General features: G+C 36.2%; 2 protein-coding genes across 3 annotated transcripts; one reads left to right on the top strand and one right to left on the bottom strand.

The window, feature by feature from the left end:
• Window positions 1-12,000: 12,000 nt before the first annotated feature.
• Window positions 12,001-12,874, top strand: LOC117566076 (calcineurin B homologous protein 1). The gene has a single exon (XM_034245580.2). It carries the CDS (start codon window positions 12,101-12,103, stop codon window positions 12,821-12,823), a length of 723 nt encoding a protein of 240 aa, XP_034101471.1. The 5' UTR covers window positions 12,001-12,100; the 3' UTR covers window positions 12,824-12,874.
• A 6-nt stretch (window positions 12,875-12,880) lies between these two features.
• Window positions 12,881-57,648, bottom strand: LOC117565956 (disheveled-associated activator of morphogenesis 1). Of its 2 annotated transcripts, none has more exons than XM_034245388.2 (10): window positions 57,177-57,648; window positions 20,847-21,920; window positions 17,314-18,282; window positions 17,063-17,240; window positions 16,241-16,942; window positions 15,971-16,176; window positions 15,267-15,406; window positions 15,032-15,193; window positions 14,805-14,968; window positions 12,881-14,743 (listed from the first exon to the last, which is right to left on the bottom strand). In XM_034245388.2, exons 1-10 carry the CDS (start codon window positions 57,222-57,224, stop codon window positions 13,836-13,838), a joined length of 4,551 nt encoding a protein of 1,516 aa, XP_034101279.1. In that variant the 5' UTR covers window positions 57,225-57,648; the 3' UTR covers window positions 12,881-13,835. The 2 variants fall into 2 exon arrangements, with proteins under 2 accessions (XP_034101279.1, XP_034101363.2); XM_034245472.2 differs by having other exon boundaries at window positions 15,971-16,179; window positions 57,177-57,645.
• Window positions 57,649-70,949: the final 13,301 nt, after the last annotated feature.

Genomic DNA, 70,949 nt, shown 5'->3' with positions numbered 1-70,949 from the left:
AATTTAAAATGAAATATATAGATTTTTAATTTTAATATACAATTATATTAGAATTTATAAACTAACACATAGATTTTAATTTGTAAGATAATTTGTTAATTTTATTTACACATCTAATACTTTGAGTGATTATTTATAAAAGGTTTTCCTTGCATAAAATCTTTTTTACTTCTGAGGAATTTGTTTCGTCTTTAAAGTCTTATTTTAGAATTCTTTTGTTAGCTTATGCAATTATTTATTATTTATTTGAAACCACTGTAGCTCTATCGTTCTCAGACCACTGTGCGAGTTCATCGTACATATTCTTTTATATTCCAACACCTGTCTTCGTCTTCATTAAGTTGAATGTTGTTTTCTTCTGTTTTTTTGGGCTCTGCTCTTGTTTAGAGTCATCGCTCGGCACTTGGTCCTCCGATAGGCAATCAATAGCAGCGAGCAAGGGAGAAGGCGAGCAAGTGTGAGTGAGTGAGTGTGTGTGTGAGTGAGGATCCCTTTTGTGATCAGGACGAAACGAAAAGGAAAACGATGATCGCATCATCATCGCGTCAATCGTTGTTGGCCAACAACAGGTGCAAGTGTTTTGCAGGCGTTGTCTGCTCCAATTGCTTGCCCCGACTCCTCCACGAGTCCTGTGAGTCCTGTGAGTCCTGTCTAGTCTTAGCATTTTGCATACATAATACTATATGCTAATCTAAATGAGTTTTGCTGTCTGAATGAAGCTGCATGAATGGCAGGATTAGCTCCGCTTCAGCTTTAGCCTCAACCCTGCCTCGTGTCCTAATGGACACTGCCCGAATAAGAGAGAGAGAGAGTCGTAAATAAGCTGCTATCGGCATCTAGGACTACGCATTAGCACTCTCCTCTGGCGTGGAAAGGCGTAACAAATGTGTCGCTAATGCCTGGAAGCTGTCACAGTTGCAGTTGCAGACGAGCTCCTCAATCTCTCAGACAGGTAAACATCCCGCAGGGGCAGCTCTTAGTTGAGAGGATTAACAGCAGCAGACCAAATAGTCACAGTCCAAAAGGCTTTGCCAAAACCGAAACGAATCGCCAAGAAAGGGTATTATTACGTAAAGGGACCAGAGGCAAAGACCAAAGACCAAAAACCAGAGACCAGAGGCACGTGTCCAGTTTGAAAATTCGGAAATTCTGAAATTTTCTTTAAGAGACATATTCTGCTGTTGAATTTTCTATTTGTTCAGTTCAGTATTAGTTCAGGCAGAAGAATACAAATTTTGTATTTTTAAGAAATTCAGTTATTACAATGCTATGAGAGAATTATTATCATTATACAGTCATTAGAATAATAGTTGCAATTATTAAAAGACGAATCCAGCTTCTGTATTTTATCAGTTCAGTATTCAGGCCTAAAAATAATAGTTCTATATTACCATATATTTATTCGAAGTTCAATATGAAAATCTGTCTATATTAATACTACCATTTATTATCATTATTCAGACATAAGAATATTAGTTGCCTTTACTAGATGTTCAGTATGTAAACATTGCTTCACAATATAAATGTTACAATCTTAAATGAAAAATCTCACTTTATTTTTTTTATCAGAGTTCTATTATTTTTAGTATTTTCACTATTTAGTCACTAGAATAAAAGTTGCAATTATTAGATAACTTTTTTATTTATTTCCTTTGACTTTTCTTTTATAAGACACTGATGAAATTACAAACTTTTTTGAATTGTGAAATGAAATCCTTGTCAAGAAATTTGATGAATCATATGACATAAATTTTGTACTTTCCACTGCTAATCTCAATAGCAGTATCTTGCTCTATGCTCTTCTCTCCCCTCTCACCTCTCTCTATTTCTATTTCTCTTCCACTGCTCTCAGATGGGACACTGAGAATACCTGCCAACTGGCAGCAGGACTTCTAATCCTGCGCAAGGAGCTCATTTCATTTCCTTCCGCCAGCCTGTGTCGAATGCTCAAATGTAGCGCACAAAGTTTCGAGTTTTCGCTCTCTCCCTCACTCTGTATCTCTCTTTCGCTCGCTCTGTCGTGTTTTACTCAATTTCCAAAAACGTTGCGAACCAGTTTTCCGCTTCGGTGCAACTGACGCATTAATTGCCTGCCTGCTTGCTTCAATGTTTGGCTGTCTAACTGCCTTGAATGCCTGTTTCCTATTCCAATTCCTATTCCTATTGCTCGTTTTTTTTTTCTTTCTCGTAGTTCCTCTCTGTGTCCATTTGCCATCCTGTTTTGCCGGAGAGAACTGGATTCAGGACACGGGACATTCGCTGAGGAGGCGCAACAATTTCAACATTTACATTGCGGCCCAGGCCAAAAGACAGTCGATTCGACTATTCAAATTGTTCAAATTGTTTGCCATGGCAATCTAACACGGTGATTTCTCATTTTCTCATTTTCTCACTTTCCATGCGACGCCCCAAGCTGGCCATTAATCAGCTTCCTCTTTTGTTTTTGTTTTTTTTTTTTTGCCACCTTTTCCCGCTCTAAGTCAACAATCATTTAGGCCTCATATATCATAGATCTTGGCTGTAAAGCAGATCCACTAAAAGTCCACTATGGAGATATCATTGAAACTTTTCTTTCATTCAAGTTTACTAGTAACTTAATCAAAATTTCAATATATTATCAAATGCAATCTAAACATAACATATATATTTTAGTTATTTGGTCTAAATATCAAGTGCGACACTGTTTAAAGTAAAGTAAAATTAATAAATTTATCATAAAACAGAAAAAGTTCATAAAGTCAATCTTAGCTCTAATTTCGAATAACCCTTACCTTTAATAACATTTACTTATTTTCAAATTGTTTCCGTCTATGAGTTTTTCACATTTACCCATATCCACTCTTTGACTAATATGTAATATATCCAGAATAACAAATCCATTTCAAGTCGCTTTTGGTTATCATTGTTATGTGTCAGCAAAGTTTTAAAATTTTTCTTTTGCTCAAATTTCCTTACAATTAGGCTATTTTCTAATACCTTCAATCTTCGATTTCCATATGATATCTTGAAGAAATCTTTTAGATTTCAAATATATGTTATACTAACAGCAACTGCTTCAAATTTCATCAAGACAGAGTAAGCAAAATGTAAACTTTTGTTACTAGAATTTTAATCAAAATTCTAATCAATTTTAATATCTTTGCTATGACGAATATAGTAATCACATCTGTTTGAATGTAAAATGCAGAAGAACTATTTTAGTTATCATTGTTAAGCGTCAGCAATGTGTAAACTTTTCTTTTTCTAATACCTTCAATCTATGATTTCCATATGATATAGTATATAAAAGAAATCTTTTAGACTTCAAATATATACTAACAGTAACAGCTTCATATTTCATCAAGATATCTGCACAACTGTGAAAATAGCGCGCTTGAAAAGTAACGGACAGACAGAAAGACAGAAATGCCATCAGCTTTATTCACTCGAGAAGTTGAGTAGACATTTCACATTAAGCAGAAGCTATTTTTATGGTAAACGAATAATAGTGGGGCATAAAACCAACTCATTCCGAATAACTACGAAATTTATTCGAATATTCTAAATACAATCTTGTGGCACCTGCCGCCTCGAGTCGAGTCAAAGTCGATGGTTAATCGAATCGATTGCCTTGCCCCAAAGCAGGTGTTTTCTGTTGTCTTAGCGGCTTAGCGAGTGCTAGAATGCCCCGCTGATATTTACATAAATGGCGCGTGGTTGTCAGGACTCCAAAGGATGCGGGTGAGAGACAGAGAGAGAGAGAGGGGAAGAGAGATGGAAAGATGAAGTGTAAGATCAACCTGCCTGACTGAAGCAGATGCCGATGCCCTATGCTAAGCAGTTTGCCTGCCACTTGCCGCTTTTATGTTGACATCTCATCGACCCTCATCAAATGCGTCGATTTTTATGTTTTTCCTCATTTTTCACGCTTACCCATGGCGCATTTTCCGCTGCTTTTGCTTCTGCTGCTGACCAACTGCTGCTGCATTGCCGAAAGGGCACTCATAAATGAAAATGACCGTCTGTCCGTCTGTCTGTCTGTCTGTCTGTCTGTCCAGTTTTTCCTCACGTTTTGTTTTCCTTGCCTTGCCTTGCCTTGGCCTGTTTTACTTGTTGTTGGTTTTTATATATTTGCATCACGGCACGCGCTTTTTGGTCAGTTTTGCTTTTGTCTACCCTGTTGCTGATTTAACAAAAGGGAATATTCAACTTGAATAGAGTGTCTGTGTAACCTTATTGAACTGAGCGATTAATAGATATTGAAGTATCTTTGAAATGCAGTTCGATGATATAATCAATTACAAATATGTATGTCGAATATTTTGTATAAATACATTTTATTTCTTGACTTTTGAGTAAATTTTTAAATCTTAATTACAGCTACTATAGTCAAGATGTAGTTCTGAAGTTTCACTGATAGCCTTATTGATACCTCTGTGAAATATTCTCAAAATTTGATGAGAAATGCTTTAAGCATAAGACTTGTATCCTCATTGAACTGAGGGACTAATAGATATTGAAGTATATTTGCAATGAGTTTCGATCATATAATTTATGACGAATATTTTGTGTAAATACATTTTATTTCTTGACTTTTGGTAAAATCTTTGAAACTTAATTGCGGATTAAAATTTGACAAATAGGCGAATTGACTCCTCTGTGAAATATTCTCCAAATCAGGAGAAAGCTTGTAGTTAATATGTTTTATACAATCTCTATTTTATTTCTTGGTATTAAACAAAGAACCCTTTCCATATCGAATGTATATATTAACATTACCAGAGAATATTTTACGAAAATCTAATTACAGGGTAACTGAACGTCGCAGCATTGCTTTCACTTGTTATTATCTGTTATGTCCAGTCGCAACCCTCGTATCTCATAACTCGCATCTCAGCGCTATTGAGCAGTTTGTTTTGACACTGCGATTTGACGTGATATGATGAGAAACCAATGTTAAGCATAAATCATAAGCGGAAACCTCAAGGCGTGTCCGCTGCCCATTGTCCGCTGTCCGTTGTCCGATGTCTGTTGTCCTTCGCCTTTTGGTCAAGCTAAACAAAAGCTAAATACACGACCACCAATCGGGGAGAAAGGTCTCAATGTTTGGACATTCGTTAGTCGAACTGATGACCAGGAATCAGACGAATGAAGAACGAGGATCGAGGAACGAGGAACGAGAAACTTCCCATCACTGCATCGGAAAAGGGGAAGAGAAATGAAATCAAGTTGGCGGCAAATGAATATGATTGTCCCATGTGAGTTAGTTGGTCCTGAGATAGATAGAAAGAGAGGAAGGAATGAAATTCCATAACGGGACAACAGATCTATCAAAAGGGTGCACAGAGAGCGAGAACATGTCCTGTTCCCTGCTCCCTGTTCCCTGTTCCTTGGCCCTTTTTTTCCACCCAAAAAATGTTGAGTAAGTAGAAAAGAAGCAAGGTAATGCTTCGATCGCTTTTTTCGTTGCTTCGTTGCTTTCCACTTTGGCTTCATTTGCATTTAACCCTTTGCCAGACGCCGCGGGGTTTCCACTTCTCCAACTCCAAACTTAATCTACATCTACTTGCATTTCCATTTTCGTCCTTGTCACCGACTCGTCTCTTGATCGTTGTGCTCCTTGAGGCACCAAAGTTGTGGACTCTCTCTCTCTCTCTCTCTCTGGTTCTTGATTATTTTCAATGTTTTTATTAAAAAAAAATAGAGCCGAAAATTGTAGAAAACAATTTTTGTGTTTGCTTCAATTAAATATGCAAATTGTCCCGATGATGCTGCACAAATGTCAAATGCAAACGATTCTCAAGTGATATACGGCTTTCGATACTACAAGGACTCTTCTTAACCCATCCCATACGTCCTGAACGGGACACTCGCAAGTTGCGCTTAATTAACTAATTGCTGTCTCACAGGACTCGGCAAGAAAACTGTCGCAAAATGGAAACTCATGCGGTTCCCAGACTATTTGATATATGCTTTATACACCAAAACAGTTTGTATTTTGAATCTTTAATTAAATGAAAAGAATTTGGGGAAATTTTGAAGAAATTTGCCAAGAAAGTTAGGATTGTAATAATTTATTAGAGAGAGAGAGCCATTTCTTTAGCTTAAACTGTTTGTTAGAAATGAGTTCAAAGTTGATAATTGTTGATGTATATTTATCAAAAATTACAAGTTAATCCAAATTTACATCTCAGTGCTTTCAATGTAATATCCGAAACATTAGAATGTGAGGAATAGAAGAAATTCAAGATTATTTTGTTTCTTGTAATCAATTTTATTGATATCTGAGCGAAGAAATTCTAGGGACTTTTGACAGCAAAATTAATAGAATGTTGTCAGTGGAATATTACGATAATGATTATAAGCCTTTCTTCTAGTTTTTTCTTTCTTTTTAAAGCATCTGCTTACCCTTAGCTTGACTAATTCGCAATCTTAGCTAACAAGATTTGAAGCAAAAAGCATGAAAATCCAAAGTTTCCAAATCACTGAGCCAAAAAGATGCCGGCTGAGGGGCCAGCAATGAGTAGGGGTACTCAGGGGTAGGGCTTAAGGACACACACAAGAACAAAAAATTAGAGGAGTAAGAAAAAAAAAAACGTAAACTAAATAATTACAAGGCTCGACAGGACGGTAAGGAAAATAGAAAAACATACACACTGGGAGACGGACAAATGCTTGACACCCAGCCTACAAAAAAAAAATAGAACGAAAGGACACGGACGAAGGACATGCAAGCATGTAATCAGGCAACCAAGCACCTTGGTGGCGTGAGGAGAAACAACACAACAATGAGAAACAACACCCAAGACGAAATTGAAATCGAAATCGAAATCAGAATCAAGGACGCGAATTGAAAATGAAATCGCATGTGTGTGTGTGTGTGTGTGCTGCTTAGTGAAAGGACTAATACGGCCAAAAGGATCAAGAAAATTGGAAAATTAAAAAAAAAACGCAAAGTAAAAAGAAAATAATTTGAAAAACTAGACCAAGGTCCTGGCCTTCTGTGTGTGCTGTGATGCGGTGTTGTTTTGAGGGGTGAGCATCGCTGCGCGGAGGGAGAGTTTTCTCTCCCTCCCTCCCTCCATCCATCCTTGCTTTCTTCTCAGTTCCCATTTTTTTTTTTCTTCCCTGATTTGATTGTGTCCCTTAGCCACTACCCCTTTGCCTTGGGAAAATCGCTGCTTCGCTTTTCTTTTGCTTGATTTGATTTGATTTGTGTTATTTGTGGCATTTCGCTACTCCAACTCCCAACTCCGATTCCGATTCCAACTCCGACTCTAGCTCCTTCCTTCTCACTCGCTTTCTTTCGGTTCGCATTTAATTTCTAAATTATCGACACGGCGCTGCGATGGGCGTGGCAATGGATCGCCTAGGTACCACACTTTAACCCCTGCTCCAGTGCTTTGCTGTTTTTGTTTTGATTAACAAAATTATATAGAGCAACAGCTCCCCAATGCACAGAGCAGCTTTCCAGTGTTGGTAAACGTCTGCAGTTGACTGTTGCATCGAAAAAAAAGTGCAACATTTATCGACTTGAGTTAATGAGGCAATTTAAATGCTAATTCTCAACTCTAAATATCAAATTATAATCCAAATCATGTAACTCTCAACCTCTCTTCTCTTTGAGGGTGTCGTGTCCTGCTTCTGTATGGGTGTGTGCCAACAGCATCAGGGTAGGGCTTACAGTTATGATTATGATTATGAATATGAATATGAATATGAATAGGAATACGAAATATGCATTTGAATGTGTCGCATGCTTTTCATATTCAAATCCTAAGTTGCCTAATAAGATTTAACTTTAATGTTAATGGATACACAAAATACCTTCACAAAATGTCCTTCACATCCCTCTTGAGAATCACTGAGAACGGCAGATACATAAGTGTGTGCCGTAGCGAAGGGTTTTAAAGCATCGCGAAGTTTCACTAGAGAATGTTTTAATGCTATCTAAAAGCTCCACTACATGATCGAGAAAAGTATCTGCGAGATACTTACGAATAATTAATCTCACTTATGTACTATTGTGCGTATGGATACAAAGTATCTATAAGATGTAATTGTATCTTATCATAGAAATACTTTTTTTTTATCTTTTAGACAGAAGGGTTCAAAACAACGTGAAGTTTAACTGTAGAAAATTATTCAACTATATCTAAAAGCTTCACTCCATGATTGAGAAAAGTATCTTTGAGATACTTACGAATAATGTACTATTGTAAGCATGGATACAAAGTATTTATAAGATGTAATTGTATCTTATCATAGAAATACTTTTTTTTTATCTTTTAGACAGAAGGGTTCAAAACAACGTGAAGTTTAGCTGTGTGCTATCTGTAGAAAATGTATCTAAAAGCTTCACTCCATGTACGAGAAAAGTGTCTGCCAGATACTTGAATGCCAATAATGAATAAATAAGCCAAGTTATGTAACTTTGTGCGCAATGAACCAAAAGTATCTAACAGTTAGATGTAATGGTATCTTATCACAGAAATAATTTCTTTTACCTTTTAGTCATTCGTAAACTTCCAGATAATTTCATATTGTGTACTTATTTTGAATACAAAAGTTCATGGTATTTATGTGAGAATGTGAGTAAATAAGATATGCAAGATACATTAACTGTTGTTATACAAGAAATAGGCTATAATTTATCTGTTCACACTGAAACAATTAAAGCAAGCTTGCAACTCCACAAAGTATTTATAAAATTTGAATATTTGAAATTTATATGCAATTCATTTAGTTTTTTCTTTTTCTATTTTGTAGCTTACAGATGAGATCGTTGTTTATCCACGTGTCATTTTTTGATACTTGAAATGCGTTGAGCGAACGTATTTGTATATTCAACATTTGGTCAGCACACGAACCACCAACAACAAAAGGACGAAGGACGAAGGACGCAGGACGCGATCTCTGATGTGATGTGTTACCTAAACAAACAAAAGCTGCTGCTGTTGCTGTTGATTCAACGGCTGCTGTGGAAGCGAAACTGAAATGAAAATGTTTAAGGGAAAGAGAAATGCAGAGAGAGAAAGAGAGAGGGGGAAGGGGAAGGGGAAGTGAAATGAACCTGATCTACTTACTGGCAAATGCGACTGACCGCGCGCGGGTTTAAAAGGTCAGCAACAACAACAACAACAACAGCTTCGACGGCAGCTGACTTTTTTAAAGCACAAACAAAAGCGAAAGCAAAAGCCTTTACCTTTACCTCCCTTTATCCTCCCTCTGTTTACTCTAGCTTTTTTTTGTTTTTTAATAAATTAAACAAATATGGAGAAAGTGCATTTTCATATTTATTTACTTTTTGATAATTTCGCCAGCGGCACAAGCGCAGATGATAAATGAGTTGGCAGCACGTCGCTAAGCCGCGACAATATGAGCATATTAGGGTAATAATTTGTGGGATTAGGTTTTCCAAAGTTGAAGTTGCAGTTGCAGTTGCACCACCCCGAGCAGCACCTTCCCGAGTGTTGCCTTCGCCAAAGTCCATGTCAATTTTTTGTATGTCTTGAACCGCGCAGCGGGTCGCGAGGTCCTGCCGCGAACTACTTGCGGTTTTCTCGAAATTATAACGAATTATGACATATTTAGATTTATAGCATTATGCATACTATATACTACATACTACATATAGAAGTAAACTGAAGCTGCAGTCAAGCAAAACAAAGGACTCTTTGCCAAAACGGAGAAGAGGAATAAAATTGCGCACAGGAGGCGACCGCAAGATGCGAAGCTGATCCTGCTGCTGCTTCTGCTTCTGCTCCTTGCGCCTGCTCGAATTTCAGGCTCTGACAATAGAGGCGCCGCGACTTGGACTTTGCACAGCTGTTCTTCGACTTTGCCGTCGTCGTCGTTGTCGCCTTGAAGGCAAGAAGTCCTGGGCGAGTCTTGTGTGCCTTGTGTGTCTTCCATTCGCCTCGGGCGCTGCCTCGTATTATTATTTCATATTTTGATTTATTGTTTTGCTTATTGTTTTGCAATACATTCACAGCAGTCGCTTTTGCTTCTTTTTTCTTTTTTTGGCAATGTGTTCGCCTTTGTTGCTTGCCTCGTCCTTGCACTGATCCTGATCTCAATGGCATGCGGTTTTCGGGTATTGCTTTTTGCAGTTTTTATGTTAATTCCGCCCAACGGTTTCTTCCAGCTTTATGCTCAGTCCATGGCATCATATCCCTTTTATCACATGACTCGAATTCCAGCAGAGCATTTTAGTTTAATTGCTTGACGAGAGTGTCAAAATGGCTCCTAAGAAGACATCCGTGCAGTTTACGATTGAAATTTTATACTAATTACAAAAGAAATCCTTAAGGATCTGATCAGAATAATGAGTACATTCAATTTATATTCAAGGATTTTGATAATCCTTGCAAAAAAAAAACCGACACAATCACTTTTTTAAAAGGTAGGAATAGAAACATGGTCAATATTTCTTAAAGAACGCTGTATCTCACCCATTTGAAGGACGATTGTTATGTCCTTTGCCAGAAAAATAGCTCTAATCGATGCAAGCCGGTTGTTTTACCAAAGAGAACGAAAATCCTTGCTTCAGTGGAGATAAAATGGCACGGAAAAGATCCGAAAACTCCTGAATGTCCTTGCGTATCCTGGCAAAGGATGTGTCAAACGGTGCGTATTAATAATGTCTATCGACTGGCCAAATATCCTTCTAATCGTCCTTGTGGTTCTCGAGTTATGCACAAATTACCATTTTGACCTGTGTCCTTCAATAATTACTACAACAACAAGCAAATCGTGTTGTTGTTGTTGTAGACTCGATGCCATCGCGAGTGTCCAAAAAATGCCAATTCAAAAAGTGAAATACCAGGCGAACATAAATCAGCAGCAAGCAAATTGGCAACAGTAGAAGTGGCGCCATCTATTGGCGTGTATCGGAAACACGACCAAATTTCTACTTCTTAAAAGTCAGCAATTATAAGGACGATCGTGATGTCCTTTGGTATGAGGATAGTTCAAAGGAATACAAATCGATTGGTGCACTCAAAAGGACGAAAATCCTTACAGGAGTCGAGATAAAATGCCACTGAAAATACGCTATAACTCCTGAATGTCCTTGCGTATCCTGGCAAAGGATGTGCCAAACGGTGCGTATTAATAATGTCTATCGACTGGCCAAATATCCTTTTAATCGTCCTTTTGGTTCTCGAGTTATGCACAAATTACCATTTTGACCTGTGTCCTTCAATAATTACTACAACAACAAGCAAATCGTGTTGTTGTTGTTGTAGACTCGATGCCATCGCGAGTGTCCAAAAAATGCCAATTCAAAAATTGAAATACCAGGCGAACATAAATCAGCAGCAAGCAAATTGGCAGCAGTAGAAGTGGCGCCATCTATGGGTGTCTATTGGAACTACGACAACATTTGCGCTACCTAAAAGTATGCCACAAAAAATGTATTTACTGCACACTGCAGTGCACTGCAGTGCACTGCTTTATTTGCAATGAATAAATTGGTCAGCCTGAAAGTATGCCACACAAAATATTCGATTCACACTTTTTCATTTGCAGATTTGAAAAAGGCACTTCCTGAAATTCTGCTACACAAATTTATTTGCGGCACATGCAAATTTATTTTGTATGCAGAAAAATTATGATAGCTCGGTCATATTCTAACGGATTTGGACGGAACAAGTTGCATTCGATTTGTGGGACCGAAATCTATCGATTGACATCATAGAAATATGGAGTCTTTTAAGAATCCAATGCTTCTAAAATTGTAGTGTTCGGATGATGGGAAAATCTTCAAATACTCAAAATTCTGAATATCTTGGAAAGCTGAAGGACTATTTGAATGTGCTTTGGTCCGTTAATAGTCCGGTTGAAAATACTATGCTTGACACTTATTTCAACTTGATCAGGATTCTAAGGATATAGCTAGTAAAATAATATACCCTTTAAGGAGTAGCAGCTCGACATTGGTTTCAGTCAGAGTTTGGTTTGTTACTTAGAGTAATCGAAGAATAAAATATTGGGCAGCTGGGGATTCGTTGTCAGTAATTGACACTAGTTCGTTTGGCAAAGGGGGTTGAAAGCTATGAACACAATTTGTGGCAGGTAAATAATAAATAAAGGATCACGTGAGTTGATCGAAAACGGAATGGGCCTAACGAACAGCCATCAGCTGAGTGCCGCCGAGCTGCAGGCGCATCAAGCGGCCACCGGGCTATCAATCGAGCAGCTTGATCAGCTTCACGCTCGCTTTCTGGCGCTGGATCGTTGCCAGCGTGGATATCTAACGCCCACAGAGCTGCTGCGAATACCGCAGCTGGCACAGAATCCATTGCATCGCCAGATAATCGATGGCTTCTTTGGCCACACAAACACGGGGATGGGAACGGGGACGAGGTCAGATTCGGATTCGGATACGGATGCGGATTCGATGAGTAGGGATCGCATCAATTTCGGACAATTTGTGCGAACGTGTGCAACGTTCTTGGTGCCACAATGCGACCATCCGCCGCATCAACGTCTCGATGGACGTGTTCACAAGCTGCGCCTGCTCTCCCACATGTTCGACACCCAGCGACGCGGTCGCATCGAACGTACCGATTTTCGCAAGGTGATGACCACCTTGCTGAACGCTTCGCCGCCTCCCTCGGATGGTGTGGCCAATGTGCATCCGCACAGCAGCGAATCGGAGCTGCAGCTGCTGGAGGAGCTCGCTTTTGGGGAGCGAGAGAGCAGCACTTATGAGGAGTTCGAGGAGAGGCTGGCAACGGTCGATGTGGAGTCCAAATTGGCAGTTAGCAAATGGCTAGAGGAGGAAGAGAAGGAGAAGGAGATGGAGATTGAGAAAGAGGAGGAGGGGAAGCGCACGTGATTTGAAATTTATAATCCTAATCAAAATCAATATCGAAGTTGTTTTCTTTATTTTTCACTTCCGTTTTTGCTTTCATAATTTTTCAATACTTTTTGCACTTACAATTTTTGCAATAATTAAAGTTAATATTTGAATTTGCATACATATCAAAAACACAATTAGCATTATACTCATCATATATATCATTAATTAGTGTTAAATATTTATTATTTATAATAATATTTTCATTTCTCTTTTTTGCTTTTGTTTTAGCTTTGTTTTTCTTTTGCATTTCGTAAAAACTTGTAAAGTGCTTGAATATATTTTAGCGAGATTCGTGCTAAAAAAAAAAAATTCATAGAATAAAATAGATAATAATATATAATAATATTTATATAATTGTTAATAATGAACATGACTTTTTATGGCAGGCCGCGTTTGCCTCTCGAAACACTCTCTCTGGGTTCTTTTGTATATACTTGTATGTATATGTTATGTATATATAATAATAATGATTATTTTGCATGCTGCATTTGATTTGATTTGCATTTTCATTAGAATTCTTTTGTTTTTTTGTTGTTTTTACTTTGAGTGCTGCAGGATGAGCATTTTGACATTTGTAACGTGTCCTAATATATCGCATATGTATGTAGTATATTATGTAGTTATATAGTTATAGATATCGGTTTTTCTTTTTTACTTTTGTCTAATTGCAAACACAATTGGAAAGGTACGCTACAATTTATGTATGTGTATGTGTGTGTGTGTGTGTGTGGGGTGTGTGTTTCTCATCTCATCGCTTTAAATTACAAATTACAATTAATATTTTTAGTTTTTTTTTTTTTTTTTTTGTAAAAAATTTGGTTTGACGCTTGCATTAGCTGATCTTCATATATATCTGCATGTATATATAAATGATTGTGGTATATAAATAATTACAGAAGGAAACACAATAAAAAAAAAAATAATAATAATTGGGGAAATACTAGCGCGCATTTAAGGAGAGGGGGGAGGAGCTGCAGGGGACGCCTGTCTATTGACGCCTCACGGTCCGTTCACGTTCGCGTCCGCTCTCCTCACGCTGCAAACTTCCGTGTCGCGGCGGCGACGTTTGTCCCGGACCCGGCGCCGATCCGTTGAGCACACGCGCCTTGCGCGATCGCTTGAACTTGGCCATGTCCTCGCCAAAGACGTCGCCGGTGCGCAGGGCCGAGATCAGATCATCGAACTCGCCTTTGTTGTCGCCCTTGCCGCCGGCATCGCCGCTGCCCGTTGATGAGCCGCCGTTGTGGGATGACTTGAGGCCCAAATTGCGGGCGACGCTGCTCATGAGACCCGATTTGTTTTTGCGCTCAATCGTGCGCTTCTTGAGCTCCGCCTCCTGCTTGGCGCGCTTCTCCTCCTCCTCCTGGCGGCGACGGAAGCTCTCGTTGTCGTTGCGCGCCTCGGCAAACGAGGCGAGGAATGAATCAAAGATGCCAAAGAACTCATCCGGCTGGAGCACGGAACCATCTTCGCCAAACAATCGCACCGCCCGATCGAAGCGTGTCTTCATGTCCTGGAACTTGTCCTCCAGCTCGGCAAAACGCACCGACGCCTGAGCATGGAACTCACGCATCACGGGCAAAAAGCGATCACCCTGCTGTGCCGGTCCCGAGCTGCGATGGAACTCGATTTCACGCGCCACATCCGCCAAACCGGTGCGCAGCATCTGTATGTCCTTGTCCATTTCGCCCAGCGACACCTTCGACGCCTCACGCACATGCGGTATATCGTCCTCCAGCTTGAGCAGATCCTTGAACTTCTTCTCAATCACCTGCACCAAATAGTGCAGCAATGTGGTGCCCTTGGCGGCACTCGACTTCGTGTCCGCCAAGCGATTCAACGAGGCGAGCCTGAAGCCCGAAGCATTGCCCCGAGCGCCGCGATTCATGTAGTTGCCTAAGAAAGAGAAGCTGACGTTAATCGGAGAATTGATTGGTTAAAGTGTGCAAGGACTTACCCAATGCAAGAACCAACTCGAGCAGCTTGCGCAGGCGTCGCGAACGTGCCACCTCGCGGGAGGCTTCCATGACGCTGGTGATGCGTGGTATCAGATCGTTGACCGTCAGCATGAAGCGTTTCTTGTAGTGCAAACTCTTCAGTCGCTGCTCATAATGTGGTATTCTAAAAGAGAGAAGGAGATTTGTAAATTCCGATTTGCATTTCTTTAACAACTGCTCAACTCACTTGGATATCTCGTACAGAAAGCGATCCGCACGCGCCAATGATTCAATGTCTTCGCTGTGCTCGTCCAGCAGCGCACGCTCCTCGGCGGAGGGCGTGAACTTCAGCAGTTGCTCCACCATGTCCAATGCCAGCTGCTCATTGCTGTCCATCGAGAGAATTGCTCTGTGAATCGAAGAATCGAAGAATGCATTTAGTAAGAAGTTCGCTTTGAAATCAGTTTCTTTATGTGGCTTACTTGGATATATCCATGTCGCTCATCTTCAGTTTGCTCAACAGAATCGTGCAGTTCTGAGCACGGCGTCCATCGATGACCGAGAGCACCTTCTGCTTGTTCTTGCCAGTCACACGCAGATCCTCATAGGACCCATCGGTGGTCTGTAGAGAAACATACAATTTGTATATAGTTAGAGGGGGAGAAAGACAGTTTAGGATTATGCAATATGGATTTACAATAATTAGATCAGATTAGAGAATGCGCTTGTGTAATTAGAAGTGACTGCCTCACTTATCCCTTAACTAATTTAATGAAGCATGCAACAGCTCTGATATTGTGCTAGAAGTCGGATTACTTCATAATATGGGTTCTTAGATTACTATCCTATCTACGGCCAACCGTAACTTAATTTATTTGCTGTTTATAACTATTTTGAAGTTGTCTTTAACCCTTCTCCACATTATTCAATTTCTTCCACTTTCTTCTGATATTGTGCTAGAAGTTACATCGGAATACTTCATAATGTAGCTGTCTTACCACAAGATCTTAGGCAAGATTACTACCTTATCTATGGCCAACCGTAACTTAATTTATTTGCTGTTCATAACTATTTTGAAGTTGTCTTTAACCCTTCTCCACATTATTTAATTTCTTCCACTAACATATTTCAAAGTTCTCTTTGTCTTAAACCTTTCTCAAATTAAATTTTAGTCTTTTCCACTTACCGAAACGCCGTTCTTTTGGTAAGCTGAGAAGAGCTTGTCGATGGACTCGAGCTCCATGTTGTTGTAGAGCTTGCTTTCGTCCAGCTCGCTCCAGACGGTGCCCTGTAGCTTGGCATCGGGCAGCTTGGACCAGTTGAAGCTCTTCAGCGGATTCGCTGGCTGTGGCACGTTCTTCTTTGGCAACTCCACTTTGGGTGCAACGGGAGCTGCTTCAAGCAGAGAGCGAATTAGCGAGGGAGTTTCAAAAAGGAATCAACTTCGATAACTTACCCATTGCTGGTGCCATGCTGGGCGGCGGTGGAGGGGCACCGGGACATGGGGGCGGCGGTGGCGGCAACATGGCTGGTGCCATGGGCGGTGGCGGTGGTGGCACCGTCTTCAGCATCGGCGGTGGTGGCGGCGGTGGCGAGACGGCGCCATTGCAACCGGTTAGACCGGCAACCTTTTGATCGTCGGGTATGCTGCCCTCGGTGACGAGACGCTCGAGGCGAGCGCGCTCCTGTTGCTCCGTCTGGAGGCGATGCTGCAGATCCTCGGCCTTCATCTCGGCGGTCTGGGCACGCTGCACGGCCTGCGAGTGCTGAGCGGACTCCTTCTCGAGTCGCTCGCGCATTCGGGCCAAACCGGTCTCCAGATCCTCCTTCTCCTGCATGCGCAGATCGAGCTCTTGCTCCTTCTTCGCGAGACGCGACTGCACATCGAAGTTCTCCCGCTCCAGCTCATCGGCCCGCTTGCGTGCCTGGGTCAATTGTTCCTCCTTGACAAGCAGACGCACCAGCTTGCCCACATCGATCTGAAGTGGCGCCACATCCGGATCGTGCACCGTCGACTGTTCGTTGTTGAGCTTCAGCTGCTTGCCGGGCTCATCGGAGTCGGAGATGAGATCGCTGCTAGGACGTTGCTCCACCTGCAGCACCACCTGTTGCACCACGCGATCGATGAGCAGCCAGTGCTCTGTGCTGTGTCCGGTATCTGGAGGGGAAACAAATTGAATGAGCACCGTTTTTTGCATCTATTATAAGTCGAGTACACTCGACTGTAGCTGTCGTACGTGTTTTAATTTCTGGTTGAATGAAAGTAAATTGTACTTACAGGGTAGGAGCAGCATGTGCTGCAACAGCGAGAGCATGTGCGGATAGGCGGGCGAGTGGCTAAGCTTGCGACGCAGCAGCTCGAACATGGAGCCGGCGCTCTTGGTGTCCACATGCTCCTCATTGAAGCGGCGGGCAAACTCCTTCTCGTCCTCGGCGCGCACCATCTCGAAAAAGTCCTGCACCAAAGACGACACACAGATTGAGCAAAGAGATGGCGAGTTATTTGACTGCGACTTCCAACTAACTTACCAAATGCCTGTCGAGCGTCTCGTTCTCATGCGTGCGCAGCTTGTCGATGACCGGCTGAATGCCAAGCATCAAGAACTCGTAGCGCAAGTGCAAACGAAACTCGAGATTCTCCTGGCCGGGTCCATAGTTGAGCACCGCATTGACAAACGACATCAGCGCCGTCTTCAGATTCACATTGTCCCGATATGCGTACGTCGAGCGATCCAGATCGTTGACAATGCTCTGGAAGCGCGTTCGCTCCGTGGCATATTCCTGAAAGTGCAGCATTGCCTGCAGCACCTTGCGATGTCCACCCGGCACCAGACACACAGCTCCAAGGATCTCCAGGGCCGAGATCTTGGTGCGTATATTATCCGCCGCCAAGGAGCGAGCAATCGTATCGATTGCCGTGGGATGAGCGAGCACATGCGCCCGTCCCATCGAGTTGTTCATCAGCGCCTTGATGCAACCGATCAAACTGGTGTGCAGTGAACTGTTTGCCACCCGGATGTCCAGCTGCATCAGCAGATTGAGCAACGCCGGCAACCCGTCGAGCTCCACGAAGCGCAGCACAAAACTGTGCGTCGAGGTGCGCAACGCTGTCTTCAGGGCGTCCACGAAGGCGGCATGATTGTCGAGCCGTGAGCTCAGCTCGTGGCTGGGCGAATCCTCTGGCGATAGCGACACGTGCACCACCAGATCCTTCAGACGCTCAATGTAGTGCTCCGCTGTCGGTGGCTGTGTGATCGCCGCCGCATCGGGTCCATCGTTTTGGTCCAGCGGCATTTTGCGTGAACAATAGATTTGCCATTTCTTTTGGGCCGGCAAACTGAGCATCGCCTCCTTGTTGGGCGCCGTCAAATCGAGTTCCTCCACCAGCTCGGCGAACTTTGTGTCCAGCTCATCGCCCGAGGGCATCGGCTGTGTGGGCGTGAGTGCTTGCAGCGTGAAGCCGCCTTCGACCACACAAATCTCGGGTGGTTCGTCATCCTGTAAAACAAAAATTGATCAGCGCATGTGGAAACAATGCAGAAGCGTAAGTCATGAGTCGCAAGTTGCAAGTCGCAAGTCGCGAGTCGCTCAAGCGGCAAGCTCCTCCAAGGCGTTAACAGTGCATGTCCAATTACACTGCACTACCAATGCGGTCTTTACTACAACGTTGTGTAGCTTAAGCCATTGCCCAACCTTGGTGCATTGCAATCAAAAGTAATTGTGGCTAGGTTCTGACTCAGCTGGAATTCTTAAAGACAAAGGCGGAAGAGTCACCTATGAAATCAGTGAGGAAAAGGAAAGGGATCGTTTCTGTGATGCTAGAGGAAAATCATCAAAGAAATCATTAGGGAAAAGGGAAGGGAAAGATTTCATAGTAGTTGTACTAAGCTGAAGAATCACCTATGAAACCAGTCAGGAAAAGGAAAGAGTGACTTTCTGTAGTACTAAGCAAAAGAGTAATCTATGAAATCAGTAAGGAAAAGAGAAGGGAAAAGTCACCTATGAAATCAGTGAGGAAAAGGGAAGGGATCGTTTCTGTGATGCTAGAGGAAAATCATCAAATAAATCATTAGGGAAAAGGGAAGGGAAAGATTTCATAGTAGTTGTACTAAGTTGTAGAATCACCTATGAAACCAGTCAGGAAAAGGAAAGAGTGACTTTCTGTAGTACTAAGCAAAAGAGTAACCTATGAAATCAGTAAGGAAAAGAGAAGGGAAAGTTCCTGTAATGCTAAACGAAAAAGTCACCTATGAAACCAGTAAGGAAAAGGGACGGAAGAGTTTCATTAGTAAGTATTAACAACGCTAGCTGCGATCATAGCTCTCTTATGATTAAAATACGATGAAGTAATCATATTAGTTCTATTTGATTAGTCAATAATTGCGTCATTTCAAGCAATGTAATTGATAGACGCAATGCTGTAAAGCAAACTGAGGCAATGTCTTGATTAACACTTTCAAGCATGTTACAAAATACAAATTTGAAATCGCAGGCTTTAATTGAAGCACCAAAACAACATGACCAAAGATCTGACATAAAAGGAAATGTTGTTTTATGCAAGTTCTTCTAAATGGCAAATTCATTTTGTCAAACACGTTCTTTGATAAAAGATATAATAACTACAGCGAGATCGTCACAAACAGTTTAACTGAAGAAAAACTTGACTAGGCAATTAAACTTAATAATCTTTTTAATAAACAACGTGGAGCAACATTTGAAAGTGAGTTCAAGAAATTTGTTATCTTTTCGCTAGAGTTGAACTATATCCCTTGCACTTGCGTTTCAATCAGTTGCAACATTATCACAGGGCTCTTAATTTATGGAGCTCACTTGGCATCTGGCACACGCTCTTTCTCTCTCACTCTTTCTTCTTTTTCTGAGTGATTTTTTGCACTTATGCAATTTCGTGCGCAATTTGATATGTCAAATCGTTGGCTCCAATTGCAGACGAGTGCAGAGCAGAGCAATTGGGTCAGGTAGCCAGTTAACTAATATAAGTAGATGACAATTGGCACGTGACTTGTGCTTGATTTGGCCAGCGGATTGCGAAGGCAGCTTGTTGACATCGCTTGTGATGGAGTGAGGCTGTCATTCAGGTATTTCCTCAGTGAGTTAGGGAGTCAGTAGGTCAGTCAGGAAGTTAGGAAGTCAGTCATGAAATCAGACAGTCCATCAGTCAGTCAGGGAGTAAGGAAGTGAGGGAGTCAGTCAAGGTATTAGCCAGTCAGTCAGGAAGGCAGTTAAGGAATCAGCCAGTCAGTCGGGGAGTCAGTCAAGGTATCAGACAGTCTGTCTGGGAATCAGTCAGTCAGGAAGACAGGCAGAGCATCAGCCAGTCAGTCAGGGAGTCAGGGAGTCAGTCAGGAAGATAGTTAAGGAATCAGCCAGTCAGTCAAGGTATCAGACAGTCAGTCAGAGAATCAGTTAGGAAGTCAGTCATGACATCAGTCAGCCCATCAGTCAGGGAGACAGTGGGGGAATCACTCTTGGTGTCGGTCAGGAAGTCAGTCATTAAATCAGGTGGTCTATTCGTCAGTTAGGAAATCAGGAAATCAGTCATGAAATCAGTCAGTCTATCAGACAGTCAACGAGACAAGAAGTGAGGGAGTCAGTCAGGGTATCAGCCAGTCATACAGAGAATCAGTCAAGGTATCAGACAGTCTGCTAAGGAATCAGTACGTCAGGGAGTCAGTCAGGAAATCAGACTTGGAATCTGTCAGGAAATCAGTCAGGGAGTCAGACAGTCTATCCGTCAGTCAGGATGTCAAGAAGTGAGGAGTCACGAGGTGAAGGAGTCAGTCAAGATATCAGACAGTCAGTCAGAGAATCAGTTAGGAAGTCAGTCATGAAATCAGGTGGTCTATTCGTGAGTCAGGAAATCAGTCCGGGAGTCAGTCAGTCTATCCGTCAGTCAGGATGTCAGGAAGTGAGGAGTCACGAGGTGAAGGAGTCAGTCAAGGTATTAGCCAGTCAGTCAGACATCAGCCAGTCTGTCAGGGAGTCAGTCAATGAATCAGCCAGTCAATCAGAGAGTTATGAAATCAGAAAATCAGAACACTTACCTTGAAGCAGCCGCACCAGGCTCGTCTGCCCCTAAACACGGGCATCTTCTTCTTCTGCTGCTGTCTGTAGTGTTTTTGCAAAGGTGTCTCTGCGTTGTTGTTGCTACTGCTGTTACCCTGTAATTTCTTGAGGGCGTGACCAACACCAGCTACGCCTCCAGCACCGCCGCCGTGACTGCTGCTGCTGCTGTCGGCGTCGACGTCCTCCTTGAGGCCAAAGGGATAGCCAAAAGTATAGCCTAGGATATTATGTGTGTAGAATGAGTTGCCCAAGCCGTTGCTCTCATCGGCATGATCGCCACGCAAGGTGTTGTTGTTGCTGCTGCTGCTGCCACCGCTGCTGCTGTTGCAATTGTTGCTGTTACTATCACTGCTGCTGCTGCTGCTGTTGCCGCTGTAGTGATTCCAATAGCGATACAAACTGTTGAAGCAACTGAAGTCGGTGATGATGCTCTTCCAGTTCTCGAAATCGAAACGCTCTTGGAAGTTGGCCGATGAAGTGTCGCTGCCGCCGTGGCCGCCGTTGGGACTGCTGTTGCTGTGGGGGCGACTGTTGTGGCTGCTGCTGCTGCTGCTGAGTGCAAGGGTTGCTATGCTGCCGCTGCTTAAATCGCTGCAGCTGTTTAAGCTAGTTATCGATATCAAACTGTTGTTGTTGTTGCTGCTGATGTTGCAGTTGCTGCTGCTGCTGTTGTTATTGTTGTTGTTACTGTTGCTGTAGCTATTGAGCACGATGTTGCTCTTGTTGCCGTTGCTGTTGCTCTGACTGTTGTCACTGGTAATCGTTATCTTCGTTACACCCGCTGTGCTGCTCGTTGTGGCCGCTGTTGCTGTTGCTGCTGTTGCAGTTGCAGTTGCTGCTGTTGGTGCATTGATTGTTATGCAGCTGCTATTGTTGCTGCCGCTGTGCACAGTTGTTGCTGCTCCTCCAGCTACCGTTGCTGTTGTCGTTGTTGTTGCCCCACTATTTTTAGGCTTCTCTAGCGTGCTCTCTGGCGACGTCTGCAATATTTCCGTATTCGTGCTGTGCGTATCGGGCTCGTTGATGCAAACAATCGGACACGACTGTAGCTTCTGCAATGAAATACAATTTGGAAATTCTTATTCGATTCTGTGTTCAATAAGTTGCTAAGCCTCTCCCTCTCCCCCTCCCACTTCCACTTCCTCTCTGCCTCTCTATTTCTCCCCTCTCTGGCAATCAATGTCCATTGTTAGGTGTCGTGGTAGACAAATGGCTGTCAAGTCGCATGCCAAGGCAACAAGACAAATGCCACTCCAAAGCACGCAACAGTTGACACTGCAACTGTGCAGTGTGTGTGTGTGTGTGTGTGCAGGTGTGTGTGTGTGCAGGTGTGTGTGTGTGCGTGTTTGGCATACACTTTGCTGCCACAGAGTCCAATAACTTATGAGCTACAAATTCATCTCAATTAATTGCATTTGTACAACGGAATATTTTTTTTTGTTAGAGATGAAACTTGAGATGTCACAAACACACAAAACTATCGCGTCAATACGATAGTTACGATAATTATTTTACGATAATATTTTTCAAAGAAAAGCAAAATCAAAAATTGAATATTAAAACTTTATTACTTAATTCAAGAAGTCTTTTTAAAACATCTAAAGCATTCTATTTTCTGTAAATTAAATCTAGTATTAAATACTGTTTTAAAAAGAATTTTTGAATTAAGTAATAAAGTTTTAATTTAGTATTTAATACTAGATTTAATATAATAAATAAAAAAGCTGCATTAAGTTCATTTCCGCAAATATTATATGATATATTATAAATGCAAATATTCCTAACTTTGCCCATGATAAACGCAATTTCATTTCTTGCCCTAAAGCAAAATACAATTTATTAGATTTTCAATTAAAATCATTCACTTTATTTATTTTTATTTAGTATTTTGTATATTTGTAAATTCTGAAACTCTTTTTATTTGGGCAAATATTATAAGCGAAAATATTCAAAATTGAATTTCTTGCAATTTATTAGATTGCAGAGTATTTGAACATCGTTTAGTTCTAAGCCCATGTGTTGTGCTCTATTAAGATTTATATCTGTCATTATGCAGTCAGTTGGAGTTTCGATATGTGTCTCAATGTCTTGCGATTGTCTCGTGGGTTTTTCGTTATTCTTTGACGCGTGGGCAAAGGCAAAAAAACAGAAAAGAAAATTATGTATGTACAACTGAAAAGTTTGTTGGTTTTCCAACTGTCATAACTGTCTAGCAATTGCGTTTGACATGTGTTGAAATTCTTCACATAGGATTAAAGTTATCCCCTCATTCCCCCCACTCAGCCACCCACTCTTCACCATCCACATCATCCTAATGCGTTGTGTGTGGGCTTCAGAATGTTGAAAGTATCAAGTACAATATATGTTACATACTTAATGCTTAGAAATATGCATGGGAATCAAGCGAGCGTCTTTTTTATTGCATTTCTTTCAATTTTGTTTTACATTCAAGTCAATTAGCCATATATGCAAATATCTATTGGCCATTTAATCGCCAAACAACAACGCTCAAATTATGCTGATTAATGATTTGCATAGATTGATTACAATAATAAACACAACTCTCGTCGTAATAATAACACGCTCGACTTTTTATTGTTGAATAACACTGCATGGCAAAACAGAAATTTGTGAAGTGAAACATGCTTGAATTTTGGTCGTATTTTATGATATTTAAGTTTCAATACACAGAAAGAAAAAACGTGCTAAATTTATGTCAAAATTCAACCAAGAAAAATGAAAATTAAATTAAAATCGAAATTGTCCAAAAAATCTAGATTGCTCAATCTTGAAATTCAAGATTATTATCTTGTTTCAAGAATGAAAAAAAATCTCAAAATTGAACCACATAGGCAAAATCATAAATCAAGATCAAACAATCTAAAAAAAGAAAAGAAATTAGGTCCTAATTTTAAAGGAAGAAAATTCCATCATGTTAGGAAACAAAAAAATAAATTTTGATTTAAGATTCCTTCAACATAATAATCTTGTTTCAAGATTTTCCTTTTATAAGATCAAAAAAATCCTAAATGAAGGATTTTCAATCCATATCAAATATCATGAAGTCATGCAAATTCTTCAGTTCAATTCTTCTTTAACTTGAAAATAAATTTGTGTCTTTCAAAAAGAAGAAACATTGATTAATTCCGTAGAATTTCAGGCTTGCTAATTTGCTTTATTGAAGTATCATTAAAAATGATGATAATTGTAATGATATTCATTTTATTACACACTTCAATTCCCATTTGATTTTCCACTCATCTTTAAATGTTCATAATTAATTGTTTTATTTAATGCAATTAGTTATCTGTCTTTAATAGTTCACTTTGAAACGCAATTATATCACTCGAATATCCATTTGAATGCACATCAAATTTGCAGCATTAAAAGTGTGTAATACAAGCTAATTAATAAGAAATGCATAACATAATAACAAACATAACATAAAAATCACTTGGCGCCTTCGGTTGTGTATTTTTACTTGTCCGTCTGTTGTAATTTGAATACATCATAATAATAAGACGACGATGTGGTAGCAATAGTTGTAATATGCTCGATTTTATTGTTGGATAATCAGCAGTCGTCAGTTCCAGACGATTGCCCACTTGGCCACTTCTCCACTTGGCCAACTCAGCTCATCAGCTGGTTGATGGCTCTCGGCACTCTCGGCTGTCGACTGTTGCCAATTGTGTTAAGTAATTTTAGCCAATTGCAATTGTTACTACGAGTGGTAGTAAATATGCAAATGCAAATAGCAATAGCAATAGCAACAACAACAACAGCAACAACAACAAGTAAGAAAGCTACAGTCGAGTGTACTCGACTGTGAGATACCCGCTACCCATTTTGAATAAAAGAAATATATTTTGCTTTATTTCTTTAATATCTTCCACAATTTTTATCAGGAATCATAACTACTACAGTAATTATTGTATATACCAGAATTCGTAACTCTAGCTTTAAAGTTACGCTTATTATTCGATTTTTTTGATTTTACGGGGGCGGAAGTGGGCGTGGCAAAAATTTTGAACAAACTTGAGCTGCGTGCAAACATAACAAATGCTGTCGAAAAAAAATTATAGCTCTATCTCTTATAGTCTCTGAGATCTAGTGTTTTATACGGACGGACGGACGGACAGACACACAGACGGACAGACGGACATGGCTAGATCGTCTCGGCTGTTGACGCTGATCATGAATATATATACTTTATAGGGTCGGAGATGCCTCGTTCTACGGCACAAAGTTTATAATTCCCTTCTACCCTATGGGTAGCGGGTATAACAACAACAACAACAAAAGGCACCCCAGTAACCCAGCTTCCAGCTGTTGACGCGTCGTCAAAGTCAGCGGCTTTTTAGCCAACTTCCAATTCATGCACGACTCTCTCGCCCCAGTTGCCAACTCAACGCCAACTGTTGCCTTAGACGTTGCCTTTGCTGTTGTGACATGAAATCAGGTCAATGCTTTGGCTTTAACAGACTTGCACTGAGAACTGAGATCTGTTAGCGTCTTGTCATAGTTGGTCTGGCAATCTAGAAATCTCGTTTGTGGGCGAAACGTTTCGTCGCGTTGCGTTGCGTTGCGTTGCGTCGCTCATTTTGGCCTAAAGACTAATTAAAATCGCGTCTTCTGTCTTCTCGCTTTGTTTGTCATTAAACTATATACTCGTATTTTAGTTTTTTTTTGGAGCGTGGGCTAATATGTTGCCCATCAGTTGCGCATATTTGGACACAATTTAAGAGACAATATTTGATATGCTCATTAAAAAAGGGTCAACACACGATCTATCGTTGTTTTTTTTTTTGTTTTTTCTTTTTTTGTTGTTGGGTACACAACAACAACAACAACATCAGCTTACGACGAGCTGGCCTAATGAACCGAAACCCTCAAGTGTCACTTGGCTTGAGGGTCATTCAATAAGTGGCCCACTTGAAGCGTTTAAAATATATATTTGACTTGTTGCACAAAAACATTCTAGAAGATGCAAAGAAGATTATGATGGCATACTAAGCTCGACAGAAATAATATACTTTCAGTATTTTTTCTTGTTAACAGTATAAATAATGCATAATATATAATTATGAATGTTATCTATCTCTTCTTTAGATTAAAAAAAATCTTTTTTAATAAAATATTACACTTAAATAAACTTCTGATTATGAAATGAAACTTTTGAGATAGTTTGTAAAAATATAAATTCAATGATTTGTAGTATATTAATACTGACATACTAACATAAATGTGGTTAGTATATTACTATCAGAATCTTTCAGTATTTTTTCTTGTTAACAGTATAAATAATGTATACTATATATAATTATGTATGTTTGGCAATCAAAATGAAACTTCTTTTTAATAAAATATTACACTTAAATAAACTTCTGATTATGAGATGAAACTTTTGAGATAGTTTGTAAAAGTATAAATTCAATGATTTGTAGTATATTAATACTGACATACTAACATAAATGTGGTTAGTATATTACTATCAGAATCTTTCAGTATTTTTTCTTGTTAACAGTATAAATAATGTATACTATATATAATTATGTATGTTAGGCAATCAAAAGGAAACTTCTTTTTAATAAAATATTACACTTAAATAAACTTCTGAATATGAAATGAAACCTTTTGAGATAGTTTGTGAAAATATAAATTCAATGATTTCTAGTATATTAATACTGAGATACTAATATAAATATACTAATACCATTATACTGATATTATTAGTAAAGGCTTTAATCCTTTCTAAGCCAATTTATCAGCATCAGTCATATAATGAAATTTTGCAATATTTACCAATCTATTGTATTGCAAGTAATTAACAATTTTAGTATAGTTTGTGAACATTTTATAGTATATTAATACTGACATACTAATACTCATATAAATATACTAATACTATTAGCAAAGTTTCTAAAGTTTCTCGTAGCGAATTTAATCCGTATTATAATGAAATTTTTAATAAAAATATTGGCAAATTGTTTGTAATCTTTTTTTTTATCAAATTTAATAAGCTTACATAAATCTTATGAAGTGTAGAATAGCATAGTTTTTTGAGTTTTAAATTAAATAATTTCTATTAAAATTGTAGATTGTACTAATGCAAGTAGACTACTGAATTTGTAATAAAAATTTCAGTTGTAAGATTGTTGACTGAAATATAAAAGATACTAATAGTAAACCTAAAATATTAGCAAAGTTTTTTATCTTCTCCAACCCAATTTAATCAGTATTCCAGCTAATGAAATTTCGAAATATTTCGCAAAACTATTTTCATTGCAAGATTTGCACAAAAGTCTAGGAATACATAAATAATGTGTGTTGTTTTACTCTACTGATTATATTGTTTCGTTATTAAGTATTGCCTCTGATTATACAATTATCAGTGCTGCTGTTATTTTTGTATTTTCCTGCGACTGCTGCTGAGTTCATGCAGCTGGGAAAACTGAGTGCCAAATAGCTGTCAGGCTGTCTGTGAGGCTGGCGCCAAATCGAATCGCATGATCGTTACATTTTTCACACTTGTCTGTCACGCCCCTCGCCCCAAACCCGAACCCAAAAGCAAACCCAAACCCAAACTCAAACTCAAGCCAACCCAAGCCTCCATTTCCGAGTACACCCACCAGCAGAAAGCACACAGATGCTTGCTTGGTAATAACTTTATAAAGTGGGCGCCGAAAAGTGAAATGGAAAATATGAAAATGGATGAAAAGTTAAGGCGCCTTGACAGGCATGGTGTGTGTGTGTGTGTGTGTGTGTGTGTGTGTGTGTGTGTTTGTGTGTGTGTGTGGCAGGCAGGAAGTGAGAGAAGACACTTGCGCGATGTCTCGCAATTTGGCACAAATATGTGGAAGCAAGCAAGGCAAGAGGGGGGCAGGGCAGGCAGGCAGCAACAATGCGAAGTGCCCTTAATACAAGAGACGAAAAATCAAGTGGCGCAAAAGCTGCATGAAAATGAAAACTTGTTTTTCCGCATGCCGAGGAAAAATACAACGAACAAGCAAGAAAGTCGACATGCGACAAGCGTGCCGCTGTCTAATACCCGGCAGCTTTTTTTTATTGTTTTTGTTTTGATCTACGAATATGCTAAAGTTTGCAGTTGATGCTGCATTAAAATTTACGAAAATTGTTTATCAAATATTTCTATTGTTGAAATACTCCTCAAAGTACAGACAATAGGTATTGTGCAACGCTATGAATTATATTTATTATTTTGTATAATTTGGTCACACCTCAAAACGAAAAAATAGAGCTCAATTATTTCTATATTATTCATAAAGATAATCGAAAAGTCTTTTACCTAAAAACCTTTTGATAAAAGAGCGCACGAATCTCAACATAATTCATAAGGATAATCAAAGTGTTTTACTTAACACGTGGGCTGAAAAGTCCCGGGCCTTACACATAGATTGTGCTAGTTTTATTGCAGTCACCTTTTTTTCAGTTAATACAATCCTTCAGAAGACAGCTGCTAAAATTTCATGATATTCTATTCATTAGTTTGTAAGTTATTGAGCCAAAAGTGACACTACTTTTTCTATTTTCACAACAATGGATCAAATGCAATTTCGTCTTCTAATCTTACAATGCTTCTTGATGGGAAAAAATACCGTTCAAGCAAAGCTTTGGCTTGAAAAGTGTTATGGGGACTCCTCTCCATTAGAAACAACAACAAAACGTTGGTTTGCTGACTTCAAACATTTTCGTAGAGACACCGATGATGCAGAAACCAGTGGACGTCCAAATGGAGAGGTCACACCAGAAAACATCAAAAAAATCCACAAAATCGTTTTGAATGATCGAAAATTAAATTTGAGTGAGTTAGCTAACATCGTAAAGATATCAAAAAAACATGTTGGCTTAATATTGCATGAGCATTTGACTATGAGAAAATCTCGTCAAAATGGCTGCCGCGTTTGCTCACTTTTGACCAACAACAAGAATGAGTTCATGATTCAATGACAGTGGCAAAACTACATTAATTTAACTTCAAATTGCTCCCACATCCACTAATTCGCCAGATTAGGCTCCCAGCGACTTCTGGAGGTTAGCAGTCCTGGAAAAATGCTCGCCGATAAAAAAATTCACACGATTATCACTGAAATTGAAGCCTATTTTGAGGCAAAAAATTAATCCTTCTAAAAAATTTATATTGAAATGTTACAGCGGCTCTGGAATGATTGCGATGCTCTTGATAAAGATTAAGTTGATGAGTAACGCCAATTTTGATCCAAAAAAAGCAAGTTTTCTTTGTCAGGCCCGGGACTTTTCAGCCCATGTGTTAAGAACCTATCGATAAAAGAGCTCAATAATCTAAATACCTATCATAAGGATAATCAAGTACTCAACGTGTTTTACTTCAGCAATTTCAGTTTCAGATTTCAACACATTTCTTATCTCTATGATCCATTTTTTAAAAAGAATGTGCTAGTGACCAACTAACAACTGCACTGCTATTTCAATGTTCACAGTGTTGATATTGATTGTGTTGTAAAATAGAAAATAAACAGATTACAAATTGTCGTTGATATAGATATCCCCATTATGTATTATCTTTATAGAAAATAAACAGATTATAAATTGTCGTTCATGTCATTATGTATTATCTTTATAATTTAGTGATCTCTTAATGTATTAAATGTAAATTTTAAATAACTCATTCAATAATTTTTTGGTTAAAATGCTATTAATTGTTAGTTTGTATAGATTAAAAAATATATTTTTGTAATTTATCTGGCAATTAGCTTATTTTGGCAAATTTGTTAATTACCATAAGCTTAAATCAACTTACAGACCTTCAAATATTGTGTTCAAAATTGTTAACACTAGCTCATGGGGTCTCAGAGATTCATGTGTTTAAAAGGGCAGACAAACAGACAGACAGACGGACAGACGGAGACGGATAAACGAAAAAGAGCGAGAAAAGCGACGCAGCAAGACAGAAATATTTATAACGTCTGCTTCTGCTGCACTCGTTGCGCATTGTCACTAATTCAATATACCCTTGTGCCCAATGTTAGTGGGGTATAAAAATAAGCAAACGAATGTTGAAAGCAACGCGACGGTAGCTGCTGTTGTTGTTGTTGTTGTTGTTGCTGTTGCTGTGGTTGCACATTTGTTGTTGCTCGGCAACAATGAGCAACTTTTCCTTTTTGCCTTTGCCTCGCAGACTCGTTCATCAGCTGACGCTGAAGTGGCGACGTGGGTCTAAGCGCATCTTTACCCACTTTTTATGCAGCTCAACGTCACATCACATCGCATCACACACAACTGTTGGCAACTGGTGCGTCCAGGCAGCTGATCAACACACACACAAACACACGCATACATCAATCATACGACGCATTGGACGGACGCATTGAAAGCCGCTTTCCTTGCGACTGCGAATCCGACTGCGAATGCGAATGCATTCCATTTGGTCACTGGCAATTTGCAATTGGCGAATCGGTAAAACGGCAATTGGCGATTGCATTTTGGTGTTTGGTGTTGTCACACGGTCCAAAAATAGTCATTACGACCAACTAACGAAAGCATTTTACTTACGTTGTGTTGACAGTTGACAGTTAATTGCCCAGCATTTTGAGCACATTTCCACTGCATTTTCATTTTCATTTTCATTTTCATTCAGCATGCTCTATAATTGCATTTTTCTCTGTCCCATTTGCAAGCACACACACACACACACTAACACACAATAAAAAGGCTAAGCCAAGCTGCTGGCGGCAATTAGATGCAACTGTTAAGCAAATTGCCATCCAAATGATTCATTGTCTGAGTGCGCAAAGGCAAAGACAGAGACAGAGATAGAGGCTGAGGAATGCATTGCAAAATCTCTGGCATTTACTGTTATGGAATCTGAAGAAAAGTGCAAGTTTGTAGTGAAAGAGAAAGAGAGAGAGAGAGAGAGAGAGAGAGAGAGTAAGAAAGGGTAGAATGAGATGATATCTGGAGCTAGTCATTTGATTCTCGTTGAGATATACCAACAAAATACTTAAATATACCAAATGATACCACTATATGATAAATATACCATATTGTGCAAAATATACTGAAATGTTAACTGTAGTATGAAGAATATACCATATTGCACAATATGTACCAAAAAGTTTCCTTAATATACCAAATGATATATTTCAGATAGAGGTATATCTTGTAGAATAAACCGTATTGTGATATACCACTGCATGTAAAATATACTAAATTGTACTAAATAAACGGAAATGTTTCCTTAATATACCGATTGCTCTAGTTTATCGATATACCACTGCATTTAAAATATACCATATTGTACAATGTCAACCACAACATCATTAATTAACTTAGACGCTTTGTATATAATTCACAACCAAGGTTACAGAAATCACAATGACTTCAAATACTATTGTCTATTATATTTTATAGTTATAGTTATAATACCCTTCTACCAAATGCGAAACTGCATCTGATGAAAAGAGGAAGAGTAGAATGAGACGATTTCTTAAGGAAATGGTTTAATATTTAGTTGATAAACAATCTATATATTAGTGCAAGTTTATTGAGATAGAAGATGTAGAATGACACGATTTCTTGAGTTAATCTTAATACGAAATGAGAAGCTGTGTCTGATCATAAGTATAATTTAAAAGGGAAAGAAATGAATGAGAAGTTTTCGGTAGAGAATAATTTGATTTTTAGTTGATAAACAATCAATATCTTAGTTGACAAAGAAATGCAAAACAGCAGTCGAATAAAAAAGCAATTGTTGAGAGAGTAAGAGATGATTTATAAAGTCAATAATTTGATATGATATGCGAAAGTAAAAGCTTAAGAAAAAGCGAGATTCAAAAAGAGTAGAATGAGGTTATTTCTGTAGTATATAGTTTAATGTTTAGTTAATAAACTAAAAAGAGAGAGGAGAGAGTAGAATGAGACGATTTTGAGTTGATGGACCGTCAATATATTTATTGACAAACAAAAATCTCAAGTTTATAAAACAAGAAAGAGAGAGTACGAAATGATAGAAAAAAACGATTTCTTGAGATAACCATTTCACAAGATTAAATACAACATTGATTTTATAGTTGGCCATGAGCAGATTAAAAGTGCAAGTCGAATGAAAGGAGAGAGAGAGAGAGTAAGAAATGAGAACGTAGAATTGAATGATTTCTTCAGGTAGTAGAATCTTGCAAGGAATTCAGTTGAAAGTTGATTTTTAATGAAGTGTAAAACTTCATATGAATAAAATTGCACGTGGAACAAAAAGTCAGAGTAAAATACGAATAGAATGGATTCGATTCAATTTGATGAGATCAAGTACAGCATTTGGTTTATATTTAGATTGCTTGATTCACAAGTCTATTATCAATAAAAACTGCATAAAAGTGCAATTTGAAGTAAGAGTAAAAGTTGATGTCTTGACGAGATGTGAGTACAGCATTTAATTTATAGATAGTCAACTATCAAAATCAAAGAATGAATGTACAATGAGAAAACTGAGTACACGATTAAGATTTTGACTTAAGTGGAAAATAAAGTATGTATAATGAATGAATGATGTACTATACTATTCAGTTTTAAGATAATTTATGGCAATGATAGTTGACATATTTGAAATACAAACAGTTTCAACTCCACAAAATTGCTTAGTATATAAAAAGAGCAAAATATGAATCTGCTTGGAATCTTAATTTATCGATATTACAATTGTTTACTATCTCCCACTTTTGGCAGTTCACTTGGCCATCAATTTTGTCCAGTTCGTGATGTGCAGTCGAAAAAAAAGACGCTCGCTTAACAAGAAACTAACTGCACTTAATAGCACCACGCCTCCCACACTCAAGCACACATTGAAGGCGGAATATACAATAACAAATAAATCACAAAAAAAAAAAAAAAACTATCGTGTAAACTATCGCATTGCAGCAGGCAGCAACAACAGCAACCAGAGGCCAGCAGCAACAAGATAATAAAACTACAATAAAAGTAAAAACATAACAACAACAGCAGCGCTGGACCGTGATGAAGGTGTTGTAAGGTGTAGTTTACATGCAACAATAGTAGCAACATCGACAACAACAACAACAACAATACAACTGAAATTAAAGTCGAATCAAAAAACAAGCAAGCAAGCAAAAAAAAACAAAAGTAAAGGTAAATCCAAATCGCTTGGTAATCAGGCATGCGGGTGTTAAAATTATTACACAAGGCAATACCCCCAAACACCTTCCCTTACATCCCCCCTCCCCCCACTTCCTTGCCCTCCTCCGCCACCTTCTACTGACTACCCCCAGCTATATATTACAACTTTTGTGTCTTGTTCAGTTTCAATTTCAATTTCAGTTTCAGTTTTAGTCTCAGTTTCCACTTTAGTTTGAATTTTTCATGTTGTGTTCCCCCTCCATCTCTCCCTCCCTCTCTCCCTCTCTCTATCTATCTCTCTCTTTCCACAAGTTACATTAAACTAAATGGGAACAGATTGAAGTTTTTGCTTGTTGCAAAAATGTAACAAATCAGCAACTAATAACTAACTTAATTTAGTTAGTTTGTACTTAATGCATTATTTAATACGAATTTAATTCATTAATTAAAAAACCTCTATCGATTGATATATTTTTATAAAATATAACTTTGTGATACTAAAAAGTGAATGTTCTAATTTGGAAAACTTATTTCACTCATCACCTTTTTACTATAAATATGAATTTTATGTTTACTGCAAATATTTTGGTGATTGTGTTTTACAAATCTATTTCGAATTCACAAATATAACAAGTAAGAAAGTTACAGTCGAGTATGCTCGACTGTGAGATACCCGCTACCCATTTTTAATAAAGGCAAAATATTGCGGTATTATTTTCAAAATATACCGAAAATACTAAAAAATACCAAATGGTATATGTGGTATATCGATATAGTACCGTATTCAAAATATACCAGATTGTCGGCCAAATTAGCTAAGAGCTACCCATTTTGAATAAAAGCAATATATTTCGCGGTATTATTCTCAAAATATACCAAATATACTGCAAAAATACTAAAAATATACCAAATGGTATGTTTGGTATATCGATATAGTACCGCATTCAAAATATATTATAGACGGCACAATATACCAGATTGTCGGCTAAAGTAACTAAGACCCTTAGTAAGTAGGCCTTTTTGCCCATACAAAAGTATTTCTTTAATAACTTCGACAATTTTTATCTGATCGCAACCAAATTTTCAGGAATCAAAACTACTATAGTTGTTGTATATACCAAAATTCGTAACTCTAGCTTTAAAATTACGCTTCGATTTGCAGGGGCGGAAGTGGGCGTGGCAAAAATTTGAAACAAACTTGATCTGCGTGCAAACATAACAAATGCTGTCGAAAAAAAATTATAGCTCTATCTCTTATAGTCTCTGAGATCCAGTGTTTCATACGGACGGACGGACAGACGGACATAGCTAGATCGTCTCGGCTGTTGACGCTGATCAAGAATATATATACTTTATAGGGTCGGAGATGCCTCGTTCTACCTGTTACATACATTTCCTGCCGGCACAAAGTATAATTATTTCTGAATGATATTTTCTATTATATATTATGACTGTTTCCTTAGTCGCTATAAATGGTAAAGCGTTTATTTGCAGCTCACTTTTCCAAGTTTTTGCGCAGCTGCTGCCGCAACTAATCTCAGAAGAGGGAAATGTAGTTAGGCAATACAGATTTATAATAGGGAGCGTCTTATCAACGGACACGAGACGCGTATCTTAACTGGCTAACTGGCTAAACAACCTTCTAAATGCTTGAGCCCATAAATAACTCCAACACAGCAGCAGCAACAGCAACAGCAATTGCAACAAGCAACTACGAAAGGTGCCACATGCGAGTGCAATTTATGAGTGTGTGAGTGCGAATGCGAATGCTTCGAGTACTCATGTGTCAGGTTCTAGTGCAGAATGCAACTAACTGTCTAGCTGGATTCTCTGCTTACAGTTCTGTTTGTTTGTGTGTTTTACGGCTTTGCTTTGACTAATTTGCCCCATTTGACATTTGAAAACTTTAAAACATGCAAGCAAGCAAAAGTCCAGTGTGTGACCGACTGTGAGATACCCGCTAAACAATTTTCAATAAACGGAGATCAATGCAAATATTCTCGTGAGATATACCAACAAAATACTTAAATATACCAAATGATACCACTATATATACCACTATATGACAAATATACCATATTGTGCAAAATATACTGAAATGTTACCTGTAGTATGTAGAATATACCATATTGCACAATTTGTGCCGAAAAGTTTCCTTAATATACCAAATGATATATTTCAGATATACCATTGCTTGTGGAATAAACCGTATTGTGAAAAATATACCATAAAGTTACCTTAATATATCAAATGCTATATTTTTGTGATATGCCACTGCATGTAAAATATACTAAATTGTATTAAATAAACGGAAATGTTACCTTAATATACCGAATGCTCTAGTTTATCGATATACCACTGCATTTAAAATTGTATAATGTCAACCAAAACATCATTAATTAACTTAGAAAGCATCTAAGCATCTAATTCACAACCAAGTTTACAAAAATCATTCAGTTCCTACCGCCACAAAGTTATAATACCCTTCTAGCTTATGGGTAACGAGTATGAAAAACGCAGAAAAAATACTAAAGGCTTATCGCTGTTCGCCATTTGATATTTAAGCCAAATAGGCGTCGACAGGCCAAGAATTTATGGCTCTAACTCGAGCAGATTGCATTTGCAATTGTCGACTCTCGACTCTCAACTCTCAACTGTCGACTATCGATCTGGGTGCAGCACAAAACATTTTGTTGGAGGGGCCAAAAATCAAAATGCCAGCCACTTGCCCCTAAAACTACAAAAAAAACTACAAATTCGCCATGATCGTCGCCCCATCTGCGAATCATCATCATTGTGAGCAACCACAAAAAAAAACAAAAAACAACAAAAAACTTTCACTGTCATTACAAATGCGATGCGGGCAGCTTAGCTTTGGATGGCCAACTTGGGGGCGATTCTCTTGATAGCATGAAGGCCCCATTGTCTTTGAGGATGAACGCCAAACGCATTCGTCATGCCAAGCAGCTATAATCCAGCAGCAAATCCAGCAAGCAACAAGCCACAATTACAACTGCAATTTGACATGGCTTGAACTCACGCTCATGCTGGTGTTGAGGATGTGATGCTCATCTCAACTCAGCTCAACTCAGTTCAGTTCAGGTGTAAACGAGGCGCCCAGCAAAAAAAAAACACACACAAAGTGCTTTTTAATTATTATTAACACCAGCGAATGCAACAAAACGAACTAGCACAAGAGTCGAGTGGAGCTCGAAAGCTACAGTTGAGTGTGTTCGACGGTGAGATACTCACTACTTAAAATATACCAAATTAATATACTGTAAAAATACTAAAATTAATTATAGCCTAAGAAAAGCTTAGCTTGCAAAAATGTAACAAATCAGGGCTCGACTTTTAGATAGAATTATTCTTAAAATATACTAAAATAATATACCAAAAAATATACTAAAATAAATTATAGATTCAATCCTAAGGATAACATAAGTGTAACTTTTAAATATAATTATTCTTTAAATATACTAAATTAATATACCAAAAATATACTAAAATAAATTATAGCCTCAACCCAAAGAGTAGCTTAAGTTCCCCTTTTAGATGGAATTATTCATAAAATATACTAAATTAATATACCAAAAATATACTAAAATAAATTTAGGGTTTTGTTAGTTACAGAAATGTAACAAATCATATATGTATATATATATTCCTTAAATATACCAAATTTATATACCGTTAAAATACTACAATAATTTATAGTTTCTACGCTCAATGTAACAAATCAGAGCTCGACTTTAAGAGTGAAGTATTCTTAAAATATACCAAATTAATATACCAAAAAAATACTTAAATAAATTATAGATTCAACCCTAAGGGTAAATTAAGTCTAACTTTAAAATAGAATTATTCTTTAAATATACTAAATTAATATACCAAAAATATACTAAAATAAATTTTAACTTCAACCCAAAGAGTAGCTTAAGTTCACGTTTTAGATGGAATTATTCATAAAATATACTAAATTAATATACTGAATTAATATACCAAAAATATACTGAAATAAATTATAGATTCTAAGCTAAGGGTAACTTAGGTTTTTGTTATTTATTCCCTAAATATACCAAATTTATATACCGTTAAAATACTACAATAATTTATAGTTTCTACGCTCAATGTAACAAATCAGAGCTCGTCTTTTAGACACTCATCAGCTGCACTAAGACAAACAATTCTAGCCTTCATCTACCCCATATTAACATGTGGTAGAAAAGCACATAGATTGCATCGTAAATTGCGCTAAAATATCTTTGAAATTCCAATTGTTATGGGCTTCCATAAAGTGAATCAATGCGGCGGCATTAAACACAGCATGCATCAGAGCAATGAAAATCAAGCCAAGTTTTGCACTGATTTTCTTAGCTCAAGAGCCATCAAATCAAGGCTCGTTTGCAGTCTAATTCCGTCTTGCAATGAAATGGGGAATGAAATCGGGGGGAGGGGGAGGGGGAGGTGGATTAATGCAAATTGTATTGTAAATACAAATTTTTGAATGATTTGGCAAACACAGTTCACCAAAAAATGTGCAGATTACAGATCTGCATAAATTTTGGTTGATCGCTCGACAAACTACACGCAACATTTTTGGTGGGAATAAGAGAAATAAAAAGTGAATTTGATTTGCGAGATCTCTGATGAGTAAAGCAAACACAAATTGAAAAACTTGACCCAAGACTCGAATTGAATTTGGGGGAGGAGTTGAAGCTGAACCTGTGTGCTTTGTTGCCATTTCCCATCTGAATGCTCGTTTTTTGTTTTTGTTTTTGTTTGTTGCAATTTATTTACTATACTCGTACTTGTTGCTGTTGCACATTTGAGCTGACATTTAAAGTTTAGGAGGCCAGCGCGAGAGTTATGGCCAAAGCTTGGCGTATTAACTTGAAAAGCATTGCACTCGGATTATGATGAATAAATACTAAAAGTTGATATATGCTATGGCTGAAGACTGGAGATTATAATCTGAATAATGGGCAAATTAATATTATTTAAAGTTTGAATCTGAATAATACGCAAATTAATATTATTTAATGATGTTCTTTAAATGAATCAAATAAATATTAAAAACAAAGTTTGAATCTGAATGATACGTAAATTATTATTATTTAATGATGTTCTATCAAATTAATAATAAATATTTAAAACAAAGTTTGAATCTGAATGATACGTAAATTATTATTATTTAATGATGTTCTATCAAATTAATAATAAATATTTAAAACAAAGTTTGAATCTGAATAATACGTAACAAAATGTTTGTTTAACGATGTTCTATCAAATTAATCTAATAAATATTGAAAACAAAGTTTCTTCAGCTGGGTTTTAGCCAAGTTCTTTAAATTTGATGTTTGCCGGAAACAAAACTTTAAGGCTTTTCTACAAATCGATATACTAAACTTCATCAACTATATATTATACTAATATACTATATATACTAAATTTAATTATTATTATTTAATGATGTTCTATCAAATATTGATGATGTTCTATAAATATTAAAAAACAAAGTTTCTTCAGCTGGGTTTTAGCCAAGTTCTTTAAATTTGATGTTTGCCGGAAACAAAACTTTAACAATCGAGTTAAAGCTTTTGTACAAATCGATATACTATACTAATCTACTATATATACTCTATATACTTCATACTATATATATTTTGTGGCATTCAACTGCCTATATCCTATATTTGTTGTGGGGCTATTTAAAGCACATAATTATCGATTGACTGAAATTGCTTTTCGAAGTATGGTCAACAAATTAGTCGGCGCAACCTTCGTTGGCAGAAGAGCTTGAAAAATGGAAAAGCAATTGAAAACTGAAGCAAAACCGAAGCTGGGCTTTTACTCTAATGAGCTGCATCAGCAATGGCAATTAATTATATTTTTAACACATTTATTTCTTATTGGTCGTTTTGTTTTCATAAATGTTAATGAGCTTTGTAGGTCTAGAACTTGTTTGAGCTGCATAATAAATAACGTTTTGAACATTTAACATTCAACATTGAACAATCTCCCGCCCCCAACTTGAGTTGCACCAGTTTTGAGGAGTGATTGGAATTAAGTGGAAACATGTTTAAGCTCTCTCAACATTATTGCTAATGCAATAACTAAGTACCTAAGTATCTCTATGTGCTTGGCTGCCAAACACACATCCATATCATAAATAAATGTATCTTTAAGATACGCGCGAGCACAAAGGCGGCGACAGCGGCGTTTAGTTTGTTATTTCTAGTTTCTTTACATTTTGTTTCATTTTCATCATGACATTTATTCCGCATTCTTGCAACTTGATTTAGGCTTGCCCCGTTTGCTGTTTGTGTCGCCGAGTCTCTAGCTTTGACTTTGCTTTGGCTCAGATTCAGTTTCAGTTTTAGTTTCAGGTCTCAGTCGCAGTCGCAGTCACCGTCTCAATCTTCGCGTGCACTTTGCCTCTCAACAGCTTTGTCGCCATCGACGACATTGTTTCTGTTGCTGTTGTTGTTGTTGTTACAAAATTCGTCGATTAAATCGTGCAAAATTCTGCGGCATGTTTTCTTATATACCCTGCAAACGTAACGCTCACAAATGAGGCATGATGAAGCAAAAGCACATAAAAATTGCAATTTCAATTGATTAAAAGCGATTTACAGCGTATCTGTTAGTCGACTTATCTCACTCTCACTTTCGTCGTAGAACTTTTTGGTTGCAATCCATTTTTGTCGCTTTGAGTTTGCACGAAAATGTTGCACATTTTTGTTAGAACATCAAAGTCGGCATTTTATGCATACGTATACGTAATTTCATTAGAGTGGAGTCAGCGTATTTTCTATTATTGCAAAAACTATTTTTCCTAATAATAGAGTCTGTATATTTTCAATTATTATAAATCCTTAAATATATGCTGCTCAAGAATATATTTAAGGATTTATAATCGTCGAGTTTATCCGTCTGTATAAACACCTAGATCTCAGACACATTTAGTACATACAATAATATCTAGAGTGTTTAAGTTTTTTCAGAAATACTTTTGTTTAAGGGAAAAATGTCTACTTACTAGAGGTTGCGTTGGCTTTCAATCTGGTATATTTTAGTTCGCTACGGTATAATTTCAATGTAGTACTATATCAATATACCAAATATAATCTTTGGTATATTTAAGTATTTTTGTGGTATATTAATTTGGTATATTTTATGAATAATACCGCCCTGTTTTGCATTATTTTAAAATGTGTACTGTATATCTCAAAGTAAACCACACTTTACTGTTGCATGTTAAATCAGAATTTACTTTCAGTTTCTTTTTTCATTACCTTCCTTGAAAGAACTTCTTGTCTCGACTGTCATTGATCAAGCTAAGCTTCAAGTGTGATTCTTGCGTATGTGATTTTGTCCTCCATTGCTTTGCGACATTATTTTTCGATAAATATCTGTCTAAAGCCGCAAGAAGACGGCACTTAACACGTGCTCAGTGCACTGAGAGTATCACATTGTCATGCTCATGCTGATGTGTTCAGTTATCTAGTCACCATGAACAGCATTATCATCAACTTGCACAAGACGATCATTATTGAAACGATCATCATCATCATCATCAGGCCATTTGAATGTCACGTATCTGTTTGAATGCATTGGCCTTTCAGTGACTCCCAAGCCGGAGGCTTTTCATCTCTTTCTCTGCATTGCACTCTCTCTCTCTCTCTTTCTCTCGCTCGCTCTCTCTCTCTCGTTTACACTCTTTTGTTTCTTCTTCAATTCGACAATCAACGATGAAAGTGCTGAAATGAAATGCACCAACATCTAATATCCAAACACAAGCCTCTAATGCCTTGTCTTGTTATTTTTATTTTTATTTTTATTGTTGTTGCTTTGACTGTCGTTGCTAACTCGAATATTTGCTTTGCCTCACGGCCACATTTTGTGGCAGGCCAAATGACTTTTGACACTCCATTATAGCAGCATTATTTTAGTATCACGATCTCTCACACACACATAAACAGACAACCTATAATCCACGGCAATCATGAAGCAAATGAAAAGTGAAAATTAATTTATTTATTGCACATTTTGGACATTTGAATTTATTGCTACCACAAGAATTCCTATCAGCGATCTCTAATGCGCACTTTTATATACAATTTCTAATTATATATAATTTAAATTTCAATATTTAATAAGCATACTTTTTGTATAGTTTAAATAGAAAATAAATTTCCTATAAAATAAAAACAAAGCACTCTGATCAAAAAAATAGCAGTATTGAAGTAAGCTGCCCAAAATACTTCAACCAAATGTAAGACAAATCATTTCAATCTCTCTGAGTAAAAGGTTCACACAAAACAGTTTACAAAACTTCCATACAAATATTTTAAGGCATCAATTTTCAGAAAAAAGTTTGCATCCGCTAACATCACTAAACTTTTTCGAGATTTGAAATTTTATTCTTTCAAATTGAATACAATTTTTGTGTACTTCCAAAAAATGTAATACAATGCCTGTGGCCAAATATAAAGATGGTCGAAAGAAACGTGAACGTGGAATTGGTTTGTCCAACGCCAGCAGAAGAATTAAACGACCTGAAAATCCAACAACAAGCAACAAAACCATTCAAAATTCTACAATATTTAGAATTAAAAAAAAAGACCAAGAAAATGGTATGAAATAAAACTGAGACAAGTTTTGGAGTCTCCATTGATAGGGAAATTAAACCAGTTCATTTGGTTACTATATGAAGTTTTAAAGTTAAATTTAAAATTAGCTAATATTGGATAAGAAGTTTTCAAGTTAAAATATGTGATGAAGTTATAAACCATTCGAAATTATATTTCGAATTAAAAACAAAAATGTTCCAAAGACCCAAGAAAATGTTCTGAATTAAAAATGAGACAAGTTTTGGAGTCTGGATTAATAGAGAAATTAAACCAAATTAGCTAATACTGCATAAGAAGTTTTCAACAATTCGACCAAGTTTTAAGCCATTTGAAATGTTGTTTCGAGTTAAAATTATTTGCAAGACCAAGAAAATGTTCTAAAATAAAAATGAGACAAGTTTTGGAGTCTCCAATGCAATTTCCAGACAGACTTTTACTTTTGTGTGCGGGTTTGGAAAATGGTTTTCAAGTGTGTTTATCAATTCGTACTATAATTGTCATGGGTCTAGGGCGTGTCAGTTGGCAGTTGGCAGTGAATAAACGTTGGCACTTGCTACTTGGAACTTGGCACTTGGCATTGTCTCAATGAGCAATTTTTAACATTTTTGAAATTTTTATGAGGCTTACGTAAACGTAAAGCCCAACGAGCTAAGCCGAAGACTCGAAGAGTCGAACCGATTTGAGCTTCAACATCGACTTCGACATCGACATCGACATCGATGGCAAACGGCGACTTCAAGTTGGGCTTGGACTTGACCAGTTGGCCCGGCGAAACCAACAACAACAATTGTTGTGCAATTTATCTTTATTTAATTGAACTTTTACTTTCGTCTCTCGTTGTCGTTGTTTTTGTTGTTGTTGTTGTTGTTGTGGCTGTTATTGTGAACGCGTTTCATAAATTGCAAATAATTTTTTTAAGCCAAAATCAACTTGTAAAGTGGATGAAAAAAACAAAAAAAAAAAGTAGTCGACATGGGTTCGACATCGACTATGGATCATACACACATACATATATGCATATGTATGCGAGAGGTATGCGCGAGAGAGTGTCTGTGTGAGTGTGTGTGTGTCTGGAACTCTCCATGTTTGTGTATGCTAATCCGGTAAATCAATTGATGTGCGCCGCGGGCTCTTATAAAAATCGATATAAGTTATTAATTTAAAACAATGCAAAACCAAATCGAACCGAAGAAAATAGCGAAAAAAAATCAAGTGAGAAAGCTGCAGTCGAGTGTGCTTGACTGTGAGATACAAGCTACCAATTTTTAATAAAAGCAAAGCAATGCGGTATTGTTTCATAAAATATACCAAAATTAAGTATACTTAAATATATCAAATTAATATACTGACAAATTCAAAATTATACCAAGGTTTATATTAATATATTGAAAAATACCGAAATATACCAACTGTTATATTTGGTATGTCGATATACTATTACATTCAATATACACTACATTTTGATTGGTATTAAATATACCAACTGTTACATTTGGTATAGCGATATTCTCGGTATACTATTATATTCAATATATACTGTGATTTGCTTGGTGTAATTATACCAACTGTTACATTTGGTATATTAATATATGCTGTGTTTTGCTTGCTATAAAATATACTAATAAATATTAGGTATATTGATATAATATTGTATTTAATATATACTGTGTTTTTCTTGATATAAAATCTACCAACTGTTATACATATTTGGTATATCGATATACTATTACATTCAATATATACTGTATTTTGCTTGGCATAATGATACCAACTGTTACATTTGGTATATCATTATATGCTCTTTTGCTTGCTATAAAATATACCAATTGCTATATTCGATATACATTTAATATATACTGTGTGTTGCTTGGTATAAAATATACCAACTGTTATATTTGGTATATCGATATATTATAAAATGCATAATTATTTGTACAAATTACTGTCCGACGTTTTAATACACTATCTTTCAGGTTTCCAGCGCATAAATCACAATTTGCTGTTTGCATAATGTTGATTTTTTCAGTATTTATTTTAACTTCTACATATAAGTTACTCACACCATCAGCTAAATAGATAAAGTTGTTTGAATCAGATAAGTTGAGAGATTGAGAGAGATTCAACACACACACACACACATCATAATACCCTCGACATGCGTTTGATATTAATGAGAGGAGAGCGCGCAAAAGAAAAGCTTTAGAAAAGCCGAAAACAAGCAGCATTTGATCAAACTGCTTTTTGTCATAAATTTTGTCTGTTTTGTTGTCTTTTTTTTTTTTCTTAGGTATTTCTTTATCTTTAGTGTGTTTGTATTTTTTTGGGTAGAGTTGAGTTGAGTTGAGTTTATAAAATACTGGCTAGCTGGCTGGCGTTTTAATTGACTAAACGAGACGCATTGTTAATCAGCTCCACAGGGTTCAATTGGCCTTTAATTGACCGACCGGACACACTTCGCCGCCGTACGCCGTTATGAGATCATTTTCGTGCCCCAAAACACGATTATTGTCCGAGATTAACAACAAAACAGCCAACAGCTCGTCATGTTGTCCACGTTTTTTATTGTATTTATCTTTAGGTCTGATGTGGGAAGTGGCCATTTGGTCAAAAATGTTTCGAGAGACTCTTTTGTCGCCATTGTCTCGTAAATCAAACGGCGCAAAACAGCGCAAAATTCTAAGATAATACACCATATAAAGCCAAATGTCATTAATTAAACGCATTACAACGTGATGGGGAGTGGGGTAACTTTTGAAAACCGAAACCAAAACAAAAACAAAAAGACTAAATGACATTCTATAGAGGGTAACTAAGCGTCGAGGTTGCCGCTGTTCGCAATAAATCACACTCAATTGTATGGCTAATGATCTCATAGATCTCAGTTTTGTTGTGGAGCCTGCTTTCATCAGATTTCAACAGGATATGCAGACAGTTGATGACCCCCAACAACAGCAACAACAACAACAACAACAAAGCGCTTTCATTAACTTGAGGCACGTGCGCCAAGGCTTCATGATGTCTTTTTGTCTTCTTGTCGTCTTGTTGTGCCGCCCTTTTTGGCTCTTTGGCTGTCAGCCAACACACACACACAGTCGCAGATTTCAAGAGCAACATCTGCTGCCTTCATCAATCTGAGCCGATGTCTTTAACTCAAACTTCACCTGCAGCAATTTCAAGGTGTCGATGAAGCTGCTGATGAAGCAGATGATGAAGCAGTTGATGAAGCAGTTGATCATCAAGATGATGCTGCTTCTCTTGTTGTTGTTGTTGTTGTTGTTGCCGTTCGCTGATGATGATGTAGAAAGCCAAAGCCGTCAAGTATCTTGACCCTCATTAATTCAAGTAAGCCGCAACTTGCAAAAACAACACAAAAATACAAAACAAAAAAAAAAACGAAGCGAAACACAGTTTCAGTTTCGGTTTCAGTTTCAGTTTCAGTTGGCAAATACTCTAACCCAAGCGAACAGCATGACAAATTATGCAGTCTGGCTGAATAACCAAATGAGTATAATTGAAATGCATTTATACTAAACTACAGTCGAGTGTGCTCAAAACAGTGCGGTATTGTTCTTAAAATATACCAACAAAAAAATGCAAAAATATACCCGAATCTATATTTTTAATACCGTATCACTCTTAAGGATGGCGGACTAATATACCGAAAAAATACTAAAAATATACCAAAGGCTTTATATGTAATACCATTTTACTCATAGTGTTGCTGGTATGAAACTCAGTCCAGGAATGAATATACCGAAAAAATACTGAAATATACCAAAGGCTATATTTATAAAACCCTTTTATTCTAAAGGTAAAGGGTTATATATTCCAACAAGTACTAAAATATACCGAAGGCTAAATTGATAATACTCAGTTTGGACATAAATATACCAAAAAATACTCAAATATTTCAAGGAATGCCGTATCACTCTTAAGGATGGCGGACTAATATACCGAAAAAATACTAAAAATATACCAAAGGCTTTATATGTAATACGATTTTACTCCGAGTGTTACTGGTATAAAACTCAGTCCAGGAATGAATATACCGAAAAAATACTGAAATATACCAAACGCTACATTCATGATAGCCTTTCATTCTAAAAGTAAAGGGTTATATATACCAAAAAGTACTAAAATATACCGATAATACTCAGTTTGGGCATAAATATACCAAAAAAATACTAAAATATACCAAGGAATATATTTGCACAACCAACTTTTAATCTGAGGGTAGCGGGCATTAAAAACAGTTCAAAAATTAATATACTGAAAAAATACTTAAAATATACCAGGCTATGTGTATAATAAATACTCTTCTACTTTATGGTATAAAACTATAAAAATCAGTTCAAAATCTTCCTAGAAATTGCTTTAAATATAATATATAGAAGGTTATTATCTGACTGAAACAAATTTGACATTTAATAAATATATATTCAGTATTTTTTACATGACTACTCTACAGCTATTCGGTCATTTTTGCCATTACGTTTAATCTATATTGTTTGTAAGTAGTTGTAGTATGTTGTTTTTGGATAATTTCAGTTTGGTGAGCTGCTAGTAAATCGAAAAGAGTTGGTGTTTGTATTTTTTTTTGGTGGCCTGACTGCAATTAACATACGTAATTTATTTAAATTCAATTTTGATTTCATTTGCTTCTTGTCGGCCGTTTTCACTTTCGTTTGGCATCCGAAAATTCCAAGCATCCGGCCAAAAAAAAAAAAGAGAAAAAAAACATGAGCTTGGCGTCCCCAAGCCAACAAGCCAACCAGTTTACATTTGGCGATCTCTCGCTTGTTTGGGGGACCAAGAGATCAAGAGACCAGCAGACCAAGAGACCAACAGACCAGACCAGACCGGGCCTGACTGACTGCCCGCTTACCACGATTATTGTGATTATTGGCCCGGCTAAGAGAGGCGGCCGTCGCAGTTGGTTTCGACTTTTTTTTGGCCAGCGCGAAACCTCAAAACACACAAATTGAAAACGAAAGTGAAAATGTTTAAAAGGCGACAAAAAAAAAAGAAAAATATAAAAAGAAAAGACACACAACGAAAAGAAAAAGAAAAGACAAAAAAAAACAAAGCAGAAGATTGCATAGATCGTGCTGGCCACATTCAAAATGCTGTAAATTAAGTTGGCGATTTCTTGTGGTTAGCCGTTGTCGACATTGTTGTTGTTGTTGTTGTGGTTGCTGTTAGGTGAAATCTCTCAAGCTGCTGCTGCCAGTTACACCGTCAGCGTCTTCCTCTTCTTCAACGATTGTTGACACACTGAGAAGAAAACTGCAGTCTTTCCCCCCATCTCCCCATTGGTCTCTCCTCCTAGCGGAAAACTTTTACCCACAACTGTTTTTTCTCCACCTCTCTGCATTTCAAAGTTGAGCGATCACAATTGATGCCTGTCAATTTACAAATTTCGTTTTTTTTTTTAACAGAACTTTTCGGGTGTCAAGTAAACAGTGCTAGAGTTATCAAAGTGAAATCTTGACAAGGAAATTCAACTAAACAATTTGTAGTATTCCATTACTCTTCAATCCTAAAGCAAGTAAAGTCTATCTTCAAGGTACGTTTTTGTTAAAGAAATTAAGAATTTACATCCTTATAAACATTGCCAGCTATTTTATATCGAATTTGTCAGCTCAAAACAGCAAACATGACCACTGTCAAGCGCAACTTGTCGCACAAGAAGAAAAACATTTCTTACCTTATGTCCTTGAGCCATCTAAGGAAATACATAAGAATGCTAAGATTCCGCATGTTCCGCTTTAAATCGTCCACTCAGAATGACAACGATGACAACGAAGAGGAAAACCAACAGGAATGGAAATTCACAGAATCCTCAAATGAAGCAGATTAGAAAACAAACTTCAAAACAATTAAATGTGCAATTGTTTTTAAGTACGTGATACGTAAAATGCATTTTTGTTGTATTTGCATTTTCACGATATTATTTTCTCAAAATAATAAATTTATTTGTTTTAAACATCTTAATTTTTTGCCCAAGTTTTGCTTTATATAAATAAGAATTTGTTAAATAAACATACAATGCAGTAGAAGCTTGACAAAAATTAACTATTCTCGATAGAGATTTTTAAAGATCGCGATTCTTTTTATGCAATTTCTACCTTCCTTAAATGCACATTCTAAAGAAGCACTGAAACTATTCATTTAACATTTTTTTTAAATCAAAGTTGGCCAAGAATCAACGTTGAAAATGTTGTTTGCATCTCAGCAAGCTGGTCAAAACTCGAACATTACTTCTACAATATTTTTATACACATTTCTCATTCAACAGAAATCTCTGATTGTGAAAGGTTTTATTTTTTTTTTTTAAGTACAAATTGAGAAATTGTTTATTTGTTTTATTTACGCTACGAAAATTTGATACCTCTGTATATTTTTTTACAAACGTTTTCCATTCGTGTTCTTGTGAATTCTACGGTGCGTATACGAAATTAAGCTGAATTTATTATTTCATTCTTTTGCATACCATATTTTGTTCAGTATAAAAAATGGCCATTACTAAGCGCGTCTCACGCCCCTCGGCTGTGCGACAGCATCCTACTGCATTCAGAAGGAAGATGCGCAAACCAAAGGCGCCAACCATGAAGCTGCCTCCTGAAATGGCGCAACAATTGCTTAATACACTCACAGCCCTGATCCAAATGGATGACAGCAGTGAAGACGAGGAAATGATGGAGATAGATCCAGTATACAAATCCATATCAGCAAGACGAACAATATAAAATATATATATATAGTATAATAGTCATAATTTCCGGTAGTGATGACACAATTTTCGTGTGATACTTGCAAAATTAAAGTTGAAAACATAAAATGTAACTTCTTGGTTGCTCTTTTGATTTTGTGTTGCAGTTGTAATTGCAACTTTGAAAGGGGCTTAGCAATGGCAACTCGTTAGTTGCCACAACACAACAAAACGAGTTACGCAACGGGAATGGCTATAAAATGCAGATACTAGAAATGAACTCGGCCAGCTGAGAAAACATTGACCCAGTCACCCCAGTCAACCCAACAGCATCTAACAGCATCAGCATCCAAAAGCAGTTGTTCAACAACATTCGGTCAGTTGTTCATGATTTGAAGATAATCACTTGAGATATAGGACAATGAGGTGAGTGTATCATTTATTTACATTTATACAAGTATTATTTCCCCAGTACGTTTTATTTTAACCTATTCTCAGTGAAAGATAAACAGTATGGTATTGTCAAATAAGAAATATACCTAATATATATACCGGAAAACTACTTAAAGTATACCGAAAGCTATATATCGCATGATAATTTTATACCATGATAAATTTATACCATTGAATACAAAATATACCGAGAAAATACTAAAAATATGCCAAAGGGCTATATTTCGCATGCCAATATACTCATCAAAAATATACCAAATTAATATACCTCAAAATACTTAACATATACTGCAAGTTATATTTCATATATCGACATACTTCCATATTAGAAATATACCATTAAATAAAAGAATATATACTTAATAAATATACCTAAAAATATACTGCATGCTATATTTCAAAATATACCAAATCTATATACCGAAAAACTACTTAAAGTGTACAGAAAGCTATATTTCGCATGTCCATATACCATCGCATTTAATTTATACCATAGAATACTGAATACTGGACATATATTGCAAGCTATATTACGTATATCGACATAATACTATATTAAGAATATACCATATAATAAAAAATATACTGCAAGGTATTACACATGTCGACATAACACTACACATAAAAATACTGAAAATGTACTACAAGCTAGATTTCGTATATCGGCATAAATATACCAAAGAATACAAAATATACCAAATCGATATACCTAAAAATACTGAACATATACTGCAAGCTATATTTCATATATCGACATACTACCATACTAAAAATATACCATGGAATAACAAATATACTGAATAAATATACTAAAAAAATATTACAACAAACTTAATTTCGCATGGCGATACCACCTCATTCAAAATATATCATAGAATTCAAAATACACCAAATCAATATACCGAAAAAATACTTAAAACATACCCCAAGCTATATTTCGTATATCGACATACTGTCACATTCAAAACATACTAAATCAATATACCGAAAAAATACTGAAAATGCACTCATAAGCTATATTTAGTATACCGTCACACTAGCACTATAGAACACAAATTATACCACATTGTCAACCAAAGCAATTAATACCCGACATCTGCAGACATATACAAATGTTTCTTTCACTTGTTTTAAAACAGACTTGATTTGGTTGGAGCAAGTGAATCTCTACTTTTTAGATGTGCATATTTAATCTATTTAAACGAGCTGTGTTCTCGCTTTCAATTCACATATAATCACTCTCACTCTTCTTATCGTTTATTACGCGAAATTTCGCAAACTGTTGCAAGTTGAATTCGAAATGAAACTGTATCTGCATCTGAAGAAAATGTTTAACAACTCCTCTGATTGCCATTCGGTTTATCTCATTGCTTGACACTGAGACTGAACAATAACAACAACTGATAGTTGACATTGAGAGAACACGCCGATAATAATATTGTCTCGAACACTTGTGCCAATAAACGAGAAACAAAACACGATAGAAATGTATTATCTCTGTTATCAGACGCAAGACTTTCACCACAGCTGTTATAAGTTTTTGGTACAATTTTAATATACAAATAACCCGCATGCATAACAATTAAGTTGAAGCGATAAATGCGCGACTTGCAGATGCCCTGTGAAATAAGATTGTCTACTAAAATATGAATATTGTTGAAGAAAACGGAATTGATCAGGAAATATTATTGAAATAACAAATACAAAGGGATGAACCAGAGCGACTTCAGGCTACATAATCACGAAATAGGGAAATATAACTATTATCATCACGTAGTATTAACCTAAGAACTTCTTAGTTTATTACTATATATTGTGAAAATATGATTGTTATAAGAAGTTGCTTTTCCTACTCGTATTCAATTAAAAGAAATGCGCGAGCAGCTAAGATTGCACATTAAGAAATTAGCACGGAATTATTTGTAGTTTTATGGCCAACCCTTTACAGGGTATACTCGTATAGTATATAGTATCTCGTGTATGCGAACACCAATTGTGATTGTGTCATCTCACGTAGGTGGTGGTCTCTGTTTTGCTCTGCATTCCACGGTGGCTGCAATCTCTGTGCTTTTCAGCTGCTCGCCGAGTTGTCATTGCAAATGGCATCGCATGGAATGCGGTGTTTGAGAGGCGACTACAACAAGAGGGGGGAAGGGAATGATTGAGTATGTTTAACAAAACTTGCAGCATGCAAATCAGAGTCAGGAAATTATTATTACAACTTTTTAACAGCTTCGTCAAATGTTTTTCTTTTTTCTTTTCGTTGTTGCTAGACATGTTTGTGAGTGTTTTTTTTTTTGGTTTTTGCTTTTGAATTCATTAGCATTACATAGCTTCCGTATTTGGCACCGAAAGCATTGGCCAACGTTAGCCACAATATGGGTCAGAGCTACCATAAATGGGGCCCAGGCCTCAAGCTCTCCCCTCAAGTCTCATGCCTCGGGCTATGTGTCGACCGTCAAAGTATTTACAGCTATACGAAAGCAACAACACATAATATTGATACCAAGTTGGAAAAAGCAAAAAAAAAAATGAAAAATTTTTGCTAAATCAGGCATCATGGTTTTATGGTCGGGTAACACAAAATCCGAACCGAATTCATATATGCCGCAAGTTAATTTACTTAGTTGCGGTATCTCGAATTGCGACCACCTCCTCTTCCTCTTGCTCCTCTTCCTCCTCTGCGACTTCTCTTTTCTGCTTGCATAAGCAGAATCAGCAGTCGACTTAATGTACTCAGCATTTAAATGATAAGCGGCGGCATACAACACAATTGGTATCATTGCCAGGGGCCAGGGCCATGAGGAAGCGGCTTGACATTGGCGGTTTGTCTTGGGTTACACACGCGACACAACACAACACAACAGGGCACAACGGTACGTATGCGTGATGCAGCTAAATGCGCATTTCAATGATCCGAGAACAACACACGCTGCTTTACTAGCCTCAAGCTCAATCTATTAAATGAATCACTTCTGATCGATGGAAAGAATCAAGATTTAAAACATTCAAATTTGTCAGCCTAAAGCTGCAGAGCTTCCATTATTGAAACGAATTCGTATTCGCAGCTAAAAAACATTGAATGCCTATTTATTTATACTGAAACATGTAAAAAAGACACAGACGAGTATGCTCGACCATGCGATACTCGCTACGCATTTTTAATAAATGCAAAACAATGCGGAATTATGCTTAAAATATACCGAATTAATACACTAAAAATATACTGAAAGGTATTTTGCTACTATATTCAGCTTAAGAAAAATAATCACAATTTATTTGATTGCTAATATACTACAAATATACTGAAATCCGGTATATTTATATACTGAAATCTATTTTTGATATATTTGTATTTTAATATATTTTTATACTGAAATCTAAATTTGCTATGGTCATATATTAGTATATTTATATACTGAAATCTGGATTTGGTATATTTATATATTAGTATATTTATATACTGAAATCTATATTTGATATATTTGTATTTTAGTATATTTTTATACTGAAATCTAAATTTGGTACGGTCATATATTAGTATATTTATATACTGGAATCTATATTTGGTATATTTATATATTAGTATATTTATATACTAATATCTAAATTTGGTATGGTCATATATTAGTATATTTATATACTGAAATCTGGATTTGATATATTTATATATTAGTATATTTATATACTGAAATCTGTATTTGGTAGATTTACATACTTCGACATTCATCTGAAAAGAAGTACTCACAATTTATTTAATTTCTAACAAATAACAAATAACAAATGGTATATTTATATACCACTACATTCAGTTTAAGAGAAATACGCACTTTTCATTTGATTTCCAAGAAAATCAATTTCATAATTAAACATTCAACTTGTGAATGATCATTTTATACATTGTATTTTATTAGATTATTATCTTAAATAAATATAATGCCCAACAAAACACATAATCAGCATATTTGCCACTACAAATTCACATTTTCTATACCCTGCATTATTTTACTTTAATTTAATCCAGTTTAGGTAGAAAATGCCAATTAGGCCTGCATTCTTTTTGTTTTAATAATTTCAATTGTTTAGTTATCAACAAATGTACAACAAATTGCTTAAACAAAGCAGCTTCTAATTGTCATCAAATTTACAACAAATTTCTTAAATTTGTAATTTTTTGAAGTATTTATCCAGCACTAAACATTTACAATAAAATGCACTTACAACTCTATTGCTTTGTCATGTGAATTGTGTCCCTACAATATTATAAAAATACATTTGTTGAGGCGTGCTTCCATCTTTGGCTAATGGAGATTGTTGTTTTTGCTGCTGCCGCCCAGCATGGGAGATAAACACACACATACACACACAGACACTCAGACAAAGAGTCGTAAGTAGAGTGGCAGCAATGTTTAATGGCAAAGCACACACACACTCGTAAAATGCAACAATGCCAGTAGACAACGACAACTTCCTTGTGCCGTTGACATTCTGAGGGCAACCCCACGCACTTGACACTTGTTTACAGGCAACTTGATTCAATTCAACATTAAAACATTTAGAAAAATAATAATGAAAAAAAAAAACGCAGCTCATAATTAGCCCCAAAACCGCCTCACCTTCGACGGCGATCAGCGCAGTGCAGCAGCCAAGCCTATTAGCGGACTGAGAGAGGAGGGGGGAAAACACAGACAGAGGAGAGACAGATTGTGGAGTGCTCACAAGTCGTCGCCCACTTTACGCAATTGCCCAGGCGTTGACAGCTGTGACTGCGATTGAGACTGCGACTGCGACTGAGACTGAGAAGTCTCAGCTGCTTGATGGATTTACGATCAAAAGATTGCCTGTCACAATTGCTGTTGTGTTGTTTGAATATTGCGTAAGAAACGCGAGGCGACTTTTCGGATTTCTCGATGTTCGATATCGAGACTGGGCAATAACTCAATCCAAAAATCTGATGACGATTGACTTGCGCGGCATCGTTAATGCTAATGCTAATGTTAACGGCACTTCTCGAGTGCCCCGTTCGACGCTCTGGCCACACAAGTTTGTTGCCTAAGTCATTCGTTTTGTGACATCAACTACCGCAAGCTGCGCTAGAATTTAACACCGTATCACCAACAGCAGCCTCCACTGCTGTTGCTGCTGCTGTTGCTGCTTTCTCTCTCCAGACTGCACTTTGCATGCGATTTTCGGTTACATAAGCATACGCATTGGAATCACGCTTCAAAACTGGTTCGAACTCTCTTTTCTCACCCCTCTAACTACTCGCCACTCTCTACCGGTTGCTGTCACCTCATCATCATCATCATCGAGCGAGCATTAAGTGGCATGCGCTTTCATGACGTCAGTTATGCCACACAGTTCTTGACTCAAGACTCTAGAGTCGAGACTCAAGACTTGCGTTATTGACCCAGAGCCAGTTAAATGCTCAAATATTCAAATTGAAGAATTCAAGCGAGTTTTCGAGCTGTTCGCAAATGTTGTAACAACTGGGTTATCAAACTAATACAAAACAACTTTATAATCGCAAATGCAGTTCAGTTGAAATAAAGCTAACATATTACTTAATTCGTTGAACGAAAATTCAAATAATGTAAGAAACTATTTTAGAGACAACATTTGTAATAACTGAAGAAATGTCGTCTGCATTATCTATAAAACTAAAACAAATTGCTTACAATCGCAAATGCATTTCAGTTGTAATAAAGTTGCTAACATATTATCTAATTTTAATATATTTGTTCATATTGAAATGTCATTTAAATAAAGTTTGTTATATATCTGATTGAACGACAAATAAAACAATGTCAGAAACTATTTTTGAGGGAATAGTTGATAGAACTAAAGAAATGAAACTAACAAAAACTTCACAAAAGCAGTTCAGTTGAAGTAAAGCATCAGATAGATTATCGAATTATGATTGGAACGATTTGATGAGATAAAAAACGTAATATATTTGTTCATATTAAAATAGAAGAAAAATATCATTTAAATAGAGTTTACAACATATTTTTATATTGATTGTATGAAAAGTAAAACAATGTATGAAACAATTTGTGAGAGAAAAGTGTTATAAATATTATATAAAGAACACATTGCTTGAGGCTAGAGTCTCGAATTTCGGTACAGACAATAATAACTATAGTTTTTGTGATTCCTGAAAATTTGATGGGAAACAATTTGTAGAAGTTATATATAAAATATTTTAGTATATTAGTATATGCAAATTTACAAGTCTTAGTTGCGTTGGCTGAATATGTGGTATATTTTGCACTCTATGGCATATTTTGAATGTATAATATATATATATATAAATATACCAACTATAGCTTTTGGTATATATTTTAGTATTTTCGCGGTCTACAAATTTAGTATATTCTAAAATTTATACTTCACTGTTTTGCTTTTATTACTTATTTATATTGAAAACGCTGTCGTTTAAATAAAGTTTCTCATACACTTTTTATAAATTTATTGCAAACGTTTTTAGAACGAAAATATAAAAGAATTTAAACAGTATATTTTATATTGAAAGCACAAATGTTGGATAGTATAGAAGAAGAGTCGATATCGGTTAGGAAATTCTGCAAATAAATTTTTAGCAATTCGCATGCGTTATCGATAATTGTGCTTGATAATTTATCGAGCGTGCTCAATTGAGCAATTGGGCAACTCTCTTTGTAGGCAAACACAGACACACACACACACACACACACATAAACACATATTACACGCTATTCGATGTGCGCAATGAAAACAAACAAATGAAAATTATTTATTAATTATTGTTGCATACACAATAAGCAATCACAACAACAATAACAACAACAACAACTACTGTTAGCATTGGCTGCATAAAATCATTTGTTAGCCACTTCTTTTGGACGCCTCGTTTATTATGCGCTGCGGAGCATTTCGTCAGTTCAATTCAATTCAATTGGGGCTCATTGAAGCCCAAGCCTCAAGCAGCCACTTGGCATAATGCAGAGAAAGAGTGGAAGGAGAGAGCGAGAAGGGGAGAGCGAGAAGGGGAGAGGGAGACACACCGTCTGGGTATAGAGCAAACACTTAATTTTTTTGAAGCGCATTTCACTTTCATTTTATGTGCGTTGCGGCGATCAAAAATGCGACGAGCGATTGGGAAAACTGAGCGCGAAAAAATTCCAATTTCAATTTCAATTCCAATTTATTGATGACCCATCCACACTTCGCATGCAAATTCGAGTCGAGTCGAGTCGAATCATTTCAACTACATTTCGATGACTCAAATCAGTCGCAAATCTACTTAGAGAAAGGAGTTGCCTGCATCAAATCAATATCAATAATAACAAGTCTCCCAGTGACATTGCAGAAAGGCAGAACGTGAGAACGTGAATGGAATGTCAAATAGTTGGATCTATAAAGTGCACTTGGCTAATGAATCACATCTTAAACTTAGGGGCTTTCCACACACCGATTAGTTCGATCTCATTATGGAGTAAGCAGCGCGCAATTAGTTTAATCGTTGCATTTATATTATAAAATAGTGACAGCATTTACTTAGCATTCAATGGAAATGCATAAGTCACATTTCATTTCTGCAAATTCTATCAATGTTTTTGCAATGTTCAGGCCAAGAATTTACAATTAACAATCAACTTAAGATTAGAAATAGAAATGACAATTTTTCGGTTTATAAAACTAGCAGCTTTCGAAATTTTAAAGTTATTTTTCCGAAACATTTAACATACAACTAACTTATGAGCTGGACATCTCATATTTGCTAACAAGAATGTTGTCTATTTATTTAATTTATTTAGTTAAGAGTCACCTGCGAAATAAGAAATAGCACCAATATTTTTCCTCCTTTTTTTTGTTGATTATATAACTAACAACAGTTCTAGTAATAAACATTCTAAAGACGAAATTTCTAAGCTGTTATTTCTTAGTGTAATAAAAAAAGATAAATTGGGAGATTATAGTTTATTTCTATTTTCAGTGAAAAATGTTTGAATTCCTGTCTTTTTTTGCACTTAATCTCTTATTAAAAGAAATTTTGATATATAGTATATATCAGTTATTTCATAATGTAATAAAAGTAAAATTTCGTAAAATTTTCATAGTCGAAGAATTTTTTGAAAATTATGCTTTTTTTGCCTTTTCCCTCATACTCAAAATACGTATTTAAATTTAAAGAAACTTTTTCATGCTACTCTTTTATTCAAAGTTCGTATTTAAATTTAAAGAAACTTTTTCATGCTATTCTCTTATGCAAAATTCGTATTTAAATTGAAAAACAACTTTTTTGGCACAATTTCAAGCAAAACATTTCGAAGCTTCAAATCAAATGTCAACAATTGCTAAAGATTTCCATTGAACCCGACTCGATTGAATTGAAAACTCACCGTATTGAACTTCTCCATGAAGACACTCATTTGATTTTTCGCTGCCATTTTTTTGCGGTTGTCAATGTTGACTTTGAAGAAAGAGATGCGTGTGATAAAAATCTTCTCACAACTTCACTTATGCATTGGCGACATCTGGCGGCGAGAATTGTCACATGACACACACGCACACATTAACACACACATACACACATAGACACACTGAAGAAGTCAGAAACGCTGAAGCCACAAAGAATAATCAGTGCACATCAAATGCATTTGAACAATATTTATTCAACAATTGTATTTCGGCTTTTTCTCTTTTCTTTACTATTTTTGTGTGTAAACAATAAACCGATACACTGAGTGCAAAAAAAAAAAAAATTGCTTGGCACGAGCAAAAAAAGAAATAACAAAACGCGCGCGAGATTTGTGTTCACCAAAAAAAGTGTTTGTTTCTTTCTTTCTTTAGATTTCAGCACCCGGGGCTTTGGCTCGCGTGCGTTCTTATCGACGGCTGGCAGCGCATTGAAACGACGCTCAAAAGACGCTGAAGACCGCAGCGCCAACAACTTGAAGAAACCACAAAAGCAAAGCCAAAGCAAAAACAAAAGCAGCGACGTCGACGTCAGCCGAACGAACAGCCGAACAAACGAACGACGAGCCGAAGAAGTGCGAACGCAAAAGACAAAAGTTGCAATGCGACAGGTGCCAAAAGCGAGCTCAGAGTGTGGGCGAGAGAGCCACCGAGAGAGAGCGCAAGAGAGAGAGAGAGCGCGCTTGAAACCGGCTCATTAGCTGCCATCACTGTGTCGCTGCAGCTGTTACTAATAGAAGAGACGCCACTGTTGTCTTTCGTTGCTGCTTTGTGGGTGGCAGCGGGAATTGTGTATACCAAAGAAATACAAAAACTATCCCAAAAACTTCAGCTTAAGGTCAACGTTAAAGTTAAAGCACATATTTGTCTGTTTTTGTTTTTAGAATGCAAAATCAGTTTGATGTGTTTATAGATGACATTTTTCACAGCACAGTAATTGTTTTGTGGCGTAAGGCCAAATTGTACTTTTGTTTTAACTTTTTGTTTTAATTTGTGGCGTTTAACAAAAGTTGAGCAATAAGAATAATTGTTATGTGCAACGTTCTTATTTCCAGGAACTGCGTTTAATAATTGCCAGCTAATTATTTTAAGTAATTGTTGAAGGCTAACGAACATAAAACCATGTTTAAAAGTTACTAGCTTTGCGACTTAAAGCTGATGGCTACAGAACTTTTGCCAGCTATCAAGGCTATCAAAGCAGTTAGCTATGAAACTCCACTCAAACTAAAAGCTGCTAGCTACAAAAAAAAATCTTGGCTGCTATGACTCTCTGGGCTGTCAAAGCTGTTAGTTATGAAAGTGTGCTTAAATATAAAGCTGCAAGATACAGAACCTTTCCTTCCTATGACGCTCAAGGCTATCAAAGCAGTTAGCTATGAAACTCAACTGAAACTTAAAGTTGCCAACTTAAAAAGCTTTGCATGTTGACTGATATGACACTCAAGGCTGTATTCAATTCATCTGTCATAGCAGTTAGCTATGAAACTCCACTCCAACTTTAAGCTGCTAGCTACAAAAAAAAATCTTGGCTGCTATGACTCTCTAGGCTGTCAAAGCTGTTAGTAATGAAACTGTGCTTAAATATAAAGCTGCAAGATACAAAACCTTTCATTCCTATGACGCTCAAGGCTATCAAAGCAGTTAGCTATGAAACTCAACTGAAACTTAAAGTTGCCAGCTAAAAAACTTTGCATGTTGACTGATATGACACTCAAGGCTGTATTCAATTCATCTGTCATAGCAGTTAGCTATGAAACTCCACTCCATCTTTAAGCTGCTAGCTACAAAAAAATCTTGCCTACTATGGCTGTCAAAGCTGTTGGCTATGAAACTGTACTCAAACATAAAGCTGCAAGATACAGAACTTTTGCTTGCTATGACACTCACTAAAAGTTCCCAGCTACAAAACTTTGCAAGTTGCCTGCCATGAATTTCAAGACTGCATTCAATTCATCTGTCATAGCAGTAAGCTATGAAACAGAACTGAAACTTAAAGCCAGCTACAGAACTTTTGACTGTCTCGACGCTCGACGGCTGTCAAAGCAATTAGCTATGAAACTCAACTGAAACTTAAAGTTGCCAGCCACAAAACTTTGCACGTTGCCTGCTATGACACTCAAGGCTGCATTCAATTCATCTGTCATAGCAGTTAGCTATGAAACTCCACTCCAACTTTAAGCTGCTAGCTACATAACTTTGCAACTTGTCTGCTATGACACTCAAGCCTATCAAAGCAGTTAGCTATGAAACTCCACTGAAACTGAAAGTTTCTACCTACAGAACTCTGAATGTTGCCTGCTATGACACTCAAGGCTGCATTCAATTCATCTGTCATAGCAGTTAGCTATGAAACTCCACTGAGACTGTACCGCAAAAAGCGCACAATTTGTTTTGCGCAACTCTTTTATTTTTAATGGGATATTTTCATAACTCTTTAGCATTTGTTGTTCATTATTTATTTATACATACGTATGCCTTGTCTCTGTGTTTTTTTTCTTTTCCACTTTTAATAATAACAACGACAGCAACAATGAGAATTAAGAGCTTTTGCACTGCATGACTAAACAAACAACAAGTTCAAATAACTTAATTAGCTTTGCAAATCCTCAGACACAACAAACGGCCAAACAAACTTCGGCGTGCCAACAAAAAATAATAAAATAAAATAAAAATATTACCAAAAAAAAAAAAACATACGCCAATAAAGTCAAAGTCAAAAACCATTTAAGGTCGACGGTTCCCAATAGTTTCCAATAGCCCCAAATTGTCCAGGCGACGTCGGCCGCTTAATGACAAAAAGTCGAAAATATTTACGAGTGTCATTCCGAAAAAAAAATCAACGTAGAGATCGAAAATTATATACTCTAGAGAATTTATGAACAGAATCATTCAGTAGTAAAATGTCGAAAGTATTCAGTGAAGAAACCTTCCGTAGTTGTTAAGAAATTTGTTGAAAGTTTTGTCTCATTCTTCATAGCGAACTTAACTTAACTTTTGGCAGTGTATTAACTCAAGCAAGCGAATCGCAGAGGCAGAGAATCATGCGCAAATAGGTGTAAAAAAAAGTATAATAAAAATAAAATGAAAATCCAAAACTCATGGTAGCTATTTTATGTAACGGTCCTCATCTAAATCGTTGTCAATGTCTCCAACTGTCTGCCTTTCGTTCCCTCTCTTTCCATCTCTGCCTCTGCCTCTGTCTCTGTCTCACTTTTTCTGTTTTTGCGCCCAATTCCTGGTCATGCGCAATTAACGGTTCGCACTTGCCTTTTTTTCTTTTCTGTTTTTTTTTTTGGCAACTCATCAGCGAGACTGGTTTACGGATTGTAAATACATTTTTGGTCAATTGAGTTCAAAACGAAAACGAAAGACTTAGGCAACGAACTTGCGATGCAATTGAGTATAAAGCGATTCCAAATTGATGCACTTACCGCTTAGCATAGTTCATTAAATGCACAAATTAGTTTCAACATTGTTGTTTCTTTGGCTGCAAAGAAAATAAAGAAAGAAAGAGTTATAGATTGAATTAAACATTTTCGATTGTAATGGATTAATGTAGATTTATTAAAGCTTTAATGTCTAAGTGCACCCCTCATAATTATGAATTTTCTCTCTCTCTCTCTCTCTCTCGCTCTATTGAGTAAACGCCAACTCACTGATCATCACAGCATCTGGAAAGTCGTTAACAACCGCAGCAGCAGCAGCAACTCGCTTAGATCGTAATCGCCTATAACTTTGACTTATCACTCATATAAACACATTTTCCATTAGCCACTGCGCGAATTGCTCAAGAAAACGTGAAAACGTGAAAACTTTCCGACTCACTCGAAAGAACTCGACAAAAACCCATCCCAAAAGCAAAACCCAAAAAAAAATCGACAAATCAAATACAAAATAAAGTGCAGCAGGTCTCGAATGTGCTCAGCTAAAAGATACCCATTAAATGCATAAATAAACCAAAGCAATTTATGTTAAATAAAAGTTATGTTCGCTAAAGCCAAGAAAAATGCATTAAATTGAAACACTTAAGTAAAAGTTGCATATTCTCATAAATTCTTCTAACTATAATTCTGTGTTTAGATAGCTTAAGTATCAAATTAAATTAAAGAAAAAAAAGGTATATACAAAAATCTTAGTTATTCATTTTAATTTCTAAAATGTATCTTTAAAAAAGTGTCATTGTTTTTCTATCATTCCCCACTTCATTTTGGGTTTACTTATTATATTTTGTGCATTATTCTAATACATTTTTCTAACTATAATTCATTGTTTAGTCATCCGAAGTATCAAAGATTTATTGAATTTCTTAATTTATCTTAGCTTAACTTTCTACAATATTATTGCCCACTTAATTTGGAGACTCTTCATTTTATATTTTCATTGTTGAAACAACTAAAGTATCATTTACTTATTCAATGTTTTAATTTAAGAAAAAAACCTTTGCCTTGATTCTTCTATCATTAATAAATTCTTCCAACTATAATTCATTATTAGGTTAGATACTTGTTTCATTGCTCAATTTATTTTGATGGATTTTTCTATCATTGCCCACTTGCTTTTCAGCTACAGGGCAGCTACGAAAAGGGCCCGAAAAATAAATATTTTCTGGTTCATTTACTGCATCAAACACTTTCGTTTGTGCCTCGTCCCTCCCCGCTCCCCGCTCGCCTTGTTCGGTTCCGGCTAATCAAATTTTCTTATTATGTTATTGTTGTTTGTTATTATTATTACTGTTGTTGTTGTTCTCGTTGTTGTTATTGCCACACCCCATCAATGGCGGCGCCATTCAAAAAATTGTTATCGCTAATCAGCAACAACGACGTCGAAGTTGAAGTCGACGCACTCATCCCATTTGCGTGCATTGTGAAATTTGATTTATGCAGCTCAGACTCCAAAAAAAAAGCCAAAAAAAAAATAAAGCACACACAACATTAAGTTCGTCTTCTACTTAATTTCAAGTCCAAGTCTAATTTCGATGCATGCAGGGATACAAACTTTTTAGATGGCGAGATTTAGATTCGAATTGAGTTTGAGAGATTTACTTTGGCGCATTTGCATTTTAGGAACTTTTGCTGTGGCTGAAAGTGAAATTTGTCAACAGAGTTTCGTCGCTTGTTGTTTTCTTTCGCATTTCAATTTGCTGCTTGTTATTAAATGCGTTTTCAATTTCACTAGAAAGCCCCCCAACACTCGACTTGAGTCGACTCGAAACGCCTTTTGATATTCTTGCTGAAGAAATTGAAGCGAAATGAAGAAATAAACACAAATTTTCGTGCACAACACGCGCCGCATAAACAACAACAAAATAAATAATAATATGCCGCTTTAAACCAAACACACACACATACACAGATAGTAACTACTGTGGCAATCACGCCACATGCATTACAAGTGGTTCGATGCCTGCGGCAGAGATCGTTCAAGATCGACTGAGAGCGAAAGAAAGAGAGAGCGAGAGGGAGCAAGAGAGAGAGAGGGAGGCAGGTGACAAGTGCGGTGCATCGTGATGAGTGCTCGTATTTACATGTCCATCATGCACAGTTAAAACTTGTGTGTGACCGACTGACTGATTGACTGATTGAGCTACATCATTATTGACTTGTTCCGTGCAGCAAAAGCAAAAGACTCAGGCAACGAACTTGCCCGCTAACAACTTTCTGTGCACAAACAAAAAAAAGAATTTAGAAATCAGCTGCGGAAACTAAACAAATTATTATTATTTTTAGTCGATATTTGACTCGAAATTATCGATAGTTAATTGAACTAAGTTTATTTTTATCTCTTTTGATATGATATTTGATTTTATGCGGATTACATTTGATTTATTGTATTTATTTTTTATTTTATTTTATTCATTCTTCGTAAATATTTTATTTATCTTAGAGTCGATCTTCATTTATTTATTTGTACATTATTTATTTTTCTTTTAATGTTTAATATTTTTGTTCTTATGTTCATAATTTTAATATTTTTCTGTTTCTCATTATTTTATTATTTTTATTAATTCTTACTTATATTATTCCATTTCATTTCATTCAATTCCATTCCACTTCATTCCATATTTGACTCCGATTGACTGTTTTTTTTTTATTTAATTTGAGTTGATTGCATGAATATTGACTTTAGGTTTTTTATTCTGTCATGTTAATAATTCGAATTAGTTTCTTATGTTTATTATAACATTTATATTTATTTTTTTACTCACATTATTTCATTTTATTCCTTGCATTTCATTTTATTTAAGTCCATTCCATTTCATTTTTTCCATTTTATTTTGTTTCATTTTATTTCAGTCCATTTCATTTCATTTCATGCAATTCCATTTCCATTCTATTTCAATTCAATTCATTTCATTTCAGTCCATTTCATTCCATTTTTTTTTCATTTTATACAATTTCATTTCTTTTAATTTTATTCCATTACATTTCGTTCCATTCCATTGTTTCATTTTATTCCATTTCATTTATTTTAATTTCATTCCATTACATTTCGTTCCATTCCATTGTTTCATTTTATTCCATTTCATTTCTATTCATTTCATTCCCTTACATTTCGTTCCATTCCATTGTTTCATTTTATTCCATTTCATTTCTTTTAATTTCATTCCATTACATTTCGTTCCATTCCATTGTTTCATTTTATTCCATTTCATTTCTATTCATTTCATTCCCTTACAATTCGTTCCATTCCATTCCGTTTCATATTAATCCATTTGATTTCTTTTCATTTTATTCCCTTACATTTCGTTCCATACCATTCCGTTTCATTTTATTTCAGGCAGTTCCTTTTCATTTAATTCCATTCCATTCTATATAATTTGTTCCCCTTTCATATCATTTCATTTCATTTAATTACTTTCCATTACATTCCATTTCATTTTATTTAATTCCACTTTTTTCATTTTATTCCATTTCATTTCTTTTCATTTCATTCTGTTTCATTTCATTTCATTCCATTCCATTCTATATAATTTGTTCCCCTTTCATATCATCTCATTTCATTTAATTACTTTCCATTTCATTTCATTTTATTCCATTTCATTTCTTTTCATTTCATTCTGTTTCATTTCATTTCATTCCATTCCATTCTATATAATTTGTTCCCCTTTCATATCATCTCATTTCATTTAATTACTTTCCATTACATTCCATTTCATTTCATTTTATTCCATTTCATTTCTTTTCATTTCATTCTGTTTCATTTCATTTCATTCCATTCTATATAATTTGATCCCCTTTCATATCATCTCATTTCATTTCATTTTATTTCATTTCATTCCATTCTTTTCCATTTCATTTCTTTTTTGTAGTCATCGCTGATCTTTGTATATCTTAGGATCGAAAATCGTATCTTTTGCAATGAAATTTAGGAATTCTGCGCAGGATGTCGGTTGGATACATATATCATATATATTTGGCAACCTGTTACCGATAACAACATCATAAAAATTCCCCACAAATTTCACTCGATCATTAGTCATCTGCTAGTCCAGCCGCAACAGCCGCACCACCCCCTGATCCCCCTGAACCCCCTGAACCCCCTGAACCACCTGAGCCAGCCACCCACCCACCATCAACAGCAGCAGCGGTAACAACGAGCGGTACAATCCGTCGCGTTTACATCCGTCATTGCCTTTCCGGCTTGGCCAACAGAGAGAGAGAGAGAGAGAGGGAGACCGAAATTTATATGCTCACGATGTTATTAACATATGTCGTATGCGTTAATTAACTATTCCGCTCAGCTAATATCGGTTTCACCCACCAAAACAGCAACAACGAAAGCTCCTTTTACCTTGCGCGGAAGACGACCAAAGAGAACGGAGTGGTAGAGAGGAGGGAGGGGAAAGGGGGGAGGTAAAGCATAGGCGGGTGGCAAGTGGCTAGTTTTGCTTTAGCGTATTTCAAATTTTTTAAAGAAAGTAACACTTGTATCTCCCTCTCCCTCTCCCGCTCTCCCGCTCTCTCTCTCTCTCGCTCTCTTGCTGGTTGCATATATGAAAGTTGAAGTTCGCTTGCGGCTCGCTCTTTTGTTGGGTTGAATGACTCAGGTGGGGTTTGGGGCATCGCAATCGGGAGCTGGAGCTAAGAGGAGGGAAGGCAAGGGAAGGGGAAGGGGGAAGGAGGGGATTTGTGGGCTGGGCCTCGTATGGTGACCAGAAATCAAATTAAAATAAAAATTTGCTTTTAAGCAAAAGCAAAACACTCAAGGCAATAAATTTGTTTTTTGCTGTTGCTGTTGCTCTACGCATGTGGTTATAATTGATCCCCCTCCCTCCGCACCCCTTCCCTCCCTCGCACAACACTTTGCAATTTGTCAAAGTTCAAAGTAAAAGTTATATAGCTCTCTGATGCATAGTCCGGGCGTGTGGGCGTGGCATTGGCCATGCATTTGGCATTGGCGCTGCCCCCAACGATTTTAGATATCGCACAAAACGATAATGATGATGATGATCATCATCATCATCATGATGTTGTTTTGCCATGAAATTTTTACGCGCCGCATCGCGACTCACTTTTTAATTTGCAATTAAATTTGTGCACAACTTTTTCCCCGCATTTGCATACCCTGTAGCCATCAAAAATCGAACAATTTGCAAACAGTTCGATGAGCGAGAGATTGATAATAAAATAGTTAATAAAACTAAGAAACAAATAGTATTTTTTTATTCTAATAAACTAGTTACACTGAGAATTCATTTCTGAATCAAAAATAAATAAATTTTCAGTGCAAAAAGTTGCACTGCATTTGCATTCAAAATTCGTTTATGTATCAAAAATAACTATTTTATTAGAACCAATAAGAAATGACTTTTTATACCCGCTACCCATAGGGTAGAAGGGTATTATAACTTTGTGCCGACAGGAAATGTATGTAACAGGTAAAAGGAGGCATCTCCGACCCTATAAAGTATATATATTCTTGATCAGCGTCAACAGCCGAGACGATCTAGCCATGTCCGTCTGTCCGTCTGTGTGTCTGTGTGTCTGTGTGTCCGTCCGTCTGTCCGTATGAACACCTAGATCTCAGAGACTACGAGAGATAGAGCTATAATTTTTTTTCGACAGCATTTGTTATGTTTGCACGCAGATCAAGTTTGTTTCAAATTTTTGCCACGCCCACTTCCGCCCCCGCAAATCAAAAAAATCGAATAACAAGCGTAATTTTAAAGCTAGAGTTGCAAATTTTGGTACATATAATAACAACTATAGTAGTTATGATTCCTGAAAATTTGGTTGCGATCAGATAAAAATTGTCGAAGTTATTAAAGAAATACTTTTGTATGGGCAAAAACGCCTACTTATAAGGGTCTTAGTTACTTTGGCTGACAATCTGGTATATTGAGCCGTCTATGGTATATTTTGAATGCGGTACTATATTGATATACCAAACATACCATTTGGTATATTTTTAGTATTTTTTAAGTATTTTCGGTATATTTTCAAAATGATACCGCAATATTTTGCCTTTATTAAAAATGGGTAGCGGGTATCTCACAGTCGAGCACACTCGACTGTAACTTTCTTACTTGTTTTTTATTTGAACTAAAAATTCATTTATGAATAAAATAAAGAAGGAATTCTCAGTGCTACTATTTAGAATCAAAAAGAAATGACAATTTGTTAACTACTTTTATCAACAATTTTATTATTAATAAGTAATTTTCTTTACACTTTTTCCTTAAGTGCACATTTTATAATTTTTATATATTAATCATAACTGAACTTTTAATTGAATTTAATTGAACTTAGTCATAATTTTTCAGTAATAACTTTTGCTATCAACAAATTTTTATAATCAGAAGCAAACCTTTAAAACTTAAGTCACAACGTTTTTCTGCAATTTTCATTAATTTTATAATCACAACTAAATCTTTAAAAATTCAGTCTTAATTTTTGCTTTTCAGCAATTTGTATTAAAGTTTTTCAAACCTTTCTTTCCTTTTTATATTCGCAATGAAAATTCATGTTTTTTCATTCGAATATAAAAATTAACTTTTCTATAAAGGTCTTCGTTAAATTTGTTGCAAATTTCAACACTTTTATTATGGAAACTAAACTATTAAAGCTTAAGTCATCTCTTTTGCTTTTTCGTCCTTTCCATCATTTTTATAATCCCCAGTGAACCTTTAAAACTTTAACTACAACAACGCTTTGAAGCTCTCTTCATAGAATAATCTGCAAAACGTTGTTTCTCTCCTTCTGTCTAATGCACACTGTTTATTGAAATGCGCCGCGCTTCGGTTTTTCCCTATGCCCACCATTTAATGATCGGTCAAAGTTCTTCGACTTTGGGATTAGTTGAAGTGTTGGGACATTAAATGAAATCAAGTTATCGCCACTTATCGTAAATGCATCGTAAATTTCATGGGACATCGCATTAGATGACAAGTTATTATAGAGCTTTACTCATCGTCATCATCATAAGTTGCAGACACTCCTTTATGTCCAGTTCAGGTTGAATCTGAACCCGAAAATCCGAAATCCGAAAGCATTATGCAAAATGATAGCGATGAATGTGTTTCGACCTCAAAGGTCATTCCACATTCCTCCGAAAACAGTTTTGCGCAATTTTCGCACTGATCTCTTTTCTTTTTCTTTTTCTCCTCACGAGATTCGCATGAATTTAAGAAAAATGTGCCAAAGTCAAGTGGTCATTGTATACCCTGTAAATTTGGCAGCTCAATAAACGGCTATAAGAAGTTCATTGTCGTGAAATTATTGCGAGTCTTTTCGCGTAATTGCAAAGTCAACTTATTGGTATATTTATATTTATATATTTGTATTTATATATTTAGATTTATATATTTATATTTACATATTTATATTTATATTTATATTTATATTTACATGATATATATGATAAAGTATTTTATTTTAAGAACTTCTGCTTTGATTTTTTTTATTTTACATTTTTCCCATTATACAATTTTGCTTTAATTTTTGTAATTAAATTTATTAAAATTGAAATATTATTTTTATATACTTCCGCTTTATCATTTTTTTTTATTTTATTTATTTTAAATTTAAATACCATTTTATACATATTTATTTATAGACTTTGTTTGAAATGGAAATTTTATTTGATATACATTTTTTTATGGAATTTCGCTTTATTCTTGTTAATTTATTTAATATTTATTATTATTTTGCATTTTTGTATTTTTTTTTATTTTAAATTTAAATATGATTTTATAGACATCTGCTTTATTTTCAGTATTAAGCAATTCATTAGGATTGCAAAGTTATTAATTTAAGGCTATACTTTATTTCATTTTAGTTTAATCTGTTTAAGGTATTTGTTAGTCGAGCACGCTTCACTTTATCATTTCATTTATTTTGGTCTGCTTAACGCGCGAAAAGTATTTCAGGTAATTTTAATTTATGTTTTTGTTTCTTTTTCTTTTTGTCCCCCCCTTTTCAATTTATAATTGTTTATGTTGAAAAAACACGCACAATAAAAACAAGACAAATTTAAGGAGAAGCCCCGAAAAATGATACACAACGAAGTATTGAATGCCCTAAATTGAGTAGAATAATTTTATAAAGTACATTGTTTAAAACTAGAAACATATATTCAAATGTTAAAGGTTAGAAACTTCAGATTTCTAGGAAAGGAATCAAATAACGTTAAAGAAAGAAAGAAAACAAACAAGTTCCAAAAAAAGCAAATTGATTAGTCAAAATATTAAATGTAGTAGATTTCAAGATAGTTTTAAATATATAAAACAAACAAGTTGCCAAAAAAAAAGCAAATTCTTTATTTCTAGAAAAGGAATCAACACATATTTTAAACGCTATTTTAAAAATATAAAACAAACAAGTTGCCACAAAAACAAAAAGCAAAACCTTAATTTCTCCATTCACCAAAAAAAAAAGAAATGAATATGCATATTAGAAATATTAGAGTATTTTTTTATGCAAAACTTTCTTATTCAATTCGGCAGTGTTAAATCATTATAAAAAGATGTCGTTGGCATTTGAATGTTAGGCCTCCCATAATTTCTTTTTCTTTTTACAGGTTAATCGATTCAGAAGCTCGATGGAACTTCTCTATTTCGAACAAGAGCTAAACTTCTTTTGCTTCTCACACAATTTACAGAACCCGTCTTAAAGTTCAGTTACTCTCATGTTGTGTAGAGAATATCATAAATATATTTTTATACACAGAAAGAAAAAACGTGCTAAACACGAAAATAAAATTTTGAATTTAGATTGTTTGATGTCAAAATTGAACCAAAAAGGTTTATTCATAAATTAAGATCGAAATTCTGCAAGAAATCTAATATTGATATTCAAGAATATAATCTTGTTTCAAGAATGGAAAATCTTAAGTCTAGATTGTTAAAAATAAACAAATTTTAAAGGAACGGAACATTTTAAGAAACTAGAAAAAAAATTCTTTTTTTTTTTAGACAAGATTTGCATTTTACTTTTGAATCTGGAATAAAGCAAGATTGTAATCTTAATCTTGTTTCAAAATTGTTTATTATTAAGATGGAAGAAATACTTGCTTGCAATATACTCTTGAATCAAGATTTTAATTCTAAAATAACATGTTTTTATTCTCAAAATGCAAATTTAACATAAAAATCTTGATTTAAGATTGCTTAAACCTAAAAATCTTGTTTCAAGATTGTTTTTTTTTTTTTTAAAGAGCGATCTTAAATCTCAGATTTGTTTCTCTCTGTGTAAAGTTGTGATGATCGCATTGTGTAGTGGGGCGGGTGGGCGTGGCACTGAGTGTGGCCTCAGTGCTGGCTTTAACGGCATTTTTTTATGGTGTAAGTGTTGCATTGAAAAACGTGAGTGCGTGAAATGTGAGCACAGAGCTAACAAATTGAGGCAGTTGAGCTTGTTATATGGCTATTGTTGTCACTGTTGTTGTTGTCAGTGTTGTTGTTGTTATTATTACTGTTATTATTATTGTTGTTAATCATCAGTGTCGATTGTTCATTCGGTCTGCCTAAAATGTGTCATCAACTCATGAATGGAGTCGCAAGTCCAGAAGGAAGAAGAAAGCATGTTGCAACACTTTCTTTCGAATAGCATCGCTTCTCACGCTGAGCAGCAGCATAAATCAGTCAGTTGCTCGATCGTTAGCCAAAAAGACACGCCTCCTCTTCAAAACACTAACTCGATTGATAGACGAAGACGAGTTGAGCTACTAACTAACAAGTAACAGCATGAAAAAACAAAATCTATTACTTAATTTCGCTAAAAAGAAAATCGAAACATCGAAGCCAACATTTGTAAATTTCTTTCTTTGATGTGATTTTATGTAATCCACATCTGATCATCATAATGATCAGCAGCAGCATCGTCATCATCATCATCATCTTTTGTTTCTGCAGCCAAACAGCAAATTAGAAGCAAAGGAGGAACGAAAGAGACAGAGAGAGAGAGTGAGAGACAAACACGCTGCGGGAGCAAACGAGATGACGAAAAATCAAACGCTTTCGATTTCTATTTGAATATGTAAAACGAACCCCAAAAGACCGGCAGCCGCACACTCACACTTACACACACACACGAGCGAGCGCTGAAAAGAAATTCCCATCAATTAATCGTCTTTCTCATCGTCTTCTTCCTCTTCTTTGGATGCCTCCCAAAAATAAACTCTGAAGTTGGTATCGAATTTTTGTTTTGACTGTAAATTTCTATACAACAATTTTTGCAACATAAAAGCAACAGCTGAGG

This window comes from Drosophila albomicans, chromosome X (genome assembly GCF_009650485.2).
Source record: "Drosophila albomicans strain 15112-1751.03 chromosome X, ASM965048v2, whole genome shotgun sequence".
NCBI lineage: Eukaryota > Metazoa > Arthropoda > Insecta > Diptera > Drosophilidae > Drosophila > Drosophila albomicans.
The sequence above is the reverse complement of the archived record's forward strand: the minus strand, read 5'-3'. Positions and strand labels throughout refer to the sequence as shown.

Bases quoted from the DNA above. Each gene is read 5' to 3' on its own strand.
- LOC117566076 (XM_034245580.2), top strand. From the start codon at position 12,101: ATGGGCCTAACGAACAGCCATCAGCTGAGTGCCGCCGAGCTGCAGGCG.
- LOC117565956 (XM_034245472.2), bottom strand. From the start codon at position 57,224: ATGGCAGCGAAAAATCAAATGAGTGTCTTCATGGAGAAGTTCAATACG. The intron at 16,943-17,062 runs GTAAGTACAATT...TTTCCCCTCCAG, and splicing joins GCACATGCTGCTCCTACCCT to ATACCGGACACAGCACAGAG. The intron at 14,969-15,031 runs GTGAGTTGAGCA...TCTCTCTTTTAG, and splicing joins TTTCTGTACGAGATATCCAA to AATACCACATTATGAGCAGC.